The 60,948-nt window shown below is 36.6% G+C and overlaps 3 protein-coding genes across 9 annotated transcripts in view; 1 reads left to right on the plus strand and 2 right to left on the minus strand.

Moving 5' to 3' along the window:
• Positions 1–16,621, minus strand: part of slc4a5a (solute carrier family 4 member 5a) — a 39,900-nt gene extending 23,279 nt beyond the window's left edge. Inside the window, exons 1-7 of one of the 3 annotated variants that reach the window (XM_084114189.1) lie at positions 16,415–16,621; positions 12,246–12,304; positions 6,383–6,610; positions 3,027–3,159; positions 2,139–2,299; positions 1,726–1,881; positions 161–253 (exon numbers count right to left, since the gene is read on the minus strand). In XM_084114189.1, the coding sequence (XP_083970315.1) occupies positions 161–253; positions 1,726–1,881; positions 2,139–2,299; positions 3,027–3,159; positions 6,383–6,610; positions 12,246–12,303 (829 nt within the window). In that variant the 5' untranslated portion in view covers position 12,304; positions 16,415–16,621. The remainder of the gene's footprint in view (positions 1–160; positions 254–1,725; positions 1,882–2,138; positions 2,300–3,026; positions 3,160–6,382; positions 6,611–12,245; positions 12,305–16,414) is intronic. The other 2 variants (XM_084114190.1, XM_084114188.1) reach the window with 2 other exon arrangements.
• Positions 16,622–24,720: 8,099 nt separating this feature from the next.
• LOC311083358 (tetraspanin-15) lies at positions 24,721–33,725 on the minus strand. The gene is made up of 8 exons (XM_084114837.1): positions 33,370–33,725; positions 31,215–31,400; positions 30,724–30,798; positions 30,530–30,625; positions 29,356–29,472; positions 27,917–27,967; positions 27,408–27,524; positions 24,721–26,248 (listed from the first exon to the last, which is right to left on the minus strand). The coding sequence occupies exons 1-8, from the start codon at positions 33,454–33,456 to the stop codon at positions 25,925–25,927; spliced, it is 1,053 nt and encodes a 350-aa protein (XP_083970963.1). The 5' UTR covers positions 33,457–33,725; the 3' UTR covers positions 24,721–25,924.
• Positions 33,726–36,501: 2,776 nt separating this feature from the next.
• On the plus strand, positions 36,502–60,716 carry tacr1a (tachykinin receptor 1a; the record flags this gene model as incomplete). 5 transcript variants are annotated; one of them, XM_084115310.1, is made up of 6 exons in its annotated part: positions 36,574–37,286; positions 45,276–45,470; positions 57,211–57,361; positions 59,264–59,287; positions 59,381–59,460; positions 59,781–60,716. In XM_084115310.1, the coding sequence occupies exons 1-6, from the start codon at positions 36,880–36,882 to the stop codon at positions 60,094–60,096; spliced, it is 1,173 nt and encodes a 390-aa protein (XP_083971436.1). In that variant the 5' UTR covers positions 36,574–36,879. The 5 variants fall into 5 exon arrangements, with proteins under 5 accessions (XP_083971434.1, XP_083971436.1, XP_083971437.1 ...); XM_084115311.1 differs by having other exon boundaries at positions 59,384–59,460; XM_084115309.1 differs by having other exon boundaries at positions 36,621–36,755; positions 36,878–37,286; positions 59,264–59,460.
• Positions 60,717–60,948: the final 232 nt, after the last annotated feature.

The following is a 60,948-nucleotide window of genomic DNA, read 5'->3' on the forward strand; positions in this document are numbered from 1 at the left end:
TTTTGATCCAGAGAATCCTGAGTGCTGTGTTAAGTAAACTGTAAATAAAGGACTGCTGAAATTAAATCTAGCTTTCTTTTCTTCCTTCAACCAGCTGTGGCATTACCAGAATATACAATAATGATTAAAAAAAAGGATTAAAAGAGGTGCAAAGACTCACGTAGTCGGCCATAGTTTGCTTGCTTGCTACGCAGATCTTCTGTAGAGCGATTAAAATTTGCTCCAGTGCCAGGAGTTCGGGCTGGGCTCCGAGCTATGAGAGACAAACAACATTACTTTTTTTTTTAAATTACCTATTAAGCTGACAATGTTTTTCTAATAGGCTGATGTTAATGAACTGTGTAAAAAGAGCAGTGAAAGAACCCACTAAAAGAATTAAAATGGGATTGGGATTGTTCACCAAAAAGTCTGTCATGACCTACTCACCCTCATGTCACTTGAAGCCCATGTGATCTTATTTATGCTCAGGTTGAATTTAACAATGGGCTTGTCAGTCTAAACAACGAAAGTGGATGATGACTAGTGGCTGTAAAGTTCCAAAAAGGATGAAGTTTTGTGTTTTTGTGCTTCCTTTATTTTTGTCCTTTTCAGAGTTTTACATCTGCTTTGCTCTCATTATGGAAGATAGTGGCCTGAATGCTCTGCTGATAAACTTATTTAGTTTTTTGCAAGAGTTTACACAATATAAGTGTGAGTAGATAATGATCATTTTGGGATTAACTGTCATTTTAAGACCATTAAAGGGGTCATATGAAGCGATTTCTTTTTTTTCCTTTTTCTGTGTGTTATAACGTTATAGCTGTTTGTGCATGTATAAGATCTGTAGAGTTACAAAGCTCAAAGTCTGTAAGTATGTTTTCATATTTTAAGAATTTGCTACTGACTATTCAAACGCAAGTTTTGAGCAATATATCGCTTGTTTGTCGTTTCTACGATCACAAATGCAGACATGGTTTTATGTTTACATAGTGTTCTGCTTCTGGAAGTGAGTGCTTCTAATTGACTTCACTTTTCTCCGTTGAATCCAATGGGGTCGCTGTGTCCATTTCTTTTACTGTCTATGACATTATCACCTGTCATTATTGCTTTGGGAGCTGATATTCCAAATATGGTGAGGGGTGTGACATTTCCGTCACACACTTAAGGTAGTCGGGCCAGTCACAATGGACTGGATCGCTGGCCAATCAGAGAACACCGCGCTTTTCAGAACGATGAGCTTTGTAAAAATCGAAGTGTTTCAGAAAGGCGGGGCATAGAGGAGCAACATTAATGTACGGTATGTGTAAAATAATAACTTTTTTTAACCTAAAACCGCGTAAACACATTGCATTAAACCAAATACACAAAATAATGTTCTTTTTAGATATCATATATCATAGTCATATGACCCCTTTAAAGGGATAGTTCACCCAAAAATGAAAATTCTGTCATAATTACAAACCTGTATGAGTTTCTTTCTTCTGTTGAACACAAAAGACGATAGCCATTGACTTCCATAGTATTTTTTTTTTTTCCTACTATGAAAGTTGGCTATTGTCAACTGTCTGGTTACCAACATTCTTCAAAATATCTTCAGTGTGGTCAACAGAAACTCATACAGGTTTGGAACAACTTAAGGGTGAGTAAATGATGACACAATTTTCATTTTTGGGTGAACTATCCCTTTAACCAATTAGGCTGCATTCTACATTAAGATGCAAAAACATTTAAAGATTGAAGACTCACTGGCGCCTCCAGAGCCAGACTTGCCCAGATCCGCAAGGGAGCGATGGATTGGCTTCTTTGTCTGATGTCTGTGCTTTCTCAACAAAACAAAGCTGATTTTATCTCTCAGATCAGGACTGATCAACCCTTCCTCTATCTGACGGTCGATGATGTCATCTGCATGAGACAAAAGTTAAAGTGGTTTGCTTTAGTTTAAAAGTACATTGGTGGCAAAACAAAATGCATAAAAACTGTAGAAAAACATTATGATGCATCAAAATAAAAATAAAAAACAATGAAAAAGAAACCCTTTTATGAATTACACTTCAGTATGCAAGACGATATCTGTTGTACAAAGGATTAGATTGTTCAGAGTACATCAGTAGCCTCCCATAAGATGAAAAGCACTCAGAATAAAGAGTGTCATTGCTCACCAACTATCTGTGGGAGTGAATATCCCTCCAGGTCCAGCAGCACGGTGCCTGTCTGAAGGCATGTCCGCAGTTCAAACAGGCTGTGCAGGGAGAGCGTGGAAACGTGGGGTTTGCTCCATCTCTCCCCACCCTCCTCGACCTTTTCCTCAAACTTAACCCACCTGCAGATATGCACAGTCACAAACACAGTTGAAGTCAAGCAGAGAAAAAAGGAAATGTAAGTTTCTGATGTCGTTCTGATGAGGATGCTGTTTGTTTTAAGGTGAAATGTGTAATTTCTGTCTCACTAGAGCAGAGGTGCCTAAACCTTTTAGTACAAAGGGCCATCAATCAAACTTGATTGACCATAGGCCAAAAATAAATATTGCATTATATCCAACCATATTACATTAAAATGTTTAGTTTTAAAAATCTAAAAGCACCATTTATAATGGTTACAAATGACAAATATCTGTGTATTCTGACAAAATAAACATACATTTCATTTACAGCTCAGTATATTCACTAGAAGTAATTAATCACATCAGTAGTTATTTTAGAATTTTAAAATGAGCTTTTTTATATAGGTTATATTTTGTTTTCATTTTCATTAAATTTTTTTTGCTTTGTCATTTTTTGGCTTTTGCATTTTGTCAAGTTTTTTTTAAATAATTATATTGCCGTTTTTGCATTAGTTTTTCACCTAATTTTTACATTTTATTTCAGCTTTATTTAAATTAAAGAAAATATTTTGAATTGTTTTACTTTTATGATAATGATCAAATGGTAATTACCGTGCATGGTGTCTTTGTGGATACATAACTGTTTTGAAACCACTGAGCCACAGAATTGATCAATTGGTGCAAGACTGATGCCCTTTGTGATGCCTTTTTGATTATGTTTTTATACCTTGCTGATTCTTTCCACTCCAGCTCGTCTCCCTCATGTTGTAGCGTGTCCATCTCAGTGAAGAGAGTGGGTGTGGGCATGGCCTCCTCCTCATCCCCTAAAATGTAGCGCAGTCGTTCTGCTGCAGGGGACACTGTGAAATGAACAGGATAAAAAGTGATTGAAAACTTTTTTGCTTGGATCTCGCTCAGTCAGACATCAGAATGAGATAGCCTTCAAAAATAAAAAGTGCAGTGGAATGCAGCAGCACACACAGTGAAAGTATTTGCTCAAAAGTTAAGAAGAAACAACAAGGATCCCCACTGTGTATGTTTGAGACATTGCTGTGATGATTAATTGTTCAATGAGCCATTGTTCATTAATTTTCTGGGTGAGGACTAAATCTGTGAGCTGTGACTGAAGCTGAGAATCCACACTGTGCTTGTTTTTCTGGGCTTGTTTGAGGTGATACCAGGAAACATGTTGCAAAGTCCAGGCCTTTCTGGTCTTTTTTGTGTTTTCATTTCTTTGCTCAGCATTTCTCAGCTCTAACACCTGTTAGGTACATCTTTATTTCTTACTATGTTTTGATCATTGCTGCCTGTTTCATCCACACAGAGGCTTCCTGAGGACTAAAGATATGACTCAAGAACAGAAGCCCATAGATGTCAAGATGTGAAAGAGCATAAGTGTCTTTAAAACGATCAACTTCCAGTCTATTATATGTGAAGATTGTTAGACTAAACACGTAGAACACAGCTGACAGAGAAACAGGAGTTTTATTTAAAAAGGCAAGAGGCAAGAATGCAAATTGTCCTGCTGTCATGGACACTTCAATCATAATTCAGCTATATGATACATGAAAAAGTGATTACTAAGAAGCTGTTGACTGAAATGAAGTTTAATGCCAAATGTGTAATGACTCACAGCTGTAAGTGAGGCCAGGAAAGATCAATAACATTGGCTGTGTCAGAAACCGGCCCCTATACCCATAAATAGGGTGCTATTTGAGGGGACAGCCATTTGTAGTGGTGTCAGAAACCATTGTGGACGTTATCGAGTGCACTCATTCAATCCCAAAATGTACACTCAACTGTATATATCTACGCACTTAGCGGCTAGAGAATACCCATAATGCACTGTGAGGGTCATGCCGAATGAATTCCCGCAATTAATGAATTATTAGTGGAGTAAAGGGTGCAATTTCAATCAGCTATTGAGTTCCATGTCATCAGCAAAGGAGGTTATGGCCTTTTTAGCCCATGTCAGAGGAAATAGCGTTTAAAAAATGGGAGATTTTCAGTAATAAAGCTGCTTAGTCATGATGTGTATTTGTAAGCCAAACAGGGGTGTGTTTCCCATATGCTACAATGACGTAACTAGCTGGTTAACTACCATAGTACGATGCATCGTTGAAGAAATCAACTAGCTAGTCACAACTGTTTCCCGAAACCATAATGTCGTAAATTGGTCGTTCAACCACGTAGGTTAATGAATGTCACGCACCTGTTGGAGTAATAACTTATTTTAATGAATCTGTTTGAGATCGAATTAATAGACATTTTGCTATAAATTACGGACATGGCATCTGAGAACTATTTCTCATTTTTCTCAGTTATTTTGCTATATTTCCAGATTCAATCATAGGCTCGTTCTTACGTAGTAGAGCACGTTCGTACATGCGCAGTCTTCAAAAACGACACTTTAAATCTCTTGACAAATAAAAAGAGGTAAATGACATTTATATTCTAAATAAAAGACACAGACTGAACTGAATGTCAGCTTGCTTATTTTGCTCAAGACTTATTAAGGATTTATTAAGCCCACATGTCATGCAAACAAGAAACTTTGCTGCTAACTACAGTTCACGAGTTCACACTTACATACAATTAGAGGGAGTAAAGTTTAACGCGTATTTGGCGTGCTGTCCGGGGGGAGGGCTCGGAGTTCGGAGTTCGGCCCGAACCCAGAGTACTCCCCCAACCGTATGTAAATAGTTAGGACTAGAAGTGTGGAGAAGGGGTGGTGGAGGGATGCTGCTAAACTGTCAATGAATTAAGGTGAGACTGCTGAATATATATATATATACACCTCTTATCGTTGATTGCTGAGTGCTCTCCACTCGTGTTAATTATCTGAACGTGCTCCTCCCGAACTTTGTTAATAAAACATCATGTCGAGAGCTACGAACATTCGTAAACAGCATTGCAAAGTTGTGTGGTTGGAACGATGGTTTCGGGAAACACCGACTCATTGATCTAAGCTGATAACAACGGAACTTGCGAACATAGTTGGCTAGGGATGCTTTTGGGAGACGCACCCCAGGACGGATAATTCGCCATGGTTTCAACATTCATGTTTTGTCCCATGTCATAAATTATCTTAATTCATCGAAAGTGATTTCTTTTACAACATAAGTTGCTACCAAATAGCGCTAGCAACTTATGCTGTAAAAGAAATCGACAAGCAAGAATTCGACAAGCAAGTAAAATGATATCCTTGTGGTAGTTGTAGTCCTTTTTTAGCTGTTTGTTTGCATCAGTGTTGTTATTGTTAACTAAAACTATCAAAAGAAATGTTGCATTGGCAACTAACTGAAATAAGTGCTAAAATTACTAAAACTTTAACTGAATACAAATAAATTAAAGCTAAATAGAAATATATTTAAAAGTGCATGTAATGTTATGTTGACTTCAAATATACCCATTTTGTACATAAGTATATTATTAGTGTGCTAATTTAGCATAAAATTACGAAGTGAAAGAGCGTTGCGCTTCCTCTGAATGTTTGCTTATTTCATTGTTCTGTGCTGACTGCAAACTTTGTGTGTTTAGAATGTTTAGAGATGCATCACCATAATTGTTTTTCATGGTCTTCTGTTTTGCAGTGACGAGACTATCCTTCTCTCGGCAAAGCATGATATTGAGAGTGAGGGTGTGGGGTATATCCGATAAACCAGGCACAGCTCTATTTCACTCACACACACACACACACACACACACACACACACACACACACACACAGAAATGTACGGCAGTATTGCTCCCTATATAGTCCTCTTGAATAGGAAGTCTCTTTCAGATTTCCTTGAGTCTACTACCTCACAGGGCATTGAATTTAACCCATTTTTTGCACTTTTTGGATATAAAATCCATTGTGATTCTACATTCTACTACCTATTTTTGTGGGGTCACCAGTCTTTTGGGTCATCATACTGGCAATAAAAAAGTAAGTAGAAAGGTCTGAAATGTTTCCTTTTTTTTATCCTGCTCAGTCACAAGACACAAGTATCATCATATGATGTAATATATAGGACACACTTTAATCACTAATGTGAATGACTTCAAGCTCTGTTTCAGAACTGATCAAGGACTCACTGGTTCTGTTGATGTCTGGTGGCAGGCTGTGTTCTGGATGATCCAGGTTTGCCGCCTCTAGATCATATCGGTCTCTGTCATCACAAGGATAGTGTTCTTGTCTGTGATGGTCGTGCCGAAGTCTTCGTTCTACATCTGCATCATGACTCGACATGGACGACCGTCTCCGCCTGCGTTTGCGACGGTAACCACGGGGGACCGGAACACCAATATAGATGGATTGATGGTCTGAGAGAGGCAAATCACACTATGAGAAGAAGCTTAAAGGTGCCATAGAATGTGAAATTGAATTTATCTTGGCATAGTTAAATAACAAGAGTTCAGTACATGGACATGACATACAGTGAGTCTCAAACACCATAGTTTTCTCTTTCTTATTTAAATCTCGTTTTTGAAAAACACCCCTGAAAAACGGGCGAATCTCCACATAACACCAACTGTGACGAAACCGATGGGATCATTAATATGTACGCCTCTAAAAATTTGCATATGCCAGCCCATGCTCAGTGCCAGGCGAAACTGCACAGCCGAATCATCAGAAGTTCTGCAGGTGAAGAAACAAGCAGGAGGAGGATCATAGGGAAAATGGCAGATCTATCTATAATCTATCTAGCCTATCTATAATCGGATACCGCTACAGTTTAATTCGAAGTTGTTTAGTTGCTCTGCCCATTTCACCACGGACTGTTACAACAATATCAAGCAGCCAGGCTTCTCTCGGCGTCTCAAACGGACGAAGGGGGCAATTTCAACTAACGTTATATTCCCGCAAGCGGCAAGTAGGGATTTTATTAACGATAATTTACATTGTGTTATCTAGATCCAGCGCGATATTGTTTTTTCCTCGAGAGACATCATGGCTTGCAAACGAGCAAACGAGCGAACGAAGCATGGCAGTTGCTCAGTGTTTGGTTGTACAAATGAACACAAAAATATTTTTTTGCTCCTTCATCCGAGCCTCTGGAGAACCAGTGGGTTATGTGAATTTCTGATGTGTAATTGTTCAAATTCAGACAGATAATCTTTCTTTCAAAGTCGTTCAACACTGTTTATGCATCAGTATATCGCGTTGCAGTGATAAGATCTTCATTCACGCGATCAACAGGCTGTCATCTGCTCAGTGCTCATCACTGAAACCTTTTATGTGATGGGAATAGATCTAAATACTTTAAAAAAAACTTCTCATGATTCGTTAATCCCGATAGCTGTAATAGTAAAAACATATAAAAGCTGTAATAGTAAAAGTTTTCCAGATAGCTCTACATGTAATGCCAGATATTTCATATGCAAGCATGTCAGCCAATCACAGCAGTGGGCAACAACACTGAAGTCTCACAGCAGACACGCCCCTTCAAACAGAGTGTTCAAATCAATGGATGAAATCAGGCTAGGAAATATGCCTTTTATTTCTAAATTATAACAAATTTTGATCTAAAAAACATACTAGCATTATAAGGGCACCCCAGGAAACATTATAAAATAATAAAATAATCCATTCTATGGCACCTTTAACAACATATTGTTCGATGTCATTGATTTTGGAAAGTAATTTCATGCTCCATAGAAAATGTTCTGCTCATTCAAGCCAACATGTTCAAGACCAAAAGTGGCATGATCTGGTGTAACTATTGATGGAGTAGCCCTCAATACTCACAATGTAGGATCAATAAATAGCCTTTTCAAATAAAATACATTTATTTGAAATAGTTCTTCATGCTTCCATTTCTGTCAAAGCACAGACACTCACAACACGAGAATGTCTAGCCATAAGAAAAACATACTGTTTAAAGGCACACTATGCAGTTTCTGTTTTTCTCAAACAGCGACCCCTAGAGTCGCTGTGGAGTACTTGTATTTAACGTTACTGTCGTAAATACCACTCAGGCAGAGCCGTCTTTGCACTCTTCCAACCGCGTTTTCTTCGTCGACTCTGCCATGATTCACATCTGAAATGTGTGCTAGTGTCTTCCATAGAGGCTGCTTCATATGTTGTTGATGTATGTGACGTCGTGCTGTAAAGCAAGTCGTGATTCTCGCAAGATTTGCCGGGGCACCACCTCTCAAACTTGCATTGCTAGTTTTGCCAGCGGCTTTCCCAGGGAAAGCAAGAACTGATAAGAATGTAAAATGTGTACCTTGAAATGCAATGTATGTCGCTTTGGATAAAGGCATCTGCATCAAATGTTTTCAGTAAGCATCAAAATATGAATAAATGTTATTATTATTATTATTTTTATAATGAAAAAGGTTTCAACAACATTGATATTGATATGAACATTGATATTTATAAGAAATGTTTCTTGAGTACCAAATCAGCATATTGGAATGATTTCTGAAGTATCATATGACACTGAAGACTGGAGTAGTGATGCTGAAAATTCAGCTTTGATCACAGGAATAAATGACATTTTTAAATTTATTAAAATAGAAAACAATATTTCTGTATTCTGGATCAAATAAAATGGAGCCTTGGTGAGCAAAAAGAGATTTCTTTAAAAAAAAAATCAAGTTTTAAAAAAAATGTACCGTCCACAAACTTTTAAATGTTTGTGTATGTAAGATGGAGACGGCCCCACAAGATTCACTGTCAAAAGCAACATTCCATATATTAATTTCTCCCTCAGGGAACACTGTTGCTTTTGTAATTTCATGTAAATTTTCCCTCATCTTTCCCTCATGTTTTATGAAGTATGAAGTGGAGGAAGAAAAAACTGGTTGATTGTGAAAGCGAGCGGATATATGAAAAACATTTTTAGCTGTTGGCACAGTAATAATAACTCAACTAATTTGAATATAATGTGCTTTGTACAATGTTTAATTTTCTATCTATTTGAGATGGCAAAATGGCAGGATATTTGTGACAATTTATTTTCTTGAGTGGGTCTGTCAAATCTTGAAAAGATAATGGGAAGAAAAGGAGAGTGGGTTCAAATGAGCCTGTTTCTGGCACAGTTTTTGTTGTAGCCATATTTAGGAGGTGCTCAGTAATTGATAGGAGCATATGTTTAAGTGTACCCTTGTTGAAGCACACATTCTACAATCTTATATAAACTAAGCTATAAAATTATGTTTAGTAAGCCCATTTTGTTTATCAAAGGTGACAGAAGTAAACATGCATATGCATTAGAAGATATCTGACAATTATAACTACACTCTTAAAATAAAATAAAAATATTAGCATTGATGACTCCATGAAGAACCTTTAACATCCATGGAATCTTTCCATTCCACAAAATGTTTGGTAACGCTTTAGATTACAGCCCGGAAAGTACTGCGTAATTGAAGCGATTTTACAGTGTAACTTTCTGTCATTAAAATGTACCTATAAAGTAATTACATGTAAGTATAAGGGAACAATAAAGTTTGGGGAATAAAGGGGTAACATCCAGGAGAATAAAAAAATATATATTTATACTGTAAGTATTATAGAACTAAGGGGTACTTATTCTACTATTATGATACAAAAATATAACATTTGGGAGCAATTTAGCAAGAACATACCTTTTTGTAATAATGGTGTACCAATACATACTGTATAGGCTTTTTAAAAATTACATGGTACATATCTATGCATTTATATAGTATTCTTTCTAACAAAAGTGCACTGAAAACTAAAACAATTGCAACTTTTACTTAAATATTGGGGGAAAATTCTCATTTCATGTAGTGGTGCTTGTGACCCTATTGTTCCATGTAGTTACAGAGTAAGTACAATAAAAATACATAGACACAATCTTATATCACTGACTCAGAAACCTTTATTTGAAAAACAACTTAATTCAAAACAGATTTACAACACTTCTTTTTTGTTTAAATCTGCTTTTTTTTGCATTTCAAATGCTTAAGTCTTGAAAGACTTAAGCATTAATAAAATAAAATTCTGTATCAAAATTTATAAGGAAAACCCAGTACTTTGTTTAGGCTTGGTTTGTAGGGAATTACAAACCTGCGCACATATATTCAAACGCACATAACTATAGAACCAATTCTTAATGCGCATGTTAACACCACCATCACAGGTTTGCGTTTAAATTCTATGTAGAGAGAATGGTGTCATCTTAGCGGCCCCTAATTTAATAACAAATGATCGTTGCGACGGAAGCGAATCAATCAAAACTAGCTGGAAAATTACTTTATTAAAGAACCGCTACAATGCCAAAACAATCTCTGTTACCATAAATTATACGTTTATCACTGTAAAGCTGCTTTGAAACAATCTACATTGTTAAAAGCGCTATATAAATGAAGATGACTTGACTTGACTTGACTTGAAAAAAAGTAGCACGTTTTGTTCCCCCTTTTTTCTCTTGCTTGGCTTCTTCCCTTTGTTCCTCTTCTTTTTCTCACATCCTCACCATTTACTCATCTTTTACCCTAATGCCATCCAAGATGTATACGACTTCTTCAGATTAAAGGGATGGTTCGGAGTAAAATCAACCTAGGGTCCTTTGCACCATGACCTCGAGCCAAACACAGCATTAATCTCTCTAAATAAGCTCTAACTTTAATAATGTTCAACCAAGGGAAAAAAGGCTTCTGGGGGGGTGTTTGGCTCGAGGTCATGGTGCAAAGGACCCTAGTTTGATTTTACTCCGAACTATCCCTTTAAAACAAATGAAGGTTTTTAGAAAAATAAAAAAAAAACATCTCTGGGAATACATATAATGCAAGCTCGTGTGTTCCTAAAAGTTGGAGCATCAAACAGCACATACTGCAATAACTACAGTAATCCATACGACCCCAAAGGATGGATCAACATCTTCTGAAGTGAAACGATAGGTGTTTGTAAGAAAAATTACTATATTTTAAACTTTTTAAACTGTACACTATCGCTTCAGACCAACTGTAATAAGTTGTTTGTCAAATAAAGGTTTTAGAGTCAATGATATTAGATTGTGTATGTATATTTATTGTACTTACCCTGTAACTACATGGAACAAGAGGGTAACAAGAACCACTTTAATTTACGGCCAGTAATGTCACACTTACCATGTAACTACATGAAACAAGATGGTAACACGGACCACTTACCCTGTAACTACATGGAATAAGAGTATTTTCCCAGTATTTTAGCTTTACTTGCCTTGAAACATGTAAGCCCAAACTTAAACATCAGCACTTTTGCTATCAAAAAAAACAAAAAATGTATAAATGCATAGATATGTACCCTGTAATTTTTTAAAAGCCTATACAGTATGTATTGATACACAATTATTACAAAAGGGTAAGCAGCGTATGTTCTCGCTAAATTGCTCCCAAATGTAAGATTGTTGTATCATAATAGTAGAATAAGTACCCCTTAGTTCTATAATATGTACAGTATAAATTTATTTATTTATTTGTTACCCCTTTATTCCCAAAACTTTACATATTGTTCCCTTATACTTACATGCAAGTACTTCATAGGTATACTATAATTATAATACACTATAATTACCGAAAGTTACGCTGTAAATTCGTCTTAATTACGCAGTACTTTCCGGGCTGTAATCTAAAGCGTTACCAAATGTTCTTTATAGTGGAAAAAGGTTCTTTTGATCATAAATATGTTCTTTACAGAAAAAAAAAATGCTTCTTTTAAGAATTGTTCAATGAAAGTTTATTTGGGGAACCCAAAATGGATATTCAATGGCATTGCTGAGAAAATTCTTTTTAGAGCCTTTATTTTTAAAAATGTATTTTTAAATAGTATCTTTATTTTTTGTTTGTTTGATTATTCTCTTTGCATTTTTTCTTCAACCAAACAGTGAGTTGAGATAAAATGTCCCAAACTAACCTCACTACACAACATTTAACATGCTGATCGCGCCTACGTGCGTGCGTGTGTGTGTGTGTATCTTGTTTCATGCCTAAGGCTACTCACCCTCCTCCTCTTCATCATAGCGGTAACGACTGTTTCCCATGGCTCGATCATGGTCCATCCTGAGAGAATGCAGATAAAAAGATTTAATATTGATAAATATGGCAAAGACAGAATGCAAAAAGGTGTTTGCTGTTTTTGAGTCTGTGATATGTCAAAAGTTGCAAAGCAAATGTTTATTTCTGTGTAACATCCTGAAAATATTTCAAATCTCGTTATGATTTTCATTATGATCGTTTTGATCGTGCACAACAGAAGGTCAGAGGCATGACTTGGGGCAGTGGCACACACTGGGCATTGAGCTTCCTGCTGAATTACTGCCAATCACAGATCAATAGTGAAATAATTAACAGAACAAATGACCGATGGAAAGATACATAATTACACGACCAGAGGAAAACCCGTGTCTAGCTAAAGGCCAGTCTCTTCCATTCACTATAAAGCCACAAGAATTTTCTCACTGGTTACCATCTTGAGATACACTTACAAAAATGAGCACAAATGAAACTTCTACATTTAAGGGGCTGAATTTCTGTGATTTAATTACAACTGTGAAACTGAATTACTACTGCCTGCTGGCTTTTAAAGATATTCTGGATACAATCCAATAAATGTGTAATAGGCTTTTTGTGAACACTACACATTGTGTAAATTGTTTGTGCTTCTAATCAATCTAGCTCTTGTGCAATTTGAAATGAAAATACACTACCGTTCAGAAGTTTTTTTAAATAAATGAATCCTTTTTGTCAGCAAGGATGCATTAAATTGATCAAAAGTGACAGTAAAGACAGTTACAAAAGATTTATATATTAAATAAATGCCGTTCTTTTGAACTTTTTATTCATCAAAAAATCTTGATTTTTTCTTCTTCACGGTTTCCACAAAAATAGTAAGCATCACAACTTTTTTTTAACATTGATAATAATAAATAATGATAATAATAAAGGATCATGTGACACTGAAGACTATAATATAGTAGCTGCTGAAAATGTAGCTTTGCCATCACATTAATAAGTTATAATTTAAAATACATTCAATAGAAAACTAAAATTAAAAATATTTTACAGCATTACTGCATTTTTTATCAAATAAATGCAGCCTTGTTGAGTATAAGATACTTTTTTCCCCAAAAATATTTAAAAAATATTAATGCTCCAAATATTTTGCACAGTAGCCTAGCGTATACTTAAACCAATATACTACTGTAGAAACAACATACTCATTTGTTTTGATCATTAAAGCAGGATATTGACTGAGGGCATCCAAAGTAATGATAACAGATAAAGCCAATATATTATGCACAATAATGATCCATTTTTTCAAAACAATAATTCATAGGATTGCACCATAATTCTTGCTCAGATAAGCATGAACTTGCTCAGGAGAGGAATAATAAACTTGTAGATCATAATAAGGTAGCATGGTGTTGCATTTGATTAGCTGTGTTGGGATCCAAACTGGATAATTAGTTGTCACATTTGTGTCCTTCACACCCAATGGCCAGCAGCGCAAGGGAGAGAGAACAATGGTGAAAGGGAGAGAAAGAGAAATGCTGTCGGCCATCCTCTCTCACAGGGTTTAATCAATTGGTCCCCATTTGTACTCAACCCACTTACAGCACTGGCCCAGTATCCTCTCTCTCTCTTCCTGCATGTGTTGCTCTAATTTCTTTTTGCTAACCTCCCTATTCTCTTTCACTTCGGGCACTTTCACTCAGTCTATACAGAACAACATTCACAAATTAATTGGTAATTTCCCTTCACACTGTTTCACTTGCTCATTAGTTTATGAGCAACACTCAGAATTTGGCAGCGTTAATTCACCATAAACATTTTACTTTTCCTTGCCAGCATGAGATGAAGCTATTAAAACACTTAACTGAATTTTGCAGTGTCAATCAGTGATTAAAATGCATGAAATAGGTCTTGTTCACAGGACCCCTTAAATGGGATATACAGTGACAAGAAACATGAATATATTCATCAAGTTAAATGAAATCTGATTCAGTAATAACAAATGATTTATCTATCAATTCTGCAGATTATCTCATGCATTAAATGAATCAAGAAAAATGTCATTGTTCATCACAGCATGAGCTTTTTAATTACTTTTGAACTAGCATTCAAAAGTTTGGAGTCAGTAAGATTTTTTTTTTTTTTTAAGTCTCTTTTGCTCACTAAGGCTGAATTGAATTGATCAAAAATACAGTAAAAAGTGTAAACATATTATGAAATTGTATTACTACAATTTAAAGGGGTGGTATAATGACCTTTTCACAAGATGTAAAATAAGTCTTTGATGTCCCCAGAGTGTGTATGTGAAGTTTTAGCTCAAAATACCCCACAGATATTTTTATATAGCATATTAAAGTTGTCACTTTTTGAGGGTGAGCAAAAACACACCGTTTTTGTGTCTGTTCCTTTAAATGCAAATGAGCTGCTGCTCCCGGCACAGGGGGCGGAGCTTCAACAGCTTTTGTCCTTTTACCTCACACAGACATGCACTGGAAATTTCAAAAACTTTTGGTGAATTTATGTAGCTTATGTGTAGTTATCTTCTAGTCACTGATTAGCATATTCTGTCTTAATAATCTATAAATCGCGTTCCCGGGGGCGGGTTTATGGAAATTTTAGTTAGTTAAGGACCGGCCGTTTGTTGTAGTCCTTAAAATGCAATTTCTTTAAAAGAAAATATTTCCCTTTTCTTTGAACTTTGAGCGTTGTAACTTTCCAGATGTTGTTTATGCTCAAACAGCAACATTACGCCCTAACTAAAGTTAGAAAAGTGAAATCATATTCAACCACCCCTTTAAAACAACTTTTCTATTTGAATATATAGAAAACAGTTGGTGATTTGGTAGCATTTCTTATTTCTTATTCTCATTTCTTATTATCAGTGCTGGTAACAATTGTGCTGCTTACAGTTTTTCTCAATCGCTTTGGCTCAATTCTCAAATGAGTTTTTATTATCAAAACAATAAATTCATATCTCTGAACAATCACATTTCTTATTGATTTAAGCAAATTGCATGTGTTTTTGCACATGAAATTGTCAAACTCTTCACAACTTCTAAACATTCTTTCATTGTGTGAGCCATCACAGCCAACACAAATATCCTGACATTGTATTGAAATAGTAATCACAATCTCACTAATCAACCAATAAAATCTGGAAGCATATACATGGAGTTTTCCCTGCACAATCACTACTATTTTTAACATGGAGGAACATCACAACACTAAACAACAGCAGCTACAGCAGCACATTTATTTTTGTAGAAATGTGTTACACATAAACTGAAAATTGGTGTTAGGGTAAGACATAATGGAGTGTGTAAAAATGAGAAAAGTGAATTTTCAGTTTACATATAAAACATTTCTACATAAATGTACTGTATAAATACAAATGTTCATTTTCTTTTTGTGTACTACAGTTTTGACTTTTCCTAGTAAATTTTTACCTTCTGTTGAAATATGTATCTAAAAATATCAGTGTGATACACCAGAGCATTCAGCTAGACCAAACTGACATTCTTGTATAGTATGGAAAATCAACGAATTATCAACACATTGCCAACAAAAAAGAAACATTTTGACGAGTATGGCTCAAATGATGAAAAAAAAAAACACTTTTTATTTTGGTGGCATAGGCCAATTTACTGACACAATAACTAGGTTTTGAAGCATGAATTTAATGTTTTGAGTGAGTTACTACATTTTTCAAACGTGCAATAGATTTCTGATGTTCCAGCAAACAGTTGTGACTTGAACTTAGAGTTAAGATAATTTAGACTGTTTCGAAGAAAAAAATACCAAAGCGATTAAGAAAAACTAGAAAGTTTAAAAGTACATTTTGTAACATCATAAATGTCTTTACTGTCACAGTTGATCAATTTAATACATCGTTGCTGAATAAAAGTATTAATTATAGATAGATTAAATCTATAACACACACTTCTAAAGATTAAAAGTGCACACGATGATTTGCACTGGCAATGGAGACACCCAAACAACCAAAATGCAAATAAAAGCATATTGCATGTGTTTGTGTCACAGAATCCTAACACCATATTTCATGTTGCTCAATAGATTACCAAGATTTCCTTCAGATAGAGCTACATGTAGTAACTTTTAATGAGGTATTAATTTTTGTTTTTATAATTAAATTCTTACCTGATCTCAGTAGCAGTGCACAGATGGAGAGGTAAAAAGCGAATCAAAAGGACTAATCAATACAGGAAATCAGTGAGGACCACAGCTCTATGGGACACGGGACAAAAACTGAACATGTTACAGAACTAATCTGCAACCCTCTCTCAGTTAATCACTCCTCACATGCACACAGAGACACACCCTCTCATGCTAACACATCCACAAAGTGTGAGTCAATGGTATGGACTGGTGACAAGGTCGAAAAGTAGATAACTGGGGCTCAGGCAAATGGACCATTGAGAGCTGTGTTAAGAGACATTACTGACTCACTGTGCACTCTGTTTATTTACTGAGACTATTCACTCTGTAAGGGAGGGTTTCCCTTCACTAAATCCTGTCCAAAACATTTTGAACTGGTCGCAATTCTGAAGAAATACAATGAGTTTCATGACATGTTATTTGCTTAAATTGGTAACCCCTTATTTATTTTGAGGAAACATTTAAAACATGGATATTTTAAGGATATATTTAGCATCACATTCTTAGTCAAATTACGTTGGCTGCCAATATATCAGAACTGGCAATACTTACCAAAATGTTTTTCTTTTCCTCTCTTTGACTTCTGTCCTACAGCTGGTATACTCGATTTTGTAGCCTCAGGCTTTTTTTTTTACTAGCACAAATGACAGGATAATGTCAGGATATGTGCTTTGACATTTATTGACAACTCAGAAAAATCCAATTCATAGCAGATGCTGAACTGAGTGCACAAACTCAACGCTCTGTGACCATCAAAGCGCACACACACAAAATCAATAACAAATAGAGACTCAAGATAACCTGTGTCCAGCAGCTCGTTGGTTGATGACCTCATCCTTCAGGATACTTCATCCTTTGCGATTCCTGTTGACCTGGACCGATCCTGGTAATAAAGTCTTGGAGACCTTTTCCAGTCATTTCACAGTCTTTGGGCTGTAAAAAAAGCAATTTGGAACCTTTGACACATTAAATCAAGCATCATTTAGTAGAATGATCGATAACACTTTACAATAAGATTCCATTTGTAAACATTAATTAACACTCTCACTGAAAAATACTTCTAAAACAGGGGTGCTCTATCCTGTTCCTGGAGATCTGCCTATCTGCAGAGTTCAGATCCAACCCTCATCCAACACACCTGCCTGTAAATATCAAGTGCTCCTGAAGATCTAATTTATCTGCTTCAGTTTTGTTTGATCAGGGTTGGAGCTGAACAGGAAGTTAGATCTCCAGGAACAGGATTGTGCACCCCGGTTCTAAAAGCATTTATTAATCCCAGTTCATGTTAATTTTACCATTTACTAATACATTATTCAAATCAAAAGTTGTATCTGTATATTATTTAATGGACCTGAGCTAACATTCACAAGGTATCTAAGGTAAGTCATCAACACTATCATCCGTTTTATTGAACTAAATACATCGTCATCGGCTAAAAAGTGCTTACCCGAGTCCGTGTTGCTTCGCATTCACGTGAATCGCGCCACAATTTGAGTGCAAACAAACTCAGACCACCTCCTCCAGGTAGTGTCATCAACCAATCAGATTTAAGCATTCATAAGCAGTGGACTGTGCACATGATGATAACACAAGAGCTGTTGAGACTAACAAGACAAGAGTCTTGTTAGCTTTATGTCCTTACAGTAAACCTTTCTATTCATCAAAGATATTATGATTTCCGCATAAATATAATACAAAAAAATTCAGACGTTTTTCAATGTAGATTATGCATACAAATAATTTTGGAGGCCACTGTAAATTAAACGTCAGTCAGGACACTGTCACTCTTTCTTTCATCATCCACACGAGGTCCTTATTGACAGTCCATCAGGGATACATTCCATTACTGCCAGCAGAAACTCACTCATCATTCAATGGACAGCTCTCAATCAACTGTTCAAACAGAATATTTCCAGTAGAAATGGCTTGTTGAGGAATATGGAAAGCTATTTTCTTTGTGTGGCATACTGGATCCTCATGACAGAATCTTAAATTGCATTTTTGTGAGTAATCAGGGACACTCAATGATATATTCATTGCCGAGATTGGATTCATTCTGCCGTCCGGAGCATGGCAGTCCCAGTCTGATTCGTTCTGTGATAACACCATATGGGTTTTTTGTCAGGAGCTGATGAGAGGCATATTACCTTAAGGACAATGGCAAGGCACAGGGAATAGCTATTACACTCCTAAACCTCAGAAGAACGAATGCCAGTGAACCTAAATATGAAATGCAAAAATGAAACTTTTCATCTTGCACTTTTGCACTAATTTAGGATAAAATCTGTATCGATTGTTTCAAATATTTTGACCTTAAAGATGCAGGTTTTCTATAAAAACCTTGCAGTTGCACAGGTGATGCAAAGTTGAGAAGGGAAGAAAATCGGCTAGTCTACTGAGAATTGGAGGGCACAGGTGCAGTTCATTTACAGTTCAGATTGTACCCTCATTATCTTATTAGGTTCCCTGAAATTTACATAAATCCCGCCCTCAGGAACAGGCAACAAAGGGGGTGAGTGAGTCCATGAGAAAAGGAAGAGTTGTTGTAGTAGAACACATTTGGAAGTCTGCTCAAGCTGTCGCATCTGTCTTTTCACATATATTGCAATACAGTACGTAACACAAATGGCATGTCACTCTGTAGGCATCTTACAACAGTTCCCACACGAGCGATTTATAGATTATAAAGGTGATTCTCTGCAGAAACATTTTTTGTTATGCTGGTTGAAAGTCTCCTCATATCCTGATAGCAATCACTCTGTTAAGCGGTCAAAATGTATTTTTATATATGTCGTCTGTGGAAGGCGTAGGACCATAAAATGTTCGTTCAATCGTTGCGTTTGGTCCGAACGGTCCTATAGCATGTGTCAATGGCTGCGTTCCAGTCCACTTTTAGACACGTACTTGCGAACTTCCCTAAGCACTTCCCCTCCGCCATTTTGAAGTGCGTTCCACTTCGTGAAGTGGACAAAGGAAGTTTATATGGACAGACCCTCGCTCCCTCGATTTTGACTCGATTTTGAGTCTACTTCATATGTACACTTCAGGCAGCTCCATATACCACAATCCAACACGATTGTGACGTCAGCGCATATTGCGTTTAATTTACCACACCACAAACAACTCTATATATTAACAATTTCGTAAGGGAAAACAAATAATAATAATTCAACCCTATAGTGGATTCTAAGTGATCAAGGGCTTAACATTCCAATTCAGCCTATTGCAAAAGTTCCGCCAGTAGTGGGCACTCATGCAACGTAAGCAATGACGGACATCCGAGTGAACGTCTCGGGAAGTTAGCGAGTGAAGGGCATTGTCGGTACACGATCCGTTCCACCTGCACAATCCGTTTCACGCAGGCGGCACAACTTGCGGCATATTTGTGTAACATTAGTTGTATTGTGTTTTTGACATTGTGTTAGTTGTATTGTGTTTTGGTCTATTTTGATGCTTTTAAATGTAGCTTACGCTATGCATTACCATGTGTTTACGTGGTTGCCAATCCAAAATAATAAAGGAGTTGTGAGTTGTTACATGAACATACATGATCAGTTTCCTCCATACTCTCCTTTGCGATTCATTGCTGTATGGTATTAGGCTTAAATTACTTAACTTGCCGTGTTTTGGTCTGAGGTCAGTAGTATTGTCAAAGACGGTTTGTGTCGTTTTTTTTTTTATTAAAAGCTGCTAATATTAGTTAACTTTTAAGTTGAGTAATTTTGTATTAGTATGGGTCTATATAGGCTAATATATATCTATATAATCTAAATGAGGAAAATAATCCCTTCAATGTTGTTTACAGAAGACAATAAGGAACATCATATGCATTTCTGCCTAAACTATCTGCACTTACATGAAGAAAGAACTACAAACAAGTCTGGAGAAACGTTATAGAGTATTTCAAACTGACAATGGCGTTTTCTACGTATGCGTAGAACGGATCGTGCAGGTGGAACGGATCGTGTACCGACAGGCATGACAATTTTGGACTGGAACGCAGCCAATGTGTGTTTGCACACCACTGCACAGCCTGTTCACGCAGACATAATAAGCCATCAGCGCTTTCATGTACACTGTGCAGACAGAGCGAGAAATGCAAGCAAGCAGCAACAACTTAACTTTCCTTCTGAACCGACAAGTGGCACTGGCAACGATATATCTTCATCGGAGCCAAGCAGACTCTCATTGTGGAAAGCTGTCATGCAACAAATAGACAGTATTACACACTGACAAGTTTTGTTAGCTAAACAAACCGAAAACTAGCTGCATATAATTCTGTTTTTAAGAATTTGTTTATGTTTGGTATTGTAGTGTTACTAACTGTACGATAAAGTTTTCTCACCGGTGAATGACACATGATATTGGTATTGGTATTGCAGTAACGTTGTCTCTGGTTTTCTTGGCTGTGCGCGTTCATGCTTTCAGGAGGCGTGGCTGTGGACGGCGATTTGCAGGGAGGGTGGGACCATAGACTGTAAGGGTGGGACGTACGATTAGGCTAAAGTTAGCATTTTACCAGATGTCCTACAGCACCTTTAACTTCAAATCAGCTACATTAATTCATCAATTAACCATTCAGAAACGTCCTGTTGCAACATGTTGTCACTTCTTCTTGAGTCTCTCCATCATTGTCCGAAACTGACAATGTGTCGGTTATGTTTTTTGAACATAAAAGCCAGGTTTCTGACATTTTAATGCATAGTTGCTAACACATGAGCTCTTGAAGCTCCGCCCTCTGTGCCGGGAGCAGCAGCTCATTTGCATTTAAAGGGACACAAACAAAACGACGCGTTTTTTGCTCACCCTCAAAAAGAGACAAATTTAACATGCTATAAAAAATTATCTGTGGGGTATTTTGAGCTAAAACTTCACATACACAATCTGGGGACACCAGAGACTTATTTTACATCTTGTGAAAAGGTGCATTATACCACCCCTTTAAGTTTAATATTACCCTCTTTTTTGCACATTGTTTTTTGCTTAGGAGCACATTAAAAGTTCTTCTTGTGGTGACAGCTGTTGCAGGATAGTCAATAGATTTTTTTTTTTAAGTTTATTGCTTAAAAAAAGAGAAATATTTAGCTAGTCTGATATTAAAAAAAGAAAAAAGAAAAGATTTTCCCAGTCAAAGCTTAGCTGTGGCACAATGGACTGTGCACCTGATAACAGAAGAGCTGTTGACACGTGAAGACCAAGGTTAAAGCCTGACCTGGGCCAATCTTTTATATAAAATAAAATGTATTTATATAATACTAAGACTGTTGTCTTGTTAGCTTTATAATTAATGTCCTTACAGTAAACCTTTCTATTCATCAAAGACTCCTAAAAAAATTATAATATGGTTTCCACAAAAATATTAAGGAGCACAACTTTTTTTGGTTTCACTTTATTGTGATGGTCCCTTTAACACATTTTGTTGACTATAAGTAACGTTGCACCTACATGTCTACTAACTCTCATTAGAGTGTTAGTAGAGTATTAGTAGATTGGTAGGGTTATAATAAGTTGACATGTACCTGCAAAGTTACTTATAGTCAGTAGAAGGTCTGTTGGAGGACCATCACAATAGTTATCAAATATAAAGCAGACAGTCTACTAATACTCTAATGAGAGTTAGTTGACATGTAGTTGCATATAGTTATAGTTAGTAGAATGTTCAAAAGGGACCATCAAAATAAAGTGTTACCCTTTTTTTCACTGACAATAATAATACATGTTTCTTGAGCACCAAAATCAGCATATTCGAATGATCTGATTTTGAAGGATCATGGCTCAAGACTGGAGTAATGGCTGCTGAAATTCAGCTTTGCTTTAAAAATATATTAAAATAGAAGGGTAAAGACAGCTATTTTAATAATATTTCACAATATTACTGTTTGTACTGTGTTGTATTTTGATCAAATAAATGTTGCCTTGATGAGCATATACTTCTTTCAAAAACATTTAAAGAAAAAATCTTTCCATCCCCAAATGTTTGAATGTTGTGTGTGTGTAAGGTTACTGTAAGGCTAATAATATTCAATCCGTTTTTTTTATATATAATATGCTCACTGATGACAGTTAACGATGCTTAAAACAATAATGCTCATTAGATTCAGATAAGATGATCGTTTAGTGTTATGAAGAAAATTTCCTTTTCTCATTTTACAGAAAGAAATACCCACCTGTTCAAAGTGTTCTGGCATCGGCCCATGGCCAAGTTAAGCAATTGCTGCTGTGAAATGGGCAATGTTTCTAAAGACGGTTACACGATCAAAATCACCTGCAGTCAACAGGGGCATTTGTATTACAACCACACTGGGCCCATCACGAACCCTACCCTATAGTCATTTCACTGATGACAATACAAGCAACTGAATGTCCTGCAGCTTTTTAATGTTTTAATTGTTCTTTGCTTATTTCAGAGACGCCAGCCTCAGGTCCATCCAGACTTTAACCCAAACATCCAAATCCCTATTGTAGTTTTTACTTCTTATACTTATCTCCTTGCCTGCTGCGATTCACAATCCCCTCAGAGATAGATGCGCTGGGTTCATTACTTAGATAAAAAAGACACAGCATTTTAAGCTGCAGCCGGAATGAGCCGTATTCCCTCTCGATTAGACACAAAGAAGACACAAAAAAGCTTCTGCCTTTTAATATTGTATTACTCTTTCAGAGTTGGAAAATGTTGATACTCAGGTCACTTCTAACTATCCACCAATAAGCCTAATTACATCAATTTTGAACCACATCAAAATCTTGGGCAGGAGAAAAACAATATTTTCCCTCTGTATATACAGTGCCTTGGGAACGTATTCGTACTCCACATTTTGTTTTGTTGCAGCCTATGCTAAACTGCTTTAAATTACTTTTTTCCCCACATCAATCTACATTAATGACAAAGCAAAAAACAGATTCATGATAACTTTATCAAACAAATTTATTAAACATAAATAAATATTGCATTGCATAAGTATTTGTATCCTTTTCTGGGACACTTACCCCTGGTTTCACAGCAAGGCTTAAGTCTAGTCCCAGAGCCCAAAGTTGAACCCAATCCAACATCTCTGGAGAAACCTGAAAATGGCTGTCCACCGACGGTCCCCATCCAAACTGACTGAGAGGATCTGAGGAGAAGAATGGCAGAAAAATCACCAAATGCAGATGTGCAAAGCTTGTCGCCATCATACCCAAAAAGACTTTAGGCTGTAAAGGTGCTTCAGCCAAGTATCCGAGTTAAGGGTACAAATACATATGCAATGTACGTATTTCAGTTTTTCCTTTTTAATACATTTTCAAATCTGTTTTTGATTTGTCATTATGGTGTATGGAGTAAAAAAAAAAAAAATGATGTGATGGGGAAAAAAGTAATTTAAAATAGTTTAACATAAGGTGGCAACAAAAAAATGTGAGGGGTATGAATACTTTCGCAAGGCACTGTATCTTTTTGCCCTTGCTGGCTCACTGCAGTGGCTCTGTTTAACTATTAAGAGTAATTCAGTAAATAACCAGATTCTCTAAGCTTCTTAACTTGAATATTTGGATTTTACTCCCTTTTCACCCCAACCCCCATCAGCTTTTCCAGATCCCAAATGGGAAAGAACATCTACTTGAGCATTGACTATTCATCTGTTAGTAGTGCATCACTTGATTCCCTTGCCTTATCCTCTTTTGATGCACTCATTCACAGAACTGAAAAGCCATCCTTGAGCGTCCCTCAAGTCAACAATTGTTAATTACTGTTATTATTATCATAATTACGCCAGTGTGGATGCATTTTGTTCTCTGCTCAGCGCATGAAGTGTAATTTTCGGTGCAGCAGTTCATTTCCTCCCATTGAGACACCAGCTATAATTATTACACATGCCGCCTTTTGATGGCCATCATCATGAAGGGGAAAGTGGCGTGAGCATTGAGGAAATAATGGGAGAGAGGTTGAAGATAGATCGGTCTGCACATGAATTAATATAATTGATGTGTTATGATGACGCACTGACGGCAGAATCAATAAAAAATATGGCAAGTTGCCATCGGTGTCCTTAAATGCAATTTGAGTTATTTGAAAAATACAATAGTCTTACAGAACCACTGGGACGTCATTATGCAACATTCTCTCTTCAGAACAATTTAAAATGTGTGATTATGCACTAGAAAACGGCTTAGATGTTCAAGGGTTCAGGTGACCAGTTTCCAAGAACCCACATGCCCAGATCCTCAGAGGTTTTCACATCTCCACTTATCGCACCACTGCAAGGCTCAAGAGACTTTGGTGTTTTATTCAACAAAATAACCAGCAAGACATATTTAAAAGGTTAATTCAAGCAAATTTAATTGAAAGTCACATTAATGTTACTACAAAACCAGAGCTACATTAGCTGGAGCGCAGCAGTCAACTTTAACAAAATCATCAAAATGTCTAGCAAAGGTGTGCGATTGTGAGGCATTTCAGAATGACTACCAACAGCTAAAAGGTGGGTTTTGTACATTTATGGCAGAGAGTCGTAAAAGCCAAACTTTTTCAATCTTTTTATACACCTAAGAAAGATAAAACACGGGCTACACATTTAAAACAGCAGTTTATGACAACTAAACATAAATTTTTAGCCTTACTTCAAGACAAATTAAACTTCAAGTAGTTTTAAACAATGCCAGGAGGACTCCCTTTTTCAACAACAAACAAATCCTATCTACAAATTACCTGCAAATCAATGCGGCTATTCCAGAATAGCCTGAGGTAAGAAAGCTTCTGATGTACTTAAGGCAACACTTTAATAAATAATTTCATTGGTACTTATTACCGTTAAAGAAAAATGTCGGCATTACACGAACCACATGCTCTTTTAAAAGAAAAAGAAGATCCATAATATTCCTATGTTCCTTCTATTCTCTGAGAGTTGGGTTCATAACAGTAGTGTAATATAAAAACAATTAAAACATGAATATAAAACATTTTAGAAACAATGCATAGACTAGAGATGAATGCCCAGCTTCATCTGCCAGTCACAACAGTCATAATCTTTGACGAATTCCAAAACTACCAATTTCCTTGAACTCATTGAAATATAGGCCTAAAGGACATCATAAATTATTTTTTAAAACATTTAAAAAATTGATTGCCAACAATTAATTAATAGAATCCTTTCTATGCACCTTATAAACTATTAAATGACAATATGACCAATAAAACAAGTCAAACTCCCTTAATCCCATACGACACAGAATAAATTAAAATGGTGAAAAATAACAGACTATGTAAACAGCATTTGAAGTGATATGTTCTTAAAAGTTTGATTATACAAGCCTGTGGATATCTCCTACCTTGATTCCCTCAATTACCAAATGTTTTATACAAACCTCTCCTTTTTTCATGCCTAAAAACATTATTACCAACATGTAGTGCAACTAACTCACTTTATCTTAACACAGTGCAGGGGCAAACCTTTTATATACAAATAACAATTAAAAAAACAATATGCTTAAGATGCAACTTTCTTTTCTTTGTGGTTCTTAAGCTCGATTGTCCACTTCATCCATTCCCACACCTGACACAAATCCTTGGCTCTTTAGTTGGGAATGTGTAAAGGCTATTTTGGGCTGCTCTTGTTCCAGGTCAAAAGGGATGGGGTCTGGAGTCCAGGTGTCAGGCTCTGCTACAGGTACAGGCAGGTACCCTTTGTCACGAGGTAGACACATACACCATCCAGCACCCGAGAGGTCCAGTTCGCTGTACTCAAAACCACGTTTTAGGAATTTAAAGTCCACCATGTCTTCAGACTCACTCATCTCCACCAAAAGATTCCAGAAGACACAGCTCAGGAGAATACCAAGAAGCTGAAAGAAACATTAAAGTGTTTTTTTTTTTTTAGATGGATTACTAAAAAAGGTTTATTTTACACCTTATCTGCAGATGAAACAGATAGTTAGTGACACCCCCAGTGTGTTACTGCATGGTGATGAATGCAAAAAAAGTCAGCAAGGACACATTAAGTTGATCAAAAGACTTTTATAATTACAAAAGATTTATATTTCAAAAATTTCTAAATGCTGTTCTTTTGAACTGTCTATTCATCAAAGAATCCTGGAAAAAAATCTATCACGGTTTCCACAAAGGATCTTGTGACACTGAAGATTGGAGTAAAGGCTGCTTAAAATTATTATAGAAAACAGAATAGAAAACAAGGTTATTTTAAATTAAAATAATATTCACAATATTACAATTATCATTATTTTTGATCATATAAATGCAGCCTTGGTGAGCATGAGACTTCTTTTAAAAAACATTTTCTTACTGACACCGACACCGACGGTAGTGTAAAAACTCTGTTTATACTTTTAATTATTTCGATCAAAGCACAAGTCACCTTGTGCATGTATAAGTGATACATTTATATCTTTCATTTGAGGTATTTTTACTAAAAATATGATACAATATACAGTTTACTGTGCACATATAGAAGCAGATCACTAATGCAACCATACCGTCATTTACCAGGCAGGTGTTTTGTCACATTCCATCATATTTGTGTAAATCGTCTGTCCCTCTGCTCTAATTTGAGGATTAATGCATAATTGGAGGAATGTGGCAGCACAGACATGTGGCTGCATTTAATGTGATCTCTTCCCTCATCTCAGCAAGGGGCAAGATGAGAAAGAAAGAGAGAGAGAGAGAGACAGCAAGCTGGTTATTTTAGAAAATAAAGTTTTCAAGTTTGCCAAAATTGGCAAGACTAGGCACCAGCTTCTCCAAGTCATGCACCCCTCTTTTGGGTATTTGCATTGGTCAGTGCAGATGCCCTTTTTCTATAATTTATTGTTTGGAAGAGGAGTCTCTAATGAGGGAAGAGTCAAACAGAATAGGTAGTAGGCAATCAAAATGGAAATGTGGAATGGCAGGGGAGATAAAAATTGCAGAAGAAAAAGAGATACATCAATTTCAGGGTAAGATAAGTAATAAACAGGAAGCACAAGAAGGGAAAGATGTTTCCAAAACCTGTGGCAGTCCAACCGCGCAGCAAATTCCAATAGTAGCGCCAATGTTGTCTCCCATCCACAGGTTCACAGCATGTATGCAGCCACGCACATGAATTATGCCATCTAAAGCTTCACGCTGTAATACAGAGGAGAGAAAGAAACAAATTCGGTACAGGCGGCAGGTAATGCCCTGATTCTATGACAGAAACAAAATTAAAATATCACAACTAAAGTCCATCGTAATGGCATAATGGAGGTGGTGCTAGTAATGGCTCTGATGTGATTTGCTTGGTTTTCATCTATGGAAAAAACAAAGGAATGGCTATCAGAGGTTTTTGTTTTCCTGTCCAAGCTTCTCCTTTAAAAATCATTTCATGCGTCAAGGTCTAGCAAATTATTCTCTCCAACTGCATCAGAGTGAGTATTATGTAAAATGACACAAGTCTTTTAAAATCAGTCAGTGATGGCTGGTTGCAGGCCATTACAAGAATGTGGACTTAAAATGAGACCCCCGAGAGCTCTACTTACCTGCTGAATTAGAGTTTTGTAGCCACAAAGTGTGTTCACAACTTCTCCGACCTGATAAAAAAAAAAAAAAAAAAAAACACACACAGGACTATTTAGTAACTTGCATATTATATTTTTGAAAACCTTCTCAAGTGAGAAGTGGCATTTGGTCAGCTTGACGCTGTTGGAGCAGAAGAGTATTGGCAAACTTTCAATTTTGTCCTTTGACCCTTAAAATGAATTTCATATTCATTATGGAATTTCAGCACACACTTATAATCATGTTGATGTAACCATTAAAGCAGAGGGTCACTGCAGTGATGGAATCTGTAATAGGACTGATGAACAGGGAGCCCATCTAATCAGATTACAAATAGACTGTAAACCTGCCTGCTCTCAAAAGCACAGTCCAATTCCTCTCATACATTCCGGACCATGTGACACTTCAACTCGGTTTCTCAAAACAGGTCGGCAACAGCTACCAGATGCCATATTATAATATAATGTGGTTTGAAACAGATGGAGAACACCAGCGGGGCTTCGTTAATAAGGGTACAGGGTGAAGAAAGTGTCAGTTCCACATATTTACACAGAATTTTAAGGTCCATTATGCCATAAATATTTTGGATAATCTGATTATGCTTTCAGCAACCAATAAGAGGCACATTATTTTCCCCTCAAAACATCAGCAAACAATGCTACAGAAATCAGCAGATTCCTGAACATCTGCACCTAGCTATAGATTATTTACTGAATGGCCTTTATTTACTAAATTTATTGTGCCATTTTGTGCCATTAGGATTGTACTTGATAAGGGAAACATCTGAAGTCAAATATCACAGATTTATGATCTGAAAATTCTGGCTCACATAAGGGTAACTATATCTGAATTACCTAGGATGAGAATGAAAAAAATAAGTCAGGATGTAAAGAATATTCTAAGGAAGTCTTGATTATGTTGGTAATGTTTCATTAGCTTGAAAAGGCCTGTGCTCGCTCACTGCATAGTAAGCTGTCATACCGAAAGGAGAACAGTGCATTAGTGCCCAATCAACATTCATTAACTCGGAGAGAGAGGGAGAGGGAGAGGGAGAGGAGGAGAGGGAGAGGAGGAGAGGGAGAGGGGGAGAGGGAGAGGGGGAGAGAGAGAGAGAGAGAGAGAGAGAGAGAGAGAGAGGTGCTGATAAAGCAGAAGAGACTCTCTGCAGCATAGGGAAGGCAAATTAAATCCTCTCCATCATGATGCACTCTTCTCCACTGACTCATGGAGAACAGCATTTACTAGAAAGCTCTCTAACCCACCAGAAAAAAGCTCAGAAATCAGCTCCCTACTCTCACAGACCTGTGGGTCAGACTGATTCCACTGCAAAAAAGCTTTTCTCATCAGACTGCTGCGTGCTGGGCCGACATATGCATGATTAATGTATCAATGTCTGAAAGAAGAACATGGAATGACTAACACTTTGACGGATGCAGCAGGTGTAGGGAACGCCGCAGGCCAAAGGACTCGTGCCATTGCAGAAGTGGTACTGGTTTACTTCCCAATCCTTGTACTCATCTCCCCCACAACAAGAAAACTGAAAAGACAAACCAAGAGAGTCATTATAAAAGGAAATTTTATTTATAATTTTGAGTGACAGTTTTCTTCTTAACATGACAATAGATATATAAGCCTTTATAAATAAATATTTAAAATAAAATATTTCATATAAAATATAAATCAAAAATACACTACTGTTGAAAAGTTTGTGTTCGGTATTTTATTTAATTTTTTTTGGTTGAAAAAAAAGTCACTTTTTTTGCTGCATTTATTTGATCAAATTTACAGTACAAACAGTAATATTGTGAAATTTAAAAATAACGGTTTTCGTGGCCTAATGGAGAGTCAGACTGGTAACCCGAATGTCGCGGGTTCTATTCTCAATACCGGCACCTATAAGGCACCTAATCCACAACTGCTCCACAGCAAAATGACTGCTCCAGGTGTGTGCATTTGAAGAGTGGTCCAAGGTTTGCAGTGTGTGTGTGTGTTCACTGCTCCTAATGTGTGTGCATTAACTTGGATGGGTTAAATGCAGAGTACAAATTCTGAGTATGGCCTTCACATGTCACTTTCAAAGCTGAATTTTAAGCATCTTCAGTGTCACATGATCCTTCGTAAAAAAAAAACCCAATTCATTCTAATATGCTGATTTGTATCTCAAGAAACATTATTATTACCAAAGTTAAAAACAGTTGTGTTGCTTAATTTGTTTTTGAATACTGATTAGAAAAAAAGTTCATGGTTATTTGATGAATAGATAGAACAGAGAGAAAAAAACTTAATGTGTCCTTACTGAATAAAAGTATTATTATTTATTTTTTTAAATGCCATATTAAAATGTGTATAAAGCTGGATTACAGAACCATTCAAAAGTTTTGACCATTTATGATGCAGGTGACTGCGTAGCGACATCTGCTATGAGAAAACTGTCATTTTGTGAGATTACGGGGATGAAAGAGATTTGAATTGACACAAACTATGTGTTTCTGCTAGAAAGATGGACATTATTTATGGCTGACTTGATATATTGTAGACCATATTAGGGTGGGTGTATAACACACTTATAGTAATAAAACAGTTAGGTAAACAACCTTCTCTTGCACGTAGTCCAATATGTTCTTGAAGTCCAGGTCATCATAGTAGTGCTTGATTCCCTCACGTATACTTTTCTGAAATAATTTGATTGTCTAAAGACAGAGAAGATTTGGACTCATTAACAACAAACCGTATACAGTAACCATACCGTATAACCGTAACAACATTCTCTCTGCTCTCAATGTCTTACCGTCTTTTCAAAAATCAGGGCAATGATGAGGGCAAGAGCCTGGAGAGCCAGCAAAACACACAGGACACACAGGAACTGCATGGAAAGTTTTATTTAAAGGGTTAGGTAATCCAAAATAAAAGTCATCAGTCATTCTAAGACTTCTGTTCATCTTTGGAACACAATTGAAGATATTTTTCAATGAAGCGATCATGTCTCTTCAGAAGAGTTGGATTAATCCGCTCGATTCATATGGATTTATTTGACCATCTCTTTATGAGCGGGACTTTCAATGGAGGGACAGAAATCTCTTAGATTTCAATAAAAATGTATTTATTTGTGTTCCAAAGATAAACAAAAGTCTTATGGTTTGAAAAGGCATGAGAGTGAGTAATGATGACAGAATGTTCATTTTGGGCTGAACTATCCTTTAAAGTCACAACCAAAAATAACACCAGTAAAATGGTAGAAGCTTGGCACACATACTGTATGTTCAGACAAGCAACACTCACCATGTGCAGCAGAGTCTTGTTGTCCCTGAGAGATCCCACCATCCCAATAACAGACACAGTAAACATGACGAGACCCAGCAGTATGAGGACCACGGCAGGAGCCAAAAACACCCCCTCCAGGGTGCGATTCTTCTGTCTCTCCACTTCTGCATACACTCCAATACATAGCACGCACAGACCGAGCAACTGAGGGGAACAGGGGCAGTGGTTGGTTTGGTAAAACATTTGTACAAGTCACATCAGCTTACATAATTCCACAACATTACGTTTGCATGATTCGATTAGACATGTAACAAAGATATGAAGTTGAAATCAATGTTTCAATGCACAACCAAGTCATGCAGATAAGTCATCTGATGCAAAATCCAAAAATGTACTGCATCATTTGTGTTCCTCACATTAATCCCTAAGATGCAGATGTAATTCTCAGAGTGCTTAGCTAAAATGCACAAACAAATCATAAAGAAGATTGATGTAGCAGCCTTAATATGAATTTGTATCCTAACAAAAGACTACATTAGTACAAAGCATGCTAACTGAAACCACTTCATTTTCAATTTTCTTCCCTGACTGTTCTTTCTAGAGGGTTAATTTAATAAGTCTTGTTTGGCTGATTAATCATCCGTCAATTTCAGATTCCTGACATCTTCAATTATTTTCTATTAATTGATAGATGGTGGTGCTTTAGTGATGTGGAAGTGTAAAGGCTGCAAGTCAAGCTTAAGAGTAAAGAAAGGGAGAGAAAGAAATGAAGAGAGAATTGAAGAGTATCCTGAGAGGCTTTTCTGCTTGTAACATCATGTTCGCTATAATAGTAAAGATACTCTCATATGGCAATGACTTATTGAATTTTTCTGTGAGAAGACAGAACACTCTGGTTGTGAGTCAAGAAGAATACTGTGTTCCTTATTGAATTCAATAAATAAATCTTAATGGTTGCTGGTTATTAAGCAAAGAATTGCCAATTCTTGAGAATCAACACATAACTTGCAGACCTGAAACCTAAAATATCAAAACCAGACATTAAAACAAAGAAATATATAGATTTTAGGGATGCACAAAATGTTTATTTTTTTCCGATACTGATAAGACAATTATTATTTTCCTGTTATGGCCAATAACTGCTAAAATACTTTGTTTTAAAAAATCTAAATATTAAAAACATTCAAATAAAAGTAAGTGTAGGCATCACAATCTTACAAGGCACATTATAAAGGATGGATTTATTTAAACTAAGTATTTAAAAAAAAAAATGTCCTCAAAACAAGAGGGATAAATAGTCTCTAAAAAAACCTTCATTAGAGAAGAGATCCCAGACATTTAACCCTTTAACTGCACTCTCTCTTGTAGGATGCCGTCTCTTTAAGACCGCATATTGTACATGTAATGATGTATAATTGTAATTTTTTGTTTACATAAAAAAAAAAGTACAACAACCTTCATAAATAGTTTATTTATTTATTTATTTATTTATTAAAATTAGCATAAACTCTGTTTTAAATGCATGTTTGCCATATCACTATCACTTTATGTTAATACTAGATACTAGATTAAATTAGCAGAATAAATGTAATATTCAATGTCGGTCAATAAATATCTGATATTTTAGTCACAAAAAGGCCCAATAAACAATCATTTTTGCAATAATTCTGCATCCCTAATAGACATTTCTATATCTATCTTATCTATGGATCTATATTCTATCCAGGACGTTAGACAAGTTATAGCCTTTAGACTCGATAGGAAAAGAAAGCAAAGAAAATAGATTATGTTTAAGTCTATTGTTTCAATATTACTACAGCCACTAATCATTTAAAAGAACCATTAAATAAATATATATATATATATAGCGTGATACATTTACAGCAACAATAACAGCGTCTTGCGCCTTTAAATCTGCCAGCAGCGCATGTATATTTTCTTTACTGAGCTACAAAGCTCAGCTGAGAAATTTTACAAAAGTGAGGCTAATATGCATGCCAAAATTACCAGGTAGACACGGTCAAAGTTAGTACGACTACCTATAGCCTACTGTACGTTCAACACAAACACATGAGCGTACTCATTCAGGGCAAGTATCTGTGAGGTGAGGGAGAAACAAAGAAATGCTAACGTTAGTAGGCTAGAACATCTTTCCGTTTAAACGAACACTTACCGAGAATAGCATTGAATAGATATTTAGAGAGAACTTAACGAAATAATAGAAGTGATTGGTTTTTCTCAATTCTTCGTAAGACGGCATGGTGACAGCATTAATTGAGTTCAGTTATTCGAGCTTTCCGTGCATTCAGATGTTAGCCGATGCCGCTAAGGCTCAATGAACCTCAGTTCTAAGAGAGACAGAAGACTGTTTTTAAGACCCGTCGGAACACATAATAAGCACTTCCGTCAAGTATTCAACTTGGCTGTAGATTCCTCTGAACTGTTTTGAAAAACACATCAGCAGCTGTAAGGTGTAACTCTTATCCCAATAATAACTTCCGCTCTGCTAAACAACATGCTAAACAAACCTTTTAAAGGGCCAGCACAGAATTAAAGACAGACAGATCACATATTTCCATGTAAAACGAATAAACGAGACTCCCTTCAGATATCTTGGCACATTCATTGACTTTACAAGCCCATGTCAGCCAATTGACAGATAACATCTGTTTTATAACAGATTTAGGCTGTCTAGCTTGAAGAACTAAATTATTAAACATGCCAAAGAAAGCATCTCTTTAAGATGTGTCACAATAATAGCTTTAATCCTCAGAAGTAGGTTACATGTTGTTCACTTCTTATGACAATACAATACAGCATAGAAAATTCTATTTTTTCCCCAGGCGTACACACACAGCATGCTCACATTGATTAGACAATCTCTCGGGTAGCTTGTTGTGGCTGTAATTACGTTTTTCAAAAGTATTTTTTTTCTAGAAAAACAGCTCTGAAACCCTCCAGCTTTTCGCTGCAGGGAAAAATCTCAGAGGATCTATATAAAAATGATTAAATACATTTAGAGTAACAGTCTCTGCCATATCATTGACATGTTAACCCATGCCTGAATGAATTAAATAACTTCACTCTTAAAAGTGTACTATTCAGTGTTCATGGACTATAGTAAACACATTTGTGAAAGGTGAACAGCCAGATGCAATATAGCACAGATTTGCAAAAGAAATATTTTAATGTAGGCTATAATTTAATGGAACATATTGAAAAATAGTATTTGCATTTCTTCTGCTTCTGCCATTCCACATTCTTAGATTCAGTTAACACTGGATAGATGGACAATACAAACCAAATCACTTATTCATTTTTATTCAAAGTCTTGAATTCAGTTACACGCGTGCCCAGATTTATCAAGAGGCACAGAAGAGTCAAGATATATTTTTTAAATGAATGAAGGTGTTGGGCAGCATTAAACAGTATGCCCCAGTATGGATGACAGTTGGTGTGTGAAATTATATTTCTGATTTCTTTCTTGTGGACAACCAGTGGTCAGCCAAATCTTGATTTGTTGAGCAGAGCTCCTTGCCAGAGGATATTACATGTTGCTATAATCAAAAAGAAGGTATGAGTGCACACAGGACTGATAAAAAGATGAGAGCATTAAAAGGATTGCCAATATATTTTCTGCATGCATTGAATCTTTTGAGTGAACCAATTTCCTTCAGATAATCTTGACTGGTTTAATAGCAGAAAATATCTTATACAGTCAACAAAACAAAAACAATGCAAAAGGAGCTAAGAAGGAAATAAAAAACCCAGATGCTGTCATGATACATGGTTAATTAACATTGATGAGTTGCCACGGCACATCCCAATTATATGCGTCCCTAAATCCAATAGAGGTTCTTGAAGGAATCTGAAATTCAGCTAATGCATGTGATGGACTTTCCAACCCCCCCTAAACCCATTGAATTGATGGCTAAACAATGAAATTTGCATGCCTGTGGAGTACTTGCATTGAGTTATGGATTGTTTTTATTTATACAAGAAGAAAACAAACTTTAACTCTAACCATGAAAAGAAGATAGCACCATAAATCTTTTCCTTGGTGTGAGATGATCTAAAAAGGGGTTTATTTCAAATCATTACAGAGAGGCAAATCATTACATGGCAAATAACAAAACCTGTCAGCAAAAAAAGTCACTGCGATTATCACAAATCTCAATCAACCTTCTTTATAAATTAAAATCCAAAAATAAAGAAATAAAGAAATTGAATGATTCGCTAAAATGCTGAAAAATTGCTCTTTAAATGGCAGTTCCCTGGGCTTACTCTGAGTCATCTAGTATCAAAACATCCCTTTGTTATGTGGACACATTCTTGAATAATGCATGAATTCATATGCTGCATGATGGTAGTGAAATTATGAAAATACCCTCTGAAAAGCGGCATCCATTCAGAAATGATTTACTGTTTCTGATGTGGAAGAAAAAGGCCTCCACAAAACCTCAACGAACACCTTTAGGATGAAGTGGAACAGCGTGTCAGGCTGCATATCACACATCACACTGATGCTCCCATCTTGTTTAGAACATGGCAAAAAATCATTAATCCCTTCCTTTGCAGCCATAACAGCTTACAGTATTCTTGGAAGGCTTTCCACTGAATGTTGGAACATGGATGTAGGGATTTGTGGCCATTCAGATCATCAGCGACGTATGACATGCCATTGATGGGCAAATGTTGGCTTGCAGTTAGCCTAGTGTTCCAACTGATCCTGTAGCTGTCCAGATCCAATTGTAATAACAAAAAATAATAAAAGTTGTTTACACAACATTGTCCGTCATGTAGGCTACATTGTTTTACTGATTGAGCTTAAGTTTAACGCGCATTCAGATGGAACCACCAGGGGGAGACCGTGAACTTTTATTGAATTACTTGTGACAAAATTGAAATGACTTGGTGTAAATCATTGGTTTGATGTAGAAAGGAAGACGTTCCCAGCGCAATATATACCGTTATCAATAGAAGTGATAGAAGCCTATTTGGCTTTATCCATTAGCCTATCCATTATTTTTTGGCTTTTTCTGTCCAGTCTGAAAGAACCAAACAACATCTTTCAACTTGCATACAAGGTGAGCTCTGAATGAATGGCATTTCATATTAAAAAGAAATGGATTTCCAAACCCTTGATTCTATTAGTTTCATTACCTCGTGCTCACAGCATCTGCGCGCGACCAAAAAAAAAAAATCTGCGTGGCACACCTGGCGCGCTCTGAATTACATATGCAGAATAGAATAAATTTCCTATTAAAAACTGTATTTGAAAGGGCTTGTCCCTTCGTTTCCTCTCAGAGCCGCGTGTTCGCAGCATCTGCTCATGTGTGCGCGCGACTTCTCTTTAGGCACGCGCTGCGCACTTGGCAGTGACGCTCAGAGTAGTGAGGTGTGTGTAACCAAGAGCTAAAATTGGTTTCGTGATGAGGAAAAGTGAAGGAACAATCCGTTGCGATCTGTTCTGCTGTCTTGTTTGAAGGAACAAAGGGAGCATCTTCCCTTATCAGAGAAGACAATTGAAGAATACTGTTCGGAACACCACTTGCGCCAGTAAACTCAACAATTTGACCTTTTTCTCGAAAGGGAACATGGTCGATTTAACATTAATACGACATCCAGCATAAAAGAAAATAAACAATATATTTAAATCTCATTTAACATTTTCCCGACAGGAATGGATTCGCTCATCACTTCCAATGACTTCCAAAGTAACTGGACAAACAACTACATCGAACAAAATGAAACCGAGATATACTGGAACCAGTTTGTGCAACCTGCTTGGAGGATAGTGCTCTGGGCAGTGGCTTACAGCACAATTGTCATTGTCTCCGTGGTGGGCAATATTACGGTAATATGGATCATTTTAGCGCACAAACGAATGAGAACCGTGACGAACTATTTCCTTGTGAACTTGGCGTTCGCTGAAGCGTCAATGTCCGCATTCAACACCGTTATAAACTTTGTTTACTCCGTGCACAACGAGTGGTATTTCGGACTCTATTACTGCCGATTCCACAACTTCTTTCCTATAGCCGCCGTCTTCGCTTCCATATATTCAATGAGCGCGATTGCGCTCGACAGGTAAGTTCCTTCATTCCCATTCACACAATGACACGCGCATGACATTCGGTTTCTTGTTGACTGGCTGCTTGTGCCTGTTCTGTCGGTGTACAAAATGTACAACATATAAATGACGCTATATTAAATAAATGTGTTAAAAATGTAAATGACTTTTTTGTAAAACTGCCCATTTACAAAAACTACCATATTTTCCTCCTGATTGTAGGACATAATGGTAATTTCTTGTGAGCCACCCCGTCTAGGAGGATCTAATTTTATATTCAGTTCAATAGTTTTTAATCCACAAATCTAAAAACATTATAGACATAGGCTATAATACGCCACAGATCACTAATATCTAGAGAAACTAAATCAGATCAATTAACCTAAAAACGAGTTATTTCGAATGACTAAATCCTTGATGAAATGACAATTAAAAAAGAAGACCATAGCCATTGATCAAATGTATTGAGATGAGATTTTGTGCCATCTTTGTTCAAGAGAGAGAGAGAGAGAGAGAGAGAGAGGGAGAGAGGGAGAGGAAGAGGAAGAGGAAGAGGGGGCGGGGGTGTTCTGTCAAGGGTTCATGGAATCATTTTATTGATTTAGTTTTAATTAATTAAGTTTAAATTTTATGAATTAAACAGCTTGCAAACATAGCCCACAGTACTATCAGTAAAAATGGAATAACATGCTGTAATGGATTAATGAAAAGTAATATGCAAATTATTTAAGACATTTCTCCATATAAAACCATTTGGCATAAATAGCTCTTTTAAATTGAGTGTATAAGGTTCCTATATAAAACCCCATTGGACCTTTTTTCTAAGAGTGTACTTTTGCCAGAAACTATGGTTACAATGGATATGTATTAATGTAATAACATTTAGCAATGTTCAGTTCTGCCTTCACAATGTGAACACAAGTGTAAAATTGTAGCCCTTTTCATGTCTATTAGAAATGATCACAGCATAGATGGCAGAGGTCATATGGCTGTGATGTCATATGATAGATGTTGGTTATTTGTCATCCCACTCATAGCCTACCATAGTCATCATTTAGAAACCCTAATTTCTTTAGTGTTTGTGTTGTTGAGAGGTGATTGTGTCTGCTTTGTTTCTTCATTCATCAGCTGCCATGTCTAGCAGCATAAGGAATTATTCACAAGAAGTTCCAGATTTCAGTTAATGTCTGACCTTTCATAACACTGTTCTAATTATAAGATATCATGTTTCTAACCTTTTGACACAGCACAGATAATATTAAAAAAACATGCTATTTAGCAGAAACATGAAATTCTTTAAAATTCTATTACCTGAGAGATCTGTAGTGGAGATGGAGGGCATGGCTTCTTGCGAAGACTGCACTATGTGTGTTCAGGTCCTTCCAGAGGAAATACTTGTCACACTAATGGGTTATTTATCTTAGAAAGATTTCTTTTGGGGAAAAAAAGCAAGCCAAGATTACATTCTCTGAAGACAAATTTTGAAGCATACACAGCAAATTAATCATGGGTTTACAAACAAATAACTTAGAGCAATTCCTATAAAGAAGACATTTACAGAGTCTAGAGCTTTTCATTAAGCACTCAAAGTAGTTCTAGGAGTAGTATAATTCTGTAGAATTCGAGCATGTTTGATCTTCAGCCAGTTTTAAGTGATTTCTGTCATGCAGTGATGTGATTATTATCAACTAATGGGCAATATGAGGTTGGAAAATTGAATTATGCCTAAAGATGTAACATAGTAGTAAAATTTAATTAGCATTCTCAGAATGCTTGCTGCTGACAAACCTCAAATTATTTTATATTAGATGAAACCGCTAAGTCAGTATGGAATTAAAATTCGCCCAATCCCTTTTTTTCTAAATGCATTTTATTGATCATATTGTTATCATCCAACAATTCATTCATGTATTTCATTTTTCTTTTCTTTTTTTTACCTCATATTTTTTAATCAAAATGTCATAACTCGATCTACGGTAAGAATGACAGAATTCTCTCTGGTGATTGTTCTTTAACCCTTTAGGCTGCTTAAACCCCGCCCCTTTCTTACAATTGGCTACAAGTTCATAATCAGATCTGCCTCCATCCAATCAACAACCAGGCAGAACCCCAGATGTCCCTGCCCTACATTTTTTTATTTTTAATATTCAGTTTCACTCGGATGTACGTCACAATACAGAGAAAAGATCTGTCTATTTCATTACGACTTTAAAGGTGCAATGTGTAATATTTCTGAGGATTTATTGACAGAAATGCAATATAAGATCCATTACTATGTTTTCAGTGGTGTATAAAGACCTTACTTAATGAACCTTTATGTTTTTATTACCTTAGAATGAGTAATTTATATCTACATAACCTCGGGCACCCCCCTTCTATGAAGGTCGACATATCGTGACGTCATGTTTCTACCGTAGCCGACAGCGAACAAACAGCGCTACAGAGCGCGTTTCGTCACTAACTTGAATGAGAAGCAGCAGAAAAAGACGCAGCAGAATACTCAGGTTGTCCCTGACTCTGCAAACGTGGAGAAAAACATGCTGTCTGAACGACGCCTCGGACATTGTAACGTTAGCTATTTCCCCTTACCTAGCTGCTTTGATGCTCTTATCCATAGCTCTTATCTTATACTAACTAGCATGGAAACAAGCTATGGTAAAGTCAGTGAATAAAAGACTAACACAATGATGAACAAGTAAAAATAACAATCGCAATAACGTGGTTTTACTGAACAATTAAGTAAATATAATTTAATATAAAATATAATATAAAGAAACCTCATTGCTTGACTTGCTACTCTCTGCTGACTCAGACTCAGACGACGACATCTTCCACCGTAGCTTCTCCTTAGAGTTTGCAAACGGAGGGATAGGCCGTGAGTGACTAGCTGTTTGCAATTCGCAAACCTCACCACTAGATGCCGCTAAAAATTACACACTGCACCTTTAAGAAAGTCAAGACGAAAGGCGCAATAACAAAGCCGTTATATACGTTTTAGTAAGGATATATCACAGGCCACTTTGTTATGTACACCTTGCTAGTACTGGGTTTGAATCCCTTTTGACTTCAGAATTGCCTTAATTCTTCAATGCATAGATTCAACAAGGTGCTGGAAACATTCCTCTCAGATTTTGGTCCATATTGACATAATCGCATCACGCAGTTGCAGCAGATTTGTCGGCTGCACATCCATGATGCAAATTTCCCATTCCCCCACATTTCAAAGGTGTTTCGTTGTTTACGACAAATTCTGACCCGACCATTTGAATATCGTGGCAGAAATTGAGACTGATCAGAGCAGGCAACGTTTTTCCAATCTTCTACTGTCCAATTTTGGTGAGCCTGTGTGAATTGTAGCCTCAATTTCCTGTTCTTATTTGAGTTTATGTTGCCTTTCTATCAGCTCGAACCATTCTGGCCATTCTCTGACCTCTGGCATCAACAAGGGCATTTTCGCCAACAGAATTGTCGCTCACAGGATATCTTCTCTTTTTCTGAACATTCTCTGTAAACCTTAGCAATGATTTTGCGTGAAAATCCCAGTTTATCAGCAGTTTCTGAAATACCAGCCCGTCTGGCACCAACAACCATGCCACGTTCATAGTCACTTAAATCATCTTTCTTTCCCATTCTGATGCAGGTCATCTTGACCATGGGTGCGTCTCAATCACCTCTTCAGTTGTCGGGGCACTGATCAGGGAGTTGGCCATTTTAAGGGCTATCTCAATTGTATAATCCTACTAATGCACTGAAAAGTTTGCTCCCTAAAAAGTCAAGAGAGTTGACTCTCTTGAAAAAAGTGAAAACCAGAGATCATCCATGCTCACCATGTTCCCTTAATGGAAGTTCTGAAGCGTAAAACATAAATCACTGAGCCAACTCTCTATACACATAATGACACGCGATAGATGTTTTTAAAAATACAAACCATTTTTTAATTATATTTCAGCATAAACATACATCACTAGACAGGTAATGAACATAATCTAGCTAACATTTATTAGTTTATTTACAGTTGAAACATTGCATTAAATAACAATTTAGGATAATGTCAGAAAGAAATCAGTTCTGATGTTGTTCATAAATACCAGTAGTGATGTTGTACAATGAGGACGTTGTCATGTCACCGGAAAAAAATATTCATCGGTGTCCCAATGTGTAGTGAGCCAGGGTCCTTACTGTCCAGTGCCCGAATTCGTGTACACAATATACTGATTCACGACCTGGGGAAGCTAGAGCTGCTGAGACGCACCCCATGTCTACATGCCTAAATGCATTGAGTTGCTGCCATGTGATTGGCAGATTAGATATTTGTGTTAACAAGCAGTTGAACAGGTGTTAATAAATTATATTTATATTTTTTAAATTTATTTACACGGATTTTACTTCTTATTTTGCATTACTGTGTATATTAAAATCATTCAATAAAACCCAGTTATGAATAATTATTGCAATACAAATTCTCCTACGCACTTTGTCTGATGTGTTTTGCTTGCCCAGATTTCAGCTCTGTTGCTCTGGTTGAGTCATTGTTGCTTTGTTAACACATGCAGACGGGTGTACATTCACAAACAGCAGCAGGGCTGTCACCTCTGTGCAGACAGATCACTTGGGCTAAACTGCAGTGTGTGACATAATTGTGTTACGTGCTTTAGTAGCAACAAACCATTGCCTCTTTGTCCAAATACCAAACATCTCACGTATCAGCTGTTTTTATTTTTCATTTCTTGCATTTAAACACATTTAAGCACACACACCTCAAAGTCAAGCTGTGACGGCATGCTAAAGAGCATGTGTGTGCTGGTGGGACGGCACATGGATCAGAGGCTCAAACTGTCATGTGTGGCAGGAGTAGGATTCCTAATAAAATTACAGGACTAAAGCTAAATTTGAAGGAAAAGCACTGCAAGCATCAAATTGTGTAAGCACACTGTCCATCTCCGCTCGCTCTAGAATGTTGTCGTTATTGATTTAGCCCTGCCGCTGCTCAGACCGATGATCTATTTCCCTGAGCTCCACTTATGTCAAACAGATGTACTTCAGTGTATGGGTGCTGTGTCTGACCTCTTCACCTGCTGGAGAGTGTGCCATGAGTTCATTGTCAGTTCCTCATTTACTCACTCATCTTTTCTGGCACTGTATGCGATAATGTTGTCCTTCAGGGCATTACTTCAAATCTTTTGGATTGTCTATCACGTGTAAGCTTAAGTGTGTGCGCCTGGTGGTGGTTCAGCTGTAAGGTTTTCCCATTAAGTGGAAGTTCTCTCATTTGACTAAATTTTTATGCTTTAAGGAATTCGATTTCAAATATCAATAGTTCACCCGGAAATGAACATGTTATATTCATTTACTCGCCCATATTTTTCTAAACCTGTATGAACAAAAAAAAAATCTGGAGATCTGGAGATCTGTCAAACTCCAAAATGACAAAACGACACCATAAAAGCCTCATAAAAGATGGTCTGGTAATTGTTCCCCCCTGCCCAAAGCTCTAAAAATGCATGTCAAAAGTCACATAGACTGCAAAAATGACACATTAAAACTATTATTTGCTAGATACCATGGGCTTTTACATGTGACAAAACCAAATATGATTGCTGTCAGTGGTGTCAAAATTAATTTAGTGCTACAGCAGAAGAATTCCAGTGAATAACAACAGATTTTAGTCTGTTCTTCACAATGCTTACATGGTGCTTTTTTTGGTCATTTTGGAACTAATCTTTCTCCTTTCACTTTATAGAGTATGTATATAAATAATATATAGATATGTTCTTCTATATAATAAAAGTGAAAGATTCGCATTCATATTCACTTATTTGTGTTCCACAGAAGAAAGAAAGTCATATGGTTTTAGAACAACATAAGGGTGAGTAAAAGATGACAGATTTCACATTATTTCAATGTGACATTGGTATTCTTAACAACAACAAAAATATTCTGTGTGCATAACAATCCATGCAGGGACTCAGTTGCACAGAAGAAAAACAATTGTCTGACGCAGCTGCCTAACAATTGGCCTGAACCTATAATTTATTAAAATAAATTGATCATTATTCAGGCTGTGAATCTAAAAGACAGCTATGAATATTAAGACTAGGGCATTTCAGGAAGTTGGAGACTAATTAAAAAAAAAAAAAAAAAAAATAAGGAGAAGGAAATACATTTTTTATTGGTCAGAAAAGTTTGTTCCTCAAAACTATCTGCACAAACCAGATAGAGACTTATTAATGAAGTCACTGAGAGGCTAGTTGTCACTTTGAAGGACATAGTCAATTTTCCAATAAAGGGATTAAAAGTGAACCAGTTAACCGTATCACGAGCTCTGCTTAACATTGGCTCACATGGAAGGACGTCACAAAAGACACCATTACTGCCATGCCTGAAGTTTAACCAATAGGTTTCATTAACAATTATTTGAAAATGTAGAAAAATTTAAAACAGAAATGCATTTTTGTTGCCAAATGCTGAGATCATTTCAATAATCAGCGATGCAAACAGCTTACTTTTCTGCGAAATTTGCTGTTTTAAAAGCTAAATCAGCCACTAATGTGATGTACCTTTGAAAATAATGTGAATATTGGTTTCTACAATTTACTAGACATCATAATCATTCGAATAAGAATCGCTTCTCCGTTCTCAACCCTATCACTCTTGAACACAAAAAAGTTACATGGGATTCTATAGAATTAGGGTTCTTGACTCTATATGAGGATAAATGTATTAAATAATTGTTTAACAGTTATTTTTTCTATTGATAACGTATGTTTACAAGCTGTTTAATTAATAAAATCGAATTAAAACAAAATTAAAACAAAATCAATAAATGATCTCATGATAGGAACCCCTTAAATATGAAGCTCCTGACAGAAACCTTTAAGGTTCTGTATAGAATCTTTTCTTCTGAGTGTGTAGTAGAGACCACACCTTTTGTTTTTCAGAATTCAGAATGGGAGTCTTTATATTTTTTCAAGGCATTGTATGTGGCTAAAACCACAAGAAAAATGCACACCGGACACAGATTCTAAGGAAAACAAAGAAATGTCTGACAAAGCCTGACCTTCAATACCATCTCACAGTCTGAAAGTGGTAAATGGAGTCCTGCATGGTTTTTCTCAATTCCTGCCACAAGAGAATATTCACTGCCCATATAACTGATAACTGGAACAGATCCTATGTATTATATTGCAGAGCTCATTTTATCACAATGATACACAAACCCAAAACTAATAACCGCACAAATCCACTATTGTACTCAATATTTGAATGCTGTGTGTGGGGGATTTATTGTCTGAGCTTCATTCCATTTTATAATGATACAGCTCCATATTGGAGCAAATGATTTAAGAGGATTTATCTTTGATACCACTGAGATCTGCTGGACGGAGACGTGTGTGTACGTGATGAAGTCACTGATGTGCTGACTGCTTAAATTGTTCAGCGTGCAGAGCAGCATCTCTTGCTTTCAAGCACAGCTCGAGCTGCAACGTATGAATGAAGAAGATCACAGTGGGAAAATAAGTGTGGTTGTAAATAAGAGTGAATGTGTGCTGAGAGCCAAATCCACAAGCAGACAAGCAGCAAAAATTTAAATTACCCATTAAATATGAAAGTATTATGCAATCATTTAAGACATTTCTCCTTATGTAAAACCTTTTTAGCAAAAGGTGTTCTTTAAAATTGAGTCAAGAACCCTAGGGTTCTATATAGATCCCAATTGAACCTTTTTTTAAGAGTGTAAAGAACACACAATATTTACCGAATCACTAAAGTATGGGCATTAATTTGTAAAAAACAAACAAATAAATAAATAAATAATAATTCATAATTAGTATTTTTTTGGTTAATTTTGAATATTCACAATTCATTTTTATGAATGAAATTAAGCTTATTTCCAGTTGAACTTAAAAATAACTATTAAGTAAAAAAAAAAAAAGATAGTTTAAAATAAATACCTCAGTATACAACAGATGTGGTGCTTTCAGCACATCTGTCTTGTTCTTCCACAGATATATGGCCATCATTCATCCCCTGAAGCAGAGGATGTCTGCAACACAGACCAAGGTGGTGATCGGGGTCATCTGGGTTCTGGCTTTTCTGCTGGCCTTCCCCCAGTATTACTACTCTGACACGGACCAGCTGCCGGGCAGGGTGGTCTGCTACATCGACTGGCCTGAGTACACTCTCCTGGACTTCAAAAAGATGTAAGCATCTCACTTTTAACTAATCAACCTACTTGTCGCCCATGCTGCCTTTTGCTGATATGGGAAAATATTTAGGTTTAATAAGTGCTTCAGAGATTTATGGCTGTAGGTGCAGACTCAGAGAATTTCTTTTTCAGATCGAATTTCACTAACGTTTCCGGATATTGCTGGAAATATTACCTTTATGACTCTCTAATTTGGAGTAATCAAAAATCAGTGCCGCTGTCCCCCTAAGTGTTTACTTATATAACAACAGAGAGGAGCTCCATTAAAGAAAACTTTAAACACAGGAAAGTCATGGTCCTAAGAGAGAGTAAAGGAAAAAGTGCAAGACTATTAAAGCAAACATAATTGGAAATCTTGCCCAAGGGTAAATACAATGACTTTACAAGAGCATACGCTAATGACTATTACTCCTCCAAACGGTGGGGTATACTCTCAGAAAGTTGGCTCGTATTCAGATTGACATTAATCTGAAGTGCTGAGGTCTAATATAATGTGCTGTGAAAATGGTGCACAAAGCTGTTGTCCGGTAGGATTCAAGTCCAGCGAGTCCATTAAAGCCGAGATCATTCTGCAAAGAGTTTTCATTGGCATCATGCACTTTGTTTTAAAATGTGGTGAGGACAGTTGTGTTGGGGGGGGATGCACAGATGTGCCTGTTATGATGTCACAAATCCGCTTAGCTCACAAAATACGATTATACACAAATAACTCCGCTAAACAGAGAACTGTTTGGATAAATAGTGCATGTGATGTACTGATTTAGATATCAGGTATCTACTGTCGAGTATTTGCTCATTTCCAAGTTAAAACTGAAAAGTTAATCAAGATTAGAAATATGTAAATGTAATTTAAACAGCTCTTTTGATAGATTATTGCAATCGAAACGTGATAGATTAGAGCGTGTGTCTGAGAACTGTGTGCCGGAGAGAACATTGACGCCGGCACTTAGTTATAAACAACTACAATGAGCACTTAGCAAAACAATTTCCAGCACTGAATTATTACTCATTGTAACACACTAAAACTAAATAAAAACTTCTGCTCAACAATTAGAGATTCTTCTTCTTTTAGATATATTTGCAGAGAAAGACACCATACAAAAGTGGTGTATCATTTATCACCCCTGCTTTAAAAGCCTCGTTCCTCTTTCTCATTCTCTCTTCTGTCTCTTTGTTAGATCATCTCTGTACATTTCAATCCCTTGTTTCTGCCTCTCACTCATATTCTGTTTTGTACTACATTTATAACTTTCTGGTGTACTTGTTATATTCCTCCTACTCTCTGCCTTTACTGCGGTGAGTGAGAAGTGCTAGTCCTTCTGTGTTAGTTAGTGAAGGAGTCAGCTTTCTAAGGCACCAGAGAAGTTCCCTTAAGCACCCCAACATCTCTCTCTCTCTCTCATCTCTCATCTCTCTCTCTCTCACTCTCTCATTTCCCAAACTCCCCTCTTCCATTACCGTGTCTTTTCACACCAGTTGAGATGAGACCTATTTGCTGGTGTTTCTAACAAGGAAGCTAACACATCCATTTTTGTACCGTACAACATATTTTTCTATAATTCCCAATTCACAAACTGCAAGGAACATTTATGATTCTTACCCCCGGTTTCACAGACAAGGCTTAAGCATAGTCCCAGACTAAAATACATGTTTTAACTGAAAGCAACTTGCACTGACATATCTTAAAATATGTCACTGCCATTGTTTTGTCACAAGATTCACACCAGTAATGTTTTTTTTTGTTTTTCTTTTTTTTTCACGTTTATGAAAGCTACAAATGTAGCCTAATACTGGCTAAATCTAAGTGAAACCAGACCTAAATCTCTATTGTTGTCTCATTTTACACTAAAAATATTCTTAAACTGTTAGCTGTCCCTTTTTTGACCATCCTGGATCTGAACTTAAAGTTGTAATTCATGAATGCTTTGGAATACAGACCTAAGACTGGTCTCTTTTTAAATAAGACACTGGACTTATTCTATTAGTAAAAACACTTAAAAAACTGAAAGTGTAAACAAGTTGTAGAAGTTTGCTTACTGTAAAGCAAATGTATTGAACTAAAATAAAAAAAATAAATAAAAAAACATGTCTAGTTCAGTACATTTGGATAATTGGACCACTGAGAGATTTGAAGTTGATATCACAAAATTTGAGCCTGCCTAAAGGACTGAGAAGACCATTTCCATGGTAATACACAATATCCAATTTCAAAACGGTCTCCCAGAGGAATTTTGAGTGTTTAAGCTTTTAAATGATACCTATTTTATGATGATTAGTAAAATATGTGATAGGCAAAAAAGGCAATAAAAAGCATGGCAAATCTCTCACTACTAGGCCACTGAGAGGTAACAGGCTATAACAAGATACATTTACTCGAGAAGCAATATCGTGTAAAGATAATAAGGAGTTTACAAGGAGGTATGAACTTGGACGAAAAGTAGACGTTACTGCTTTCGCTCATTCACCGTGGTAAAATTAATGTATAATGAATGTACACACAAACAAACACAAAACACCCCGCAATACATCTGGAAGAAAAACATAGTATGTTTAATATGGATAATTAAACATTATGTAATAATTATAAAATAATTATTTAGGTCAAAAGGATTCATGCGTCAAATTTACAGAAAAAGAATCACATCCGGTTGTGCAGTTGCGTACAGTCTATCCGCTCAAATCTAGTCTGTCAGTTCAAATATTTCAAGGTACCCTATAAGCTCACATTGGATACGAAAATTGAGCATCTCGCAAAAGGTCAGAACTCCATACAGCTCCCATACTATTATCTATTGGAAATGAATAACTTCCTGTCTGTTGTTTGTCAGGGATGGTGAAAAGTCGGCTTATAGGCTCAACCGTCCTGAAACTGCAGCCACCCTCATTATCCTTTTCATTCCATTCCATTCCTGCAACTCTCCCGCAGAAGTGATGTATTTTAAATAAGAGGAGAGTGTCTCGACAAAATCCAAACACAAGTGGTCACATGAGACGCATTTGAAATGCATGTTAATACCAGGTGGAAATGCTAATGCATCTCGACTGACCACTGATCGGCGCCGATAACCCATCTTAAAACCAGATGTAAACTTCAGATGAATACATGTTGTAGTAGATTTATTTTTCTTGCCTCATTGGCAAATAGTTTTTTGTGAGGATAAACATCACAAAATATTGTTAGATTTATGCATTAAACAATAATAAATAAAAAAAGGTTTTGTCAATGGGGTAAAACTCCCTTGAGGTGTTAAAGTAGATTTGGGGGGAAAAACTTTTCTGGGAGTAAATTAGACTCAGTTGGGAAAGCCTGCCTTCTCAGACTGACATCAGAGGTTTTTCAATAATTTATAGAAAATGTAATATATAATTTGATATACCTACCCTTAATTTGTCCAGTTAAGCTAAAAGATAATTAATAGTAAGGTCTAATTGGTGCACATTCTTTAGAAAATGTTTCAGAGTTAGACATTGAGGTATTTCTAAACTACAAAACCAAGCCAAAAATAAAATAAAAAATATATTGTGCAATGTATATCAGTAATTTCTAGCAGCATCACTGATCTCACAACCATGCAAGAAGTAAAAACAGAGCACAAACATCTTCAGAGCCACATGAGGTTGGATGCACTCAGAAGGAGAACAAACTGTCTTCAGCACTGTACACTGTGTGCCATTTATCAACACCAGCTTAAAGAATAGACTCATAATACTGCAGTCTTCTTGTTTGTCTTAAATGAGATACTTTCTTCAGACACAAATTTCACACACATAAAGTCATACTATACACAGTTTGTAATGATTGATTGTAAATATCAAATTCATTCAATGAAAATAAATCCTCTTTTGTAAAACTACTTTTTGAGTGCCATTGCCATCCAGTCAGCAACGGATAGCATGTCTGAATGGATGTAGCACTTATTATTTTCATAATGAAGCCATAATGAGTACAGATGGGTTAAGTGTGCCAAACTGAGATGAGACCTGTCTCGCGTTAACATAATAGATATGTCTGATTAGAAATGACATCAGGTCTGTTTTACAGCCCTTGAATTTGTTTTGAAGTGTTGGACAACGCACTGTCTCGCTCTTATTCATGGCTTTGCCGTGCTGGGTGTTATAATAGACTGCAGACACATGCCAGAGTATAAATAGTCCGCCGTGTTATGAAAGCTCACATGCGACATACCTGACATGAGCTCACATGCTTATGTTCAAGTGCTGACAAATTATCTGTATGCTATTCAAATAACATTCACACACGTTTACATACAGTAGACTTTTGCTCTCACATACATGCAGACCACCCAGAGGAAATACGTTTTGCTTAGAAAAAGACTTAATGGTTGTTTCATTTAAAGTCACCATGAAATCGGACAACCCGTCACATGCATGAGACCACAACGTTCCAATGGTCCAATTAATTCCCGATGGACAAAATCACGCCCCGTCCTACATTTTTTCTTGTCCGAGAAGACGTTTCGCTTGGATATACAGTACGAAGAAATAAAACTTCAGTTTCAAGCCGACTTTAAAAGGATTGTCTACCCCAAAAATTCTGTCATCTTTTACTCACCCCCATGTCTGTCCAAACCTGTATGACTTTTCAATATATATACACAAAAAATATATATATTTTGAAGAAAGTTGAGCTCCAAACAACATTAGATCCCGTTGTACGTCTGCACGATTTATAAAAAAAAATCGGAATCGTGATATGGCTTGGTGCGATTGAATTAATATGTGTTGCGTGTTTCAGAGTGAAGCGTGGCACTGTGTTCATTTAGATGAGCATCTAGATTTGCATTAAATGCTGCTCCACACAAACTAATCTCTAAGTTTGAGTCGCTTCCAACTTTGGGTCGCTTATAGCGTGCATCTGGAAACGCAACCATCTTCTCAAACTTGTAATGAGAAGCGCTTATAAACCGGCTACCTGTGTTTTTCTGTCCAAAAATAAAAAGCTTGAAAGTTTTAAAATGAAGAAATTAATACAACCAGAAATATCACTATTGTAATTTTATAGTTAAATGATTATTATGCATTTATATACTCGTTTTTTATTTCACAGTGAAATATTACAATAGTAATATTTCTATTTAGTAATAATTTTAATAATAATTATTTATTTTTTTCATTGTTAATAGTCATGTCCATCAGAATTTTTTTGGCCAAATTGTGCAACCCTACAAATAAGCACAGCAAACCTGGAGCATCGCATTAAACTGCATTTTAAATCACTATTTTTATCAGAAAATCTTGCAGCCCTACTTTCAGTGTGAAAAAAATAATGAAACCATTTTCAGAATATGTTCTTTAGTGTTCCATAGAAGAAAGTTTAGAACCACATGAGAGTGAGAAAATTGTGGCAGAATTTCAGACAGAATAACCATACTTTTTAAAGCAAAAGTCTTCAATTTGATATCACTGCTGTCGAGGAAGAACATACTCTAACAGGAGACTTTGAGGTGGCCCAGCATTATACTGCCTCATTATCCCCCATAACCCTATTCATCCTCTAGAATAGATAAACAGCCATTAATACTGCAAAAGCGCACTTACACAGAGGCAGTTTTACACACTTACCTTACATAGTCCAGCTAAGGTAGCTAGATATCACGTTATAAAAAAAAAAAAATATTTTTTTTTATAAATTTAAAATCAGTGTGACTACAAAAAATGCAGAGATGTATGATGTTATCTCAGCAGCCTTTCATCGTGTTCTCTGGCTCTGTTTGATAGCGGGTCACAGATAACACATTCTCCACCATACTCACCTCAGTTGACAGCTCACTAACAGCATGTGGCCAGTCTGTTACAGTTTGCTTAGCCTGGAACTTTTTGGGCGACTCACAGGCTTCATCTCTCTCTCCCTCCGTCTCTTTCTTTCTCCTTCTCAGCTCTTGCGAGAATAGGGGAAATTGAGCTCTCCTCGGCCTGGATTCTGACAGGGTGCTCTCTGTGCAGCACTGATTTCAGCAAATTGCCATGAAACTCACATTTTACAGAAGAACTCACAGTGCAGTTAGCCATGTTTTAATGTACAAATATCAACTAATATGAAATATTAATGAGGCGTCTGAAGACAGAACAACTCGTATAGCTGAAAAAAAAAGTCACATTCAGTGGTCATTCTAAAGGAGAGATCCACAGAAGGTGCAATTGTGCAACAACAAAAAAGGCCAATGTTTGAAATGATACATTTTTTTTTTTTAAATGATCTTAAGTTTTTAAAGTATCTTATGCTAATGCAGCTATTACTCCAGTCTTCAGTTATGATCCTTCAGAAATCATTATAATATCCATATTTGCTGCTCAAGAGACATTTATTACTATTATTAATATCAGTTGTGCTGCTTAGTATTTTTATGGAAACCAGGATAATTTTTTTTTCAGGATTCTTTGATGAATAGAATGTTCAAAAGAACAGCATTTATTTTAAATCGACTTTTTGTAACATTTTAAATGTTTTTATTGTATTAAAAGTATACATTTCTTTACATTTTCTTTAGCATTTGTTTTCTCCCTACAAACATTAATAAAATGCATAAAACAATTGTCTAGAACACAAATTACACCATAATAAATGTTTTAAAAATAACAGTTTATTACTCTCAATATACTCTTATTAACCAATTTTATTATGCTAATTTATTGTTTAACATTATTTTCATTAACTTTTTAAAATAAAAATATCATAAAAATTAAAGCATTTAAAGAGAACCAACAAACAACTAAACTATTAAAATAGAAAATAAAGTTATTTCAAAGAATTATTTAGACTCTGGCAAAAAAAATAAAAAATCACCACCCCATCTACACCATTGGCCACATTATTTTTGTCTCAAAGTAATTTGGGGAATTCCATAATTGGTCAAGCATTTGGTGGTAGCGATATGATGTAAAGCAATGCTAAATAAGGTATAATCACTCCGTCCGACACATGTAAACCATATCAGATGTTCCAGTCTCTCTCCCTTCCTGTTTTTCCGATATTTGACCGACGTGTCCAAATCCTGAAAGAACATTTTCAAAGATTGTTTTTGCAAATGTTCCCCTCAAGCTGAGATGCAGTGGAGTTTTAGTGGAGACGTTAGAAGACATGCAGAGGTGAGAATGAGAAAACACAGCTTTTATTTGTTTTATAATTAGGTTTCCATCTGGTAGTCACATTGCAAACTTTTACCAAATCCTGGGCTTGTTTTAAATTAAATAACTGCTAATTTCTCCCTCCACTGCAAATGTCCTCCACTATTAGCGGGAGGCTGTTTCTTGGATGGCAAAAGCCACATAGATTGTATTTAAAGCATTCTACCCAGGGCATTAGTTCTGTCTGTTCAAAAAGCAAATGTTATTTTATCATGGTCCATAACCACAGACATATTCTGATGTTCTTTATGATCCATTTCCCTAAATTTGGTGCTGGAACTTGTATTTTACATATCATTAGTGAGCTACTGCTGCATGAAAGTCCCTCACACTGTTCACTCATGGTAATAAACAGACACTCTGAAAGGTGGAAACCAATTTGGAAGTGTGATGCTGCATGAGACATCGCTTCTAACTGGCAGCCTTTTTCTCCAACACAGTTCTGTCAGACACTTTGTCATAGCGCAAGTAAAACAATTCTTGACTTTGACGCTGAAAGGAATCAGTCTGGCTGGCATATTGCTGCATCTCTTCATTACCTCTGACTGTGAATTGTCCAGTTGTTCTGACATATGGCATTCTAATTTACTCAATAACTTAAGACCACAATTCTCCACTTAACTACTATTATATTTCATGCAGGAACTGCTCAATTTTGTTGATGAAATTTCCACAGCCACAGATGAAAAATCACTTTCTCTCTGGAATTTGACCTTGCTAGTCTGAATACGTGGCATCAGAATGAGTGTTATGAGTAGGATGGGGCAAGATGGGCCGGTTGTGCTGTCATTATTTGGCACAACCATAGCTCATTAATATTAATTTGCTCAATTTTTTTGTCGTTAGGTCATCTTAAACCATCCAGCAGCCGCATTACGCAATTGATAATTATGAGCCAAAACTTTGTACAATTCAACTATGTACTAAATTGATGTTCTGTGCAGATGTGCTTGACTTTGTATGACCTTGTAGACGTTCTAGAGATATACGTATTACAAAGCAAATGTTACATTTGCTTGGATATAGCTTTAAATATTAATAAACTGATTGATTGAAAAAATTGAAAAGATTGAAAAGTTCATTTGAGAGTTCATCCAAAAAATCTGTCATCATTTGAGAAGAGAGAAATATAATTTTCTCTCTTCTGTGGATATTTTGATGAATGTTTTAACATTTTTTGTCCATAAATGAAAGCCAAAGGGGTCCAAAACAGCATAATTGTCACGGGTGAGGTGGTTGAGATATAGCGCATGACAAATGAGATATAATAGGATACTTTTATTCAAAACTAAGAACAGAAAACAAACCACCACTAGTCTCTGATAACAATAAATTTGTATAAGACCAGGAACAGGGAGAAACAGAGGGCTTAAATACACAGAGGGAAACGAGAAACAGCTGGGGCAAATTAACTCAATGACAGTAACCATAGTAACTAACAAGATACAGCTGAACCAAGTGAACTAATGGAGGAGTGGCTAGAAACCAGAGCCCGTCTACGGAGAGCCTGGCCACTCCCTATTAAGTCCTATTGTACCGAATTTTGGTTGCAGTTCCACCAGAGTTCGCCCATGAGTGCAAAATGAATGGGAGTCTATGGAGCTAGACAGCTAAATTTGTCTCTTTCACCCGATTGCCGTTGAGAAATCTCAGATTTGATTGTAGGTTTTGCAAGTTCAACATGGGTTATAGGTCGAAAGTTGAATGAACGAGTACTTATGTCCTTTCGGTTTCTTACAGGTTGAGTTGTTGTTGCCCATAACACGCTAGCATTCTGCTAATGAACGCTGATTGGTCAGTGAAGGACTGATTACGACCAGAGATACCGCTTGATGGCATCGTGTGTGTGTGTGTGTGTGTGTGTGTGTGTGTGTGTGTGTGTGTGTGTGTGTGTGTGTGTGTGTGTGTGTGTGTGTGTATTTTTGGTGTGGTCTTTTAAAACAACAAAACAAAATCTCTTCTAGCACGTGAAAAAATTTGTTGATGAAAGCATGTAAAAATTATATCCTGAGAAAAGTGGATTTTGAGGGGTATAGCACCATAGACCTCCATTCATTCTGCACTCGTCCTGTGAGCGCCCTCATATGGAACTGAGTGGACTTTTACGTGCTTTTCCCAAACCACTGAAGTGACGTCGGCGTCCGGGTTAGCAGTAGCATGAGCCGTCAGGCAAGTGTTATTTAAATAAACTCCTAATGTACTTACAAACTTTCCAATGACTCGTTTTATGTGAACAGAACCTATTTGTACTACTGTAGAAGTTAATAATGCCTTTCTGGGCATTATTAGTGGGGTCATTTACGAGATACAAATTTGGAGCCAATAGTGCCTGCACTAAGCCATTCGGCTGATATCTCGAAATAAGCTCCAACTTAAAAAATGTTCAACCAAGGGAAAAAAGGCTTCTGGGGGGGTGTTTGGCTCGATGTCATGGTGCAAAGGACCCTAGGTTGATTTTACTCCGAACTATCCCTTCAATGTGTCGCCCCGCCCCAATCGTCCAGACTGCACTCTGGGATTACTCGATTCAACAGAAACCCGTTTTCAAAAACGTGTACTTTGAAACCCAGTTTCAAAAGTTTGTGTTTTCAGGCACCCAAAATGCCGCTGTCGTGTAAATGAAAAGTCTTTTTTTTTCGTTGAAAACGGTGTCATGTGAACAGCCCCTCAGTCTCTCACCCTCTCTCGATCACTCTATTCTTTTTCAGTCTCTCGCCTTCTCTTTTAGGCTACTCCTGTTTTCCTGATTGCACTCAACTGCTAGAGAAATGATGAACGAGACATAATCTGTGGTCAGTGTTAGGTGCCTGGACAGCCTCGCTTTACTCATCAGAATTCCTTTGTGCTGTACCTTAATGTGCTGCGTTCCATGGAGAAGCTGTTAGTTAGAGGATGGGGGTGAATGGGGCCAAGTACAATTCTCCTGATGACGGCATTCCACCTGTGTCACTAAGGAATATGAAACAATGGTAGTATAATTAATCATGGCCTTGTTTTTCAGCTCCCTCATGGAGAGAATCACTGGAAGCAACAATATTACAGAGACCTCTGTGTTGTCTTCAGAGTGGCAGGTGGCATTTCTTATATGATTATCTCTCAGTCTGGCTCTTAGGTGTTTACTGTCTGCTCTTAGAGAACATCAGGAACATTTTAGAAAGGATTTTAGCAACATATCTCAAACTGTGTTTGAAATTGTAAATTTATGAGAATTTGTCAGTTCCAGCCTCAATTTATTTCTAATAATTGGCTGTTTAGTTGTCCTAAAAAGGGCTGTGAACATAATATATATTTCGACTAATGTCTCAGTGTTTTATATATATATATATATATATATACACACATACAATGAAAGTCGATGAGGTACAGTGTTGTTGGACTCCAGAGTTCTTCTGCTTGCATTCTGCAGAAGATAAAAAGTCAAACAGGTTTGGAATGATATGAGGGTAAGAAAATGATGACATTTTTAATATTTGGATAAACTATTCCTGAATATCACATAACATGTAATTAATATTCATGAGCCAAAATAGTGACACCACAACCCACCTTATTCTAACACTCATTCTGTTCACATACAGTACATACTTTCATTCATTCCAATTCATTCAGAAAAGGGATTTTTCATCTGTGGATGTGGAAACATTTTTAAGCAGTTCCATTAAAAAAGGAAACACTGTATAGACATTTGGCCATGGTTTTGCAAGTCAGCATGTTTAACACGCGTGGTGCATTTTAATACAGTAAGACTGTAAACCGAAGGAAAAAGGCAGTCTATTTCACTTTGTAATTGTTGTTGAGAGATTAATATGGAGTAATCTATTCATCTTTGACTTTACATGTCTGACATTCTGCATTTGATTCATGATCTTGGCTCTTTGCCAGAACAAGTGTATTAGGGGTAAGGAATGAACTGTGACTTGATTTTCCAGACAGGCAAAATGACTCAAGTGTGACAGAGATTTGGCAAAGCAAAAATGTTTTGAGAATGGCAAAAATAAATAATAATTTTTAAAAAAATCATTGAAATTATACATTACTATCTGCGGGAGGAAGTCACTGAGAATGAATTGCACCTGCTGATAGAGTCATTTATTTGCAAATGCTGTTTGGATTTAGCATCCAGTTTACTAAAGATTACATTTACATGCATTTGTCAGCCAATTTTTTTCTAACTGAAATAAATAATTTTACAGATCCCCACACGTAACTTAAAAAAAAAAAAGACTTATTTATTTGATTTACTTGATTTATTTGCGGCCATGATTTACAAATTTGTTCCCTTATTTTACTCTTCATCTTGGTTTTGCACTTTTAATATGCAAAGAAATATTAAAGAAAATAGAAAATGGGAGATAAAAAAATATATATGCATTGCACAAAATCATAGGGGTTAGTTAAACAGGATTTCAGGTAGTTAGTGAATAAGAATGCCGAAATTGGAATTTATTTGAGTTATATTAATATATAAATTATATCTATCTATCTGTCTATCTATCTATCTATCTATCTATCTATCTATCTATCTATCTATCTATCTATCTATCTATCTATCTATCTATCTATCTATCTATCTATCTATCTTTTTGAAGGTACTTTGTGTGTGTAGCAGTGCTGATTTACTTCCTCCCTCTCCTGGTGATGGGCTGTGCTTACCTGGTGGTGGGTTTGACTCTGTGGGCCAGTGAGATCCCAGGAGATTCGTCTGACCGTTACCAAGAGCAGCTGACTGCCAAACGCAAGGTCTTCATCACATCACCCTCTTGTTCCTCCTTTTTCCATCATCCTTTAAGCCCATGATGACACTTGTTTACACACACAGTCCAGGTCAGACACTGAACTCAGAGTTAACAGAGCAGACAGAGATCACACGCAAGGAGAGGAGGGTCAGACATGGCCGCATGAAATAATCACTATGAAACTCATTGGTGGGGAGAAGGTCCGTCTGCTTCTTTCATCTGTATTCTGTGTGTGTGTGTATGTCCGCCCCATTCACCACACTTGAAGCATGTGAAGTGAAGATAAACCATTTTCTCTCCACGATCTACTACATTCTATTGCTATTGTTTTGCCTTAACATTTTCCTCTTCTTCCTTACACAAAACATCTTAATCTATTTTCTCAGCACATATTGCTGGTACATACAGCATGATGACACAATGTGACTACCTCGGAGCGCCTGAATGTCCCTGTTTTAGGGTTGAGCCTCATAAACATCAAAGAGTCTGTGACAGTCCGCTGGTGACTGTAGTGATTTGCTACTACATACTCTGGCTTCTGGCAGCGTGTGTCATGGTGGGTTTCATGCTGATTTCAGGCCCACTTCAAGCTGTAGATGGATCAGGAATCTCCAGTGTTGTAGAACAGGAGTAGTTTAAGGAATTTGACCTACCTTTCACAGACCTAGTCCGGACAGGTGCAGCTTATTGACTGCAGTTTAAATAAAATAATAAAAAATGAGAAAAAATATATTGCATTTGCTGAAAAATATGTTATTTGAAGGTGCACTCAGTAATTCTTTGTTTTTGGTGTTGTATTGGCCAGTATGGGTGACATTTTGGAAGCATGCCAAAACAGCATGGATGCAGCATCACACAAAAGAGGTTACTGATGCCATAGTAGAAATGCATGTTTCCGGAGACAGTTTAAAGTGATGAAACATCAACTTGTATAAAAATGAATGGGAAAAAACGTAACACTGTAGTCCTGCCTTACAGTTAAAAAAGCCAGTTGCCTGTTAGTTCATTCGTGAACAAACCAGCCTGTATGTGTAATTAGAGTTAAAGAAGCTAAATTTGTGTTTTAAATACCATTGTTGTCAGATTTTACTCCAGCTTTAAAAAGCGTTATTTAAATGAAACAGTTTTGGAGATGCTAACCATCATGATGCAACTCACTGCATGTGAAATAAAACTTTTAGCTTTTAGGCTACTGATATGACTGTATTCTTTTTATGCGAGTTTACCTCATTTTAAACATAGTTTTCAAAAGAAGTATTTATTTCTTAATGTGCAATTGTTTTTAATGGAGAAAAAAAAAAATACTGAGTGTACCTTTAAAGCTGTAGCGTGTGGTTTTAGCACCACTAGTAGCACCAATTGGAATTGCAAAAATTCTTAGGTTTCCCAAATACTTTCCTCATCATCCTCAACAAGTAGTAACACCTAACCTCATGCCGTTATTTGACCCACTGTTTCTGTCAGGTTGCCACAAATGATTACACTTTTTTGGGGAAATCAACCTGCATATGCCTTATTGTCACTTCACATTACAGTAAGCTTGGGAAAACATGTTAATCAGAGAAAAATGACCATTAAAATATAATTTGTTAATTCAAGCTGTTTTTGAAATTTGGCTCTTTGAGACATGGCTTCTGCACAATGCATATTTTTAGCTCTCTATTTATTACATTTCATTTTCATTTTTAATGACATGTTTGCATGCTGCTTGCTGGTGGTGGCTTTGGGCCATTGGACCACCTGGAAGCTAATGTCGACAAAAATTATGTCTGACAACATTCTGCCAGTTTTCGTACAATGTGGGCAGCATGCAAAACCCAGGAAATCAGCTTGAATGACAGACACTGTATTTATAGGCATACAGTATAACCAATATTGAAATGTTCTCTTCTTGCCTAACCCTCAGGTGGTGAAGATGATGATTGTGGTGGTATGTACGTTTGCTGTTTGCTGGCTCCCCTATCATGTCTATTTCCTGATTTACCAGTTCTACCCACACCTGTTTGAGCATCCCTTCATTCAGCAGGTCTATCTGACTATAATGTGGCTGGCAATGAGCTCCACTATGTACAATCCCATTATCTACTGCTGCCTCAATGACAGGTAATTTCACCTGGAGTGAAAACACAGTAATTGACGCACACACACAGTCACATCTAGCTCTTTCCAGAGTCGCTGTAATATTTGCTATAATATCATTATTGTTCGAAATGATCCATTTTTGTACCGTAGAATACAGCCCAATGCTGTGATGTATTATTCTGTAATGTATCCCGGTTTTACCGCCTCACTCAGATGCTGAAAATCCATTACAAAAGCCTTTGAAAGACTAAGTAATAATATCCTCAAGTCAGTTTTCACCTTTAAACTCATCATTATCACATCTGTCTATTCTTCTCCTACATTTTTGCACGCATCCTCAGGTTCCGTGCCGGATTTAAGCAAGCATTCCGCTGCTGTCCATGCGTCCCTGAGGGATCCTACGAGGGTCTAGAGCTCAAGTCCACCCGATACCTTCAAACCCAGACCAGTTTGTACAGGGCCAGTCGAATGGAGAGCACCGTGTCCTGCGTAACGCAGCCGTGTGAAGATGGCCACAAGGTTACCTTTGGGAGCATCAGAGTGGCTGCTGGGAGGCCGGCAACTCACAGCCCCTCCAATGGCTCGTCCTCTCGCAGCATTTCCAAGACCATGTCGGAGACCTCCAGCTTTTACTCCAGTAATAACCTACAGGAATAAGAGCACAGAAACACAAGAGTCAAGCAGGAATGTCGCCATCTTTTGCGGAGATGTAATCGTTTGATAAATCCTCTTAAATTCTCCCCCCAGTGTAAATCTTGAGGATTACCTCAAGTGTGTGCAGATGTGTTTTAGCTGGTTGAACACACACAGCAAGTGTTTTTCATTTCAAATGATCCATCATCTTTCATTCTTGTGACATTCTATTCATGAGGTTTGATTATGATTAGAGGAACATTTACATTGATTTTTTTGGGTAATGCTTTCTTACCAAAGTTATGTAATTGACATATATTGCATTGTGCTGACTTAAATGAGAGCCTGATTTATTGATCCTGCAATCACTGAAGACATTTTAAAAGTTTACATTAATGGATATGTGATGCAGTGGAACAATGAGTCATTATACTGTATATATTGAATATGGCCACTTATATTGGTCTCTACTAAGTAAAAAAAAAAAAAAAAAAAAAAACTTTATCTTAATCACCCAAGATGGCCCACCTTGCTCAAGTGATTGAAGAGATTTGAGACCTCACATCATATTTTCACTGCAAGCACATTCTGCCTTCAAAAACTCTAAACTGACTAAGACAAGAAAAAACAAAACAAAACAAAAACAGAGGGCAGATATTATATTACTGAAAATGTCACGGTAGCTTCATGGTCAGAGCAGTGATCCAGCCTGTGAAATGAACACGAACCATGTCAATATAAACACCTCCACAGGCAAATTGGAAGGTGTGCCTGGAAACACAAATGTATGGTGGTGAAAGCTCTGATTTTGTGCTGCTCTGAAGAATAGATCTGGGGGAAAATGTGCAGACTAGGTTTTTTTTTTTCTGACTGTCT

Source organism: Abramis brama (assembly GCF_963993115.1).
Source record: "Abramis brama genome assembly, chromosome: 5".
In the NCBI taxonomy this organism is placed as follows: Eukaryota; Metazoa; Chordata; class Actinopteri; order Cypriniformes; family Leuciscidae; genus Abramis; species Abramis brama.

Bases quoted from the DNA above. Each gene is read 5' to 3' on its own strand.
- LOC311083358 (XM_084114837.1), bottom strand. From the start codon at position 33,456: ATGCCGTCTTACGAAGAATTGAGAAAAACCAATCACTTCTATTATTTC. The intron at 31,401-33,369 runs GTAAGTGTTCGT...TGTTCCCCTCAG, and splicing joins TCTATTCAATGCTATTCTCG to TTGCTCGGTCTGTGCGTGCT. The intron at 27,968-29,355 runs GTTAGTCATTCC...TTTTTTTATCAG, and splicing joins CCTGCTGCATCCGTCAAAGT to GTCGGAGAAGTTGTGAACAC.